Source organism: Amblyomma americanum, chromosome 4 (genome assembly GCF_052857255.1).
Source record: "Amblyomma americanum isolate KBUSLIRL-KWMA chromosome 4, ASM5285725v1, whole genome shotgun sequence".
NCBI lineage: Eukaryota > Metazoa > Arthropoda > Arachnida > Ixodida > Ixodidae > Amblyomma > Amblyomma americanum.
The window spans coordinates 102380544-102442349 of record NC_135500.1 but is presented as its reverse complement, the minus strand read 5'-3'; the positions used below and the strand labels follow the sequence as shown (position 1 = coordinate 102442349).

Here is a 61806-nt window from a genome sequence, read left to right as displayed (position 1 = left end):
CTGGGACCGTCTGAAGGATCTGTGGCGTCACCAATGCGCCGCTTCTGCTCGAGCCCTTAGGGCTCGCGTCTCAGCTGAGGTGCGTGTAGTTACTGCGAAGCTGCGTATAGCTCAGCGCACCCCGTCGCCATCGTCACTTATGTGCGCATGGAAAGAGCTTTAGGAGCGTCTCCAGCGTCTTTTACGATCATTCTCTTTGACAGCGGCGGCATGGCGTTGTAGACGGAGTCCAACTGCTCATCCTGAGGTGCTACGGTTTACACGCCAGGAGCTGTTGTGCCCACAAGGTGCCCCTGCTTTTACATCTTTCGCCAGGGCTGTGGCCCAGCCAGTTGGCAGGAATTTCAGTGCCTTTTTCGTCCATTTCCGGGATATTGCTTAGTCGCTTCTTCTGGTTGATCGCGATGTTTCCGCACACCCATTTTTTGCAAGCTTGCCGCAGGTTGCCGCTGAACTTCATGATGGCCGTATGGCTCTGCCAACACAAGGTAAAATCAAGGAGGCTTTATGAAACGAGGCTCAGCGCCTATTCCAGATGGTCTTCCTGTCGAGTTTTATTTATTATTCTGGCATATTGTGGGTCCCATTTTCACGCAAGTGTTAAAAGTCGGTTTCACTCGGCACGTCTTTCTCGATTCATTTAGAAGAGGCCGCATTGTTCTGATTGCTAAAGACTCATTTCTCCACATGTTCGGTCGATTGGCGCCCTATCACCTTACTAAATTCAGATTATAAAGTATTGGCAAAATTACTCGTTCGCCATCTACGGTCTCTTCTCCCGTCTCTCATTTCCTGCCACCAGGGTTTCTTAATGCAAGGTATCCTTAATGCAAGATATCCTAGAGTATACTTTACGGCGGCACGCATACGGTCTTCTTGTTTTCCTCAATCAAGATAAGGCGTTCGATTTTTTAGAGCATGAGCATATTTACGGTAAACTGGATGCTTTCGGTTTTCCACCTTCTTTCGTGCTTCTCATTAAAGAGATGGACAGAGACATTTCAAGCACTCTGTTCCTCGATGGCTGGGAAAGTACCGCATTTGATGTTGACGCGGCATCCGTCAAGGTTGTCCGCTCACCGCCCTATTGTTTGTCTTAGCATTAGAGCCTTTCCTCCTACCAGTCAATCACCACTCTCTTATTAGCGGTTTGGCGTTGCCAGGAAGTAAGGCAGTCACGTCACTGCTTATGCAGATGACATTACACTCTAGTTAGCTAGCCGCCGCGGTGGCTGAGTGGTTATGGCGCTCGGCTGCTGGCCCGAAAGACGCGGGTTCGATCCCGGCCGCGGCGGTCGAATTTCGATGTAGGCGAAATTCTAGAGGCCCGTGTACTGCGCGATGTACGTGCACGTTAAAGAACCCGAGGTGGCCGAAGTTCCTGGGGCCCTTCAATACGGCATCTCGAATAGCCTGAGTCGCTATGGTACGTTAAACCCCCATAAACCAAACCAAACTCTACTTAGCTGATGAACGCAGCCTGCTGGAAGCTTTAAACGTTTTTCGTGGGTACGCCTCCTTTTCGGGGTCTGCCCTTAATTATTCGAAGAGTCACTACTTTTTTGTGGGGTCTCCTCAGAGGCGAATTACATGTGCGATACCTTTGCAGTTGTGTGTGCAGATGCGCTATTTAGGTGTGACCTACGACTGTGCTGGAATGTGGGATGGTATGTAGTCTTCGGTCGTAGAGGGCCTTACAGGTCGTGTGCGGAGGGCCCAGACATTTCACCTGCCTCTGCTTGAGAGGCGCTCCCTGGTTCAGTCGCTCGTGCTGTGTGCCTTCTGGTACCTTTGCCACATTGTTAAACCACCCCTGCGCGTCATAAGGCGAATGCAGTCTACAGTTTTTTCTTTTTTTTTGTTCAGGCGGAACCGAGCTTGTGGCTCGTGCTTTCTTGGACAACCACGGGAGAAAGGCGGATTTGCCTTTCCAACTTTGTCCATCACGTCCTCATTGTTAGCTTTGAAGTGCATTTTACGTATCCTGCTGGGGGACGCGGCTCTGGCGCTACCCTAGCGCGGTACTTTTTGGGCCCTTCTTTGCGTTTTTTGAATCCCCCGGACCCTGATAATCGTGGTCCTCAAACAGAGCAGCCTACCGCTTTCTATGCTGCGTCAGTGGCCATTTTCAGACAAGTAAGTGCAGTAGCACCTGATGTCAACAACGTTGCAGACCGTGTGGTGGACATTATGGGCTCGCTGTTGTTACGTGTTGTGGCGGCGGCTCGCCGCTCACCGATGGACCACGTTCAATGGGTGCGCATAGCGTCGACGCCTCTCCCAGACCATCTACACGACTTTGTTTAGAAACATGGCTGGTCAGTGCTGCTTACTTGTGATCGGCTAAAGCGGTGGGGTGTTTTAGGCTCCAGTACCTGTCCGAATTGCCCGCTTCCGGAATTTAAACGCCACGCAACAGTCACCTGCGTGGTAGCGCGTCTTTTGGTGCGCAGTTCATGCGGGATTCCGTGGGCAGGGCATTTTGAGCTTTGTCTCCCGCGTCCGCTTCCCCAGCGGCCGTTTTGTTCGCCTGTTAATTGCTGCGGGTCTTTTTAGTTTATGGCGCAATCGATGCACCGCGTTCACTGCTGGCTTTCGACGCCGCGCTGTGCGGCCAATACTTGACCATGTTCGAAGGGAGCTGATCAGTTTCTTGTCAGAGGAACTCTTTCTTGGAAGAGGAAGAGTTCCTCCGGCAGTGGTCGTGCCCATTCATTTCTGTTAACAACGATCGTCTTGTTCTGGTCTTTAGACCAAACTGGCGCTGCGGTCTTTTTTTTCCGTGTCAGATTGTTGCTATTTCACTTTTCTGTGAACACGTATGCTGTCCCGTCTTAAATCACTCACAAGCAATTCCTGTTAGTTGCTCAAAGCTGCTTATGATACCTCTTAAATTGGCTCGCCTTACATATTTAGCGTCATGCCTACTTGTGAATGTCAATGTATCCGGTAACATTGGAATGTGTACATATGTAGATAAAATTTTTCCAGTCACTTCATTTTCCTTACCTCTTCGATGGACGCGAAACGCAAAAGCGCCCTTGTGCTGTGCGATATCAGTCCACGTTAAAGCTACCCAGGTGGTAGAAAATATTTGGGAGCCTTTCACTGCGGCACCTCTTTGTTCTTTTCTTCTCTTAGTCCCTCCTCTAACTCTTCCCTTACGGCGCGGTTCAGGTGTGAGACAGATACTGCGCTATTTCCTTTCCTCCAAAACCAAGTTCCGAAATTGTAATTTTTCCTTTCCTTAACCCCGCCGCGGTGGCTCAGTAGTTAGGGCGCTCGACTACTGATCCGGAGTTCCCGGGTTCGAACCCGACCGCGGCGGCTGCGTTTTTATGGAGGAAAAACGCTAAGGCGCCCGGGTGCTGTGCGATGTCAGTGCACGTTAAAGATCCCCAGGTGGTCGAAATTATTCCGGAGCCCTCCACTACGGCACCTATTCTTCCTTTCTTCTTTCACTCCCTCCTTTATCCCTTCCCTTACAGCGCGGTTCAGGTGTCCAAAGATATATGAGACAGATACTGCGCCATTTCCTTTCCCCAAAAACCAAGTATTATTATTATTATTCCTTTCCTTACGTGCACGGTTCTGGTATCCACCGATATATGCGAGACAGGCGTCATTTCCTTGTTTGACCTCTAGCTAAATTCAATGTCAAACTTGCGGCCCCACTGACGGCTCGAAAAGCTGCGTAGTGAAGCCATTCGCTTCGAAAAATGAATGTGGATTAGGTGAGCCGATCCACGATATACAAAGCGAAAGCTGTCAGTGTCCAGTGTGCTTGCTCATTGGCGTTGGCGTTGACAACGCTCTAATAATAATTAATAATTGGTTTTTTGGGGAAAGGAAATGGCGCAGTATCTGTCTCATATATCTTTGGACACCTGAACCGCGCCGTAAGGGAAGCGATAAAGGAGGGAGTGAAAGAAGAAAGGAGGAATAGGTGCCGTAGTGGAGGGCTCCGGAATAATTTCGACCACCTGGGGATCTTTAACGTGCACTGACATCGCACAGCACACGGGCGCCTTAGCGTTTTTCCTCCTCGGCGATGATTTTGAGGAAGGGAAGGGCGCATAACTGGATCCCTGGGACAGTGGACGCCTCTTTCTTGCTGCGGATTTCGTAAAAAACGCAGCCCAAGGGGTTTGCTTTCAAGCCGTTCAGTGGAGCTATTTAGCACATTTGACAGTTCTAAGTTTGGGAGGGTTCAGGACTTTTCTTCCTGCCTTCATGAGGTTAGGGACCTCGATTATGTAAGAACAGCCGTGCTGCAGGGCTCAGAAGCAGACGGGTCGGAAGCTCAGGCTCAAGCTCAGGCGGGTCGGAAGATGCGGTAAAAATAATTGTTTTTTTGGGAAAAGTAAATGGCGCAGTATCTGTCTCATATATAGCTGGACACCTGAACCGCGATGTAAGGGAAAGGATAAAGGAGAGAGAGTGAAAGAAGAAAGGAAGAAAGAGGTGAGTAAAGATTTTTACTTCTTTCTTGCTCTCCTTCGCTTTCTTCTCTCTCTTCTTCTCCGTAGGTCCCGTTTCCCTGCTTCGCCAAATAAACCTCTGGAATTGCCGGATTAACTGAGAAAATTGATTTAATTAAACACTTGATGACAACAATAAAAAGTACAGTGCAGTTAAAATGACAGCAGCATAGATACAGAATAACTGAGCTGGGCCGCCCGTGGACTTAGGACAGTCCGTCGTCCTAAGCGAGCATGCGGGAGGAAGTCCGTCTGCTACCGAGCTCCGGCCTCCACTGCCGCCACGCTCAGAGCTCGCGGTCGTCACAGGGTTTCATCCCAAAAGCAATCATTCTTTCGGCACTCCCACATTCCCTACGTCACTTTTCCCCAGATTTCTGGAAATGGATGTATTGCAGACGGGGCTGGGACGCCGACGCGTCTGGGCCTCGGTCTGCCATGTCAGGAAACCCATTCCCGCGGAGAAGCGCAAATTTACGAGCAGTGGCTCCGAGGTTCAGCAAAGAAAAGCGCAAACCCAGCCACCTAACTAACGCGCGGGGTGTGGTTCGCCGAAGGCGTTCGGAGACCCGTGCCCTAAATGATGCGCGAAGCGCCATCTATGGATACACATGGTGCCTCCCATGTCAGTGCGAGAACAAGACCCGGAACACTTATGCTCTCTTTACGCAAAGTCGGAGTTGACCCGCGTTAACAAACACATCGAAAGCCGGGTGATGAACGCGCGGACCGTGTCGCCTGAGGCGCCCGGCCTCCGCTCGGACCCACAAACAAAAGACAAACCGAAGTTCCCCAGCGGAGGCGCGCGGCCTCTCGGCCACGCGGCTCGTGGGTGCAACTGCACAGAACGCGACTGCGCACCACGAACCAAAGACAAAAGTTTCTCCCGAAGACGCCTGGCGTCTTGGCGACGCGGCCTCGGAGGTGCAAATGCAAAAAATGAAATAACATACAAGTAAAATAGACGCTAACAAGCTGAAGCGCATGACGACCTTACACGCCCCTTCTAAGATCGTTGCAACAGCCTCACTGGTTTTTGCACACGATACGTAATATAATTAAAGGTCGTCGTTAGCACTACCCTAAAGCCAGAATGCAAGTGTTACATAGAAACAATATTGTGTCGCGTTACATAATACACAAAAACAGTCGCCACATGCGAGGTGTACAAAATGACACCATGCTGACAATCTCACGAAAACAGCCCCTGAAGTGGTCCCTATGCTTGCCCTCGGAAGGCACAGGTGGCAACAGCTATTTCTGGTGTTCAGCTCGAGGCTCCGTCCCCGCGTGAACGAGGCAAGCGTGACAGTGCGTCAGCATTCTCGTGAGCGGTTCCTTTCCTGTGAGTTACCGTCACATTGTATCGCTGCAGGGCCAACGCCCATCGAGCTAGCTTTGCGCCGGCTGGCTGGCTGGAAGTGAGATAGGCAAGGGGGTTGTGGTCGGACACGACATGCACGCGTGCTCCGTATACCTACGTGTCAAACCGAAGGAGCGCCCAGATGACAGCAAAGGCCTCCCGCTCGATGGTTGCCCATCTCATCTGCGTGTCGTTGAACCGGTGGCTCGCAAACGATATGGGCAGCTCCCTGTCCGAGTCACTCATTTGGGCCAAGCAGGCTCCCGCCGCAAACGCAGACGCATCCGCGAATTGCCAATACGGCTTCTCAGGGTCGGGAGTCTAGAGCATCGTCGCCGTGCAAAGTGCCGCCTTTAGTTTACTGAAAGCCTCGTCTGCCTCTGGGTTCCAAGGAAAACAATTCGCCACTTTCTTTCCCGTAAGCGCGGTGAGGGGCATAGCGATTTCCGCGTAGCTTTCGAAGTAGCCTCTGTAATAACCGCAGAGCCCTAGTGCACTCCTCAGGTCGCGTTTTGTGCGAGGTATCGCCAACTCACTGATGGCTGCAACCTTTCGGGGTCAGGTCCATTCTGTCCCGATCCCACGACGTGCCCCAGGTATCTGATGTGCGGTGCCGCGACCTGGCATTTTTGTAGGTTCGCTTTGAATGCCGCCTTGCGCAGAGCGCTGGACACCGTTCAAAGGTGACCAAGGGGTTCCTCCCGTGTTCTGGAGAAAACTGTTATATCGTCCAAGTACGCGCAAGCATACTCTAGGTGCACTCACAGCATATTGTTCATGGCTCTTTGAAATGTCGCGGCGGCGTTTTTCAATCCAAACGGCATGACGCGCCATGCTAACTGTCCAATATGGGTAACGAAGGCTGTTTTCTCCTGGCTTTCTTCGGCTAGTGGGATCTGCCAATACCCTCGTTTGAGGTCTATTAGGGTAATGAATTCCGCACCACCTACGCGAAAGATTAGTTCCTGTTGACGTGCCATAGGGAAAGCGTCGTTTACGGTTGCCGCGTTTAAGGCCCTGTAGTCGCCACAAAGCCTGAGTAAGCCATCCTTCTTAGTGACGCACACGACGGGGTGGGCGAACGCACTCGATGCTGGGTATATTAGCCCTAAATCTGGGAGCTCATCTACCTGTCTGGCTATTTCCTTTTTAAGGAGCCCTGGCACGCGATATGCATAGCACTTTTTCGGGTTGTAGCCCTCAATGAGTTCTATCTTATGTTCTCCGATGCGCGCCCTTCCTGGCAGCCCCTGAAACACATCCTCATATGAATCAAACAGCTGGCGTATCTGCTGATCTCTGTCTGCAGTCAAATGCTGCTTCGCGCTGGCGGGCAGACCGTCACTGAGCTGCTCTACAGGCCACGGAGCACACTCAACTTCTCCGAACTGAATATCCTCACCAAAAATAACGCTTGTGTGGCCTACTCTTGCATGATAGGGGCAAAGATGGTTGGCATGCACAACCTTCCTTTTGCCGCCTTCTACTATTATTTCGTAGGAATTTTGGCGGGGTTTCGAGCTGACCTTATAGGGGCCGCAAGAGCTCGCGTCGAGCTTTCCATGGCTGTCCGTGCGAAACACAATCACCCCATCGCCGATGTTGAAAGTTTTTGCTCGCGCACGGCGGTTGTAGTGCGTGGCGTATGCTCCCTGCTTCTCAGTGGCGGTCAGACCCGCCACTTCAGCCGCCGATTGCACCTGCTCCCGCAGTTTCTCCAAGTATCGGGCTGCCGGTTCTCTCAGCGTGTTGGGAATATCTAGCTCTCCTGCCCCTGTTTTCTTTATTATAGACAGGGGTCCGGTTGGGCGTCTACCGTATAGCATTTGGAATGGAGAAACTCCCGTCGTTTCATGCGGCACCTCCCGGCATGCCCAGAGCAGGAAAGGTATGCATTTGTCCCAGTTGCGCCCGTCATTCTCGATTACATGATACAGCATGTTTTTGAAAATGCGGTTCCACCTTTCTATGGAACCGTTGCTCTCGGGGTGCTCCGCCATAGAGAACCGCGGCGAGCTGCCGATTTTCTCACAGAACAATTGCGTCATCTGCGCCGCAAAATTAGTGCCCTGGTCACTGCATATCGTCTCTGGTACGCCAGTGTGTGAGAAAATCTCGAGGAGCGTGTCACACGTTTTGCGTGCTGTAAGCGCCGTTTGGCACACGACCTCTGGCCATCGTGTGTGCCGGTCAGTGACGCAAAGTGCGTATTTGTGGCCCCTTGCTGATGGAGGGCTCACCGGTCCGACCACATCGACGTTCACTACCTAAAAGGGGTAACTAGGCCGCGTGAGTGGTGTGATAGGGACTCGGACTGTTGTTCGGCGGTCGGACCTCATTTGGCACCAATTACAGGTCCAACAATGATCGTCGTTGATATCCGCATTGATTCCTGGCCAGTAGACGCTCATCTTAATTATGTTTGCCGTTTTCCTCTTCCCGAGGTTCCCTCCCCACGGGGACTCATGCGAGAGAATCATTACTTCCCTTCTCTTTTCCCTCGGCAGCACTAGCTGCTCGTAGAGTACGCCGGCAATTTTGTCTTTGTGATAGAGCAGCCCGTCCAGCACGAAGACCCCGTGACTGCCCACTTTTCCCTGTCGCCAGGCATCGGCCAGGCTCTCGTCCGACCGCTGCGCATCGCGGAATACCTCATTCTCTTGCGCTCTTGTTTCCTCTGGACACATCTCGCTCGCGGCCACGAGTACCTCCTCCGTTGTCTGGTCTGCCTCGGCGTTTGCCAGTGACTGAGGTTTCTCCTCCCCACAACTATCTGCGGCCCGTGCGTTTTTAGGGCACGACCGGGCAAAATGTGGGTCATTGCAAATAAAGCATGCCGAGAGCCTCGAAGCATGCGGCTTTTCCCGCGAAGCTGGGACCGACGTTTGAAAAGGTGCTGGTTGGTGGGCCGCAAGGGGCCTTTAGGCCGCCAATATTTGCTTCTTTCCTGAGCCTTTACCCTCACAGTCCTCGAACGCCTCCTCTAGCTTCCATATTTCGTGAGGCTTCACCTAGCTGTGTCCTTCCTCTCGCTTGACATATTTTTGTATGCCTCGGTGCTCAACGGCTGCTTCATCTGATCTGCCACGTTCAAGGAAACTAGGTCCTCGAGCGTCTTATTTCCCGCGCCAACATTGAAAAGCATGGTAGCTCTCAATGCGCGACGCGAAGTGTTTCCAGGTCGCGTTTCGCCCTGGCAGGGCACAACGGAACTGCCTGAGGTAGTCGCCTGGGGACAGTCGGAGCTCGGACAGGATGGTCTGTTCGACCCGACCGTATCTGTCGAGCTCTTGGGTAGAGAGTTTTGAGAAAAGGTGCGGGATTCCTGCGCTTACTAGAGGCAAAAGTAAATGGCTCTTAACCTCGTCCGGCACCATATAGGAGCGAAAAATGCCCTCGACTCCCTCAAGCCATACCGGCACTTCTGGATCCGTCGGAATGGGAGTCAGCAAGCTCTTTAGACATTTAGCTAAATACGCTACTGTTTCTTCGCGCGTCTGCCGCCCACCCGCCTGCGAGCCCTGTGGTGAACCGGTTTGCAGCTTTAACTGCCGGGTTCTTTCTGGCTCGATAAGCAGCGTGGTTTTCCTCAACTCCAGCTCCATCTCCAGCCGCCGCATGGCCGCATTTGAATCTGCGGCATCACCTGCCCCCTTCGCTGCTCCCGTCGCACTTTCTGTTCCCGGCACTTGATCCATACTCGAATCTGTGCTGTGACTCCCAGTCTCGTCTGTAGTCATTTTTGCCACAACTGCACCCCTACGCAGTATCATGCAAAAGGCCCGTGACTCGCCTTGACGCATTAATTCCGCGTCAGTGGGTTCCGAGGACCAGCAGAAGAACCACTCACCTTACTACAGGAGTAGCATGCCCTGTCGTCCCCGACACCCGCGTCTGATGCGCATGCGTCTCGCTCTCAGGTCGATTTTAGGCAGAGTCTTCTTCCTTTGCCGTCCGTAGGTCTCGTTGCTTTCCGTTTGATGTGAGGCTCGGCAACCGTGAAAGTACACGGCTAGTCCGTCAGCGGCCAATGTGCCTCTTGTGGTATGATGGCACCACTGCTCGATCCGTTGAGCTGGAACTCTGCGGCTGCTGTAACGCTAGTCCGTCAGCGCTGATGTGTCGATCCGTTGACACACAAAGAGCCGGCTGTTCCGTCCGTCGACCGCTGCTCCAGGAGTCAACCGGATGCTGCGAAGTCGGTCGCTAGGCACTGGTCTGCCTTTCCGTTGACGCGTTCAGCACCGCTGGCTCGGTCCGTTGTCCGCAATGCTGGACGACTTTTGCTGCTGTCCTCTTCCGGCGGAGACGTTATTAAGGCACTGTCCATAGGCCCGGTCGTCTTCGTTCTCGAAAGGTTTGAACGTCGCCGAAGTCTGACAGAAAACTGTGATCCTGTCGGAGGCTGCGCCAGTAAAGATTTGTACTTCTTTCTTGCTCTCCTTCGCTTTAAACTCTTCTTCGTAGGCCCCGTTTCCCTGCTTCGCCAAATAAACCTCTCGAATTGGCCGGATTAACTGAGAAAACTGATTTATTTATAACTTGTTGACAACAATAAAAAGTACAGTGCAGTTAAAATGATTAGCCGCCGCGGTGGCTGCGTGGTTACGGCGCTCGGCTGCCGGCCCGACAGACGCGGGTTCGATCCCAGCCGCGGCGGTCGAATTTCGATGGAGGAGAAATTCTAGAGGCCCGTGTACTGTGCGATGTCAGTGCACGTCAAAGAACCCCAGGTGGTCGAAATTTCCGGAGCCCTTCACTACGGCGTCTCTCATAGCCTGAGTCGCTTTGGGACGTTAAACCCCCATAAACCAAGCAGTTAAAATGATTGCAGCAGCATAGATACAGAATAACTGAGCTGGGCCGCCCTTAGACCTAGGACAGTCCGTCATCCTAAGCGAGCATGTGGGAGGAAGCCTGCCTCCTTCCGAGCACCGGCCTCCACGGCCGCCCCGCTCAGAGCTCGCGGCCGTCACAGGGTTTCTTCCCAAAAGCAATCATTCTTTCCGCACTCCCACATTCCCAACGTCACTTTCCCCCAGATTTCTGGGAATGGATGTATCGCAGACGGAGCTGGGACGCCGACGCATCTGTGCCTCGGTCCGCCATGTCAGGAAACCCATTCCCGCGGAGAAGCGCAAATTTAAGACCAGTGGTTCCGAGGTTCAGCAAAGAAAAGCGCAAACCCAGCCACCGAACTAACGCGCAGGGTGTGGTTCGCCAAAGGTGTTCGGAGACTCGTGCCTTAATGATGCGCGGAGCGCCATCTATGGAGACACATGGTGCCTCCCATGTCAGTGCGAGAACAAGACCCGGCGCACTCATGCTCTCTCTACGCAAAGTCGGAGTGGACCCGCGTTAACGAACTCATCGAAAGCCGGGTGATGAACGCGCGGACCGTGTCGCCTAAGACGCCCGGCCTCCGCTCGGACCCACAAACAAAAGACAAACCGAAGTTCCCCAGCGGAGGCGCGTGGCCTCTCGGCCACGAGGCTCGGGGGTGCAACTGTACTGAACGCGACTGCGCACTACAAACCAAAGACAAACAAAAGTTTCTCCCGAAGACGCCTGGCGTCTTAGCGACGCGGCCTCGGGGGTGCAAAAGCAAAAAAAAAACATACAAGGAAAAGAGACGCGAACCACCTGAAGCGCATGACGACCTTGCAAGGTGCCGTAGTGGAGGGCACCGGAATAATTTCGACCACCAGGGGATCTTTAACGTGCACTGACATCGCACAGCACACGAGCGCCTTAGCGTTTTTCGTCCACAAAAGCGCAGCCGCCGCGGTCGGGTTCGACCCCAAGAACTCCGGATCAGTAGCTGAGTGCCCTAACTACTGTGTCACTGCGGCTACCGAAGGTGGGGCCAGAGGAGGCGCGCTGACCTTCCAGCGTTCAAAAAGTGTACGAGAGGAGAGGGAACAGCGCTAAGCCTGAAATTCTAATTTTGAATATACAGATAACCTTTACAATGCGCGTTATGAAGTTTCTTGCTGGACAATATTTGTGAAGAGGCATGATGATGAAATAACTTTATTTGCACCCGTCAAGGAATCAGAGGGCGAAAAAGACGAGTCTTGACCGCCGTCATCTTCCTCCCCTTTCAGCAGGCTGGGATCCCTTGGGATTCAGCGGTGTCCAGGGCCAGACGGATGACTTCTTTTTGTTCTTCTTCTTTCTGGCTGGCCATTAAAGCCTCCCAGGACTCTATATTCCTGTCTGGTTCGTTGTGGCTAGGGCATGTCCACACCATGTGGATCATGTCTGCTATTTCATTACACTGTTTACACCTGGGGTCTTGGATCGCCGGATGCCATCTGCTTAGTGCGAGTGGGTTCGGAAAAACTCCCGCCTGTAACTTTCTCCATATGACCTCTTCCTTTTTGCTGAGGCCCTTGCATGCTCCAGGTAATGTCTGTCTTCCTAATCTGTAATGGTTAAGAATATCTTGGTACGTGTTCAGCTCCTCGCTCGTCTGAAGGGACTCTCTACTCGACGAGACCGCATTGGGGTCCCGGTGTGTGAGTCCTCGGGCCAATGCGTGCGCTGTCTCGTTTCCCCGGAGGCCATCGTGGGCCGGAGTCCAAACAAGGTTAATTAGTTCTGCCGGTGTCGGGCCGGCTGTGAGAATTTTGACTGCTTCGACAGATACCCTGCCTGCGTTGTAGTTGCGGATAGCCGATTTGGAATCTGTTATAATCACCCTAACATTCCGTTGAGTTAAAGCCAGCGCAATGGCTACCTCCTCAGCCGCTGTTGCATCACTCTGTTGGGTGCTGCAGCACGAGACTCGGTCTCCGCCCTCCCTGGTCGCCAGGGCTACGAAACCCGTTCTGCCTTCATATTCCGCCGCGTCCGTGTAAACCACGTCCTGTCTATTGGCTAATTTTTTCTGCAGAGCTTTCGCTCTGTCCTTTCGCCTACCCTCATGGTGTACCGGATGCATATTCCTTGGGAGTGGTGGGATTCTGATTTTGTTCGTTATGTCTGTTGGGATATTCTCCGTGTGTTTGAGCCGCGCTCGAGGTTCGAAGCCTATCTTTTCTAGTATTTTTAGCCCCGAATGGCTGCGTAGAAGTCGTTGTTGTTGCGCTACTCTGGTAGCCTCAATGAGCTCGTCTAGGGTGTTTGAAATCCCCATGTTCAGAATTTTCTGGGTGGATGTGTACGGGGGGAGGCCCAGAGCGGTTTTGACGCCCTTCCTAATTAGGATTTCAATCTTGTTTTTTTCTGCTTTGGCTAGCCGTAGGTATGGTGCCACGTATGTGATTCTGCTGATTACAAATGACTGAACTAGTCTTAAGAGGTTCGTCTCCTTCATTCCCGCGTGTTTATTTGCTATTCTTTTGAGTAGCCTACACGTCTGGCTTACACTCGATTCGAGTTTTTGTATCGTTTCGGTGTTCTTACCGTTTGTGTGTATCCTAAGACCCAGTACTCTAATCATCTCCACTGATGGTATTTTGTCCCCGTTTACCGTTAGCGTTATCCCATGTTCATGGGGCTTTGTTTTTCTCTTTTGTGGGCCGAGGAAGAGCGCTTCAGATTTCTCGGCAGAACATTTGAGTCCTACTTGTTTTAGGTACGACTCAATTTCTTCGATCGCTCTTTGGAGGGTACCTTCGATGTGCGCGTCACTGCCTCTGGTAACCCAGAGGGTGAGGTCGTCCGCGTATATTGTGTAGTTGAGCCCTTCTATACGCGTCAATTTCTGTGGTAAGCCAATCATTGCAATATTGAAGAGTGTCGGTGATAGGACCGAGCCTTGGGGAGTACCTTTGTTGCCCAGCCTTATGCCTTTCTCTTCCTTCCCTCCTAGGCTGATAGTAACTGTTCTGTTTGAAAGAAAGTCCTTCACGTAGTTGTATACCTTTCCCCCTACATTTAGAGTTTCTAAGCGTTCTAGTATGGCTGCGTGGTCAACGTTGTCAAAAGCTTTGGCCACGTCAAGGCCGACTATTAATCTGGTATCAGCTGTTTCGTTGTCTAGCACATGTTCTTTAAGTTGAAGCATAACATCGCATGCAGAAAGATGTGTCCTGAATCCGATCATTGTGTCGGGGTAAAGCTTTTGTTCTTCTAGGAATCTGTTTAGCCTCGTTTGAATAACGTGCTCCATTAGCTTACCTACACATGAGGTAAGCGAAATGGGCCTCAGGTTTTCGAGACTTAGTTTCTTACCTGGTTTTGGAATAAGGACTAGGTTGGCCTCTTTCCACGAAGGTGGTATTCGGCCCTTGTCCCAACATTCCTGCATGTACGCTGTTAGGTTTCTAATTGATGCATCATCCAAATTCCTCAGCATGCGATTGCTGATTCTGTCTGGACCTGCCGCAGTTTTAGTTCTCAGTCTGTTCAACTCCGCCCTAACCTCTCCGATGGTGATGGGCCCATCTAGAAGAGGATTCTCTGCGCCCTTGTACTCGGGGAGGGGTGTGGGTGGTGTGCACCTCAAGTACCTGTCCCTCACTTCAGAGATTAGTTGATCGCTAGTGCCTTCGTATTTATATACGAGTTTCTGTAGTTGTTGTCGTGCCTCATACTTTGTCTTGTCCGGGTCTAAGAGATGTCTGAGCATTTTCCACGTGTTGGCTTTGCTGATTCTGCGGTCCATCTGCTCGCAGATACTACCCCAGTTTTGTCTGGTTAAGTTCAGCGCGTGCTCCTCGATATCTCTATTCTGTTTGGCTAGGATCTTGCGTATGTTTCTGTTCCCCTTGTTTTGAGCAAGGTTTTCTTCTAGCTCCCTTTTCTTGCGCCACAGGCCTATCATACGCCTGTCTACCTCCTCTTGCCTTTCGTCTGCTTCCACCTCTTCGGTGGCTTCTTTAACTGCTGCGAGAAGGTCTGTGCCCCAAGATTCTATGTCCCTGATTGCGTCTCGGGTAGGAAGGTTCGCCCTGAATAGATCCCAATTTACCGCTGCGACCTTTTTTTGGTCTCGGTGTGGGCGGTCCGTCTTCTACCACAATCTCAATAATTTTGTGGTCGCTTCCTAGGTCCTCCCCCGTGTTACACCACCTTGCCGTGATTTGGCCTCCGGTGAGTGTTAAGTCAGATGTAGTGTCCCTACTCACGCTATTGCCCTGTCTTGTTGGTTTGATGGGGTCAGTGATCAAGATGAGCTCATTGTGGAGAATGCTGTCCCAGAGTTCTCTGCCCTTGATTTGCGTATATTTGTATCCCCATGCGGGATGATGAGCATTAAAGTCCCCGACAATGACGATAGGGTTTTTGCCCGCTATCTGTTTCGTTTTTGCGAATAGCCTGTCGAAGCCGCAATCCTTTCTCTGTTTCGGAGAGCTGTATACGTTTAAGACGAATAGGCTTTTCCCTCTCCGCTTACGCGGTATCATTTCGATTAGAGTGTGATCTAATTGGACGTGCCCTGTCTCGTGCTGCAGCGCGGTAACGTTGCGTTTGACAAGGGTGGCAACCTGCGTGTTGTCCCCTCGGCCCGGGTACGATTTGTAACCGGGCAGCTTCGCGTTTTTCCCGCACTCTTGTAAAGCTATAATTTCGGGTTTGTCTCCGTTTGCAAGGAACGATTGTAAAACGACCCGTTTACGCAGAAAGCCCCTACAGTTCCACTGCCAGATAGTATTATTGTTCTTTGGCCAAGGCATTTTTGGTTGCTTGGAATTCCGCGTATATCCATTGGTCCCTTTTCTCAAATTCCGCCGTGAGAGCAGCGTCTCGCTTTGCAAATTCTGCTCTGATCGTTTCTGTGACTTGTTTCATGAATTGCATTAGTGTTCCGTTCAGTAGTTTCATGTCCTGTTGTTGTTTGTCGTTTAGTTGTTCGAATTTGGTCTCAAGATCCGACTCTTTGGTCCGTTTCTTTTTTGAAGGGGGTTTTTCAACCTTCTCTGTCTCAACCTCTCTATCCTGCTCCACTTGCATAGGCGCCATTGCCGTTTCCTGTTGCGGTTTGTTTTCCTCGGGTTGTTTAGCTGTCGTTTCTAGCATTTTGATCCGCTCTTCTTGCTTCTTAATATAATCAGTTAAAGTCTTAATCTGATCTGCCTGCTGTTTAATAAGTTCTTTTAATTCTTTAACTGTCTCGGAGTCCTGGGAAACTTTAGCTGGCCAGCTCACCTTTGCAGCTTGCTCCTTGCGTGGCTGTTGCTGTCCGGTTTGTAGCCGGGGGAACGACTCTGACCGAAACCTCGTTCTGCTGCCGGATCTATCACGGGAGCGGCTGTTCCTTCGGTCTTCTTGCTTCGCTTCTTCAGCCTCCTGTTTGGCTTCCCACTGGCGTTTCTGGACAATATAAGGGGTGCGAAAGAGATTTTTGCACCTCTTGTCTCCGGTGTAGTGTTCTTTGCCACATAGTTGGCACTGCGGTGTACATTGGTGCCCCTCGGGGGGCGATGTCATGCCACAGCCGCGGCACTTGGTCACCTCACTGTCGCAGACGTCCGAGCGGTGGCCAAGTCCTCCGCACTTGTAACAGACCTCATAGCGTTTCTTGTATAGAAAGCACTTGAAAGTGATTCCGCTCAAGACTACTCTGCGTGGTACTTTCTCTTCTTCAAAGGTGATTAGGAAAGATTTAGTCTTCCCCATTCTTCGTGCATCTATGACTAGAGGGTTGAATCCGTTAACGTTCAGTCCTTCTAGTACATACTTGTGTGTGTATTCCACATCAATTCCATGGATGACTCCCCTGCCGCAACTCTCTGGTGCGTTCATGTAGGTGGTCACACCGCGTTCCTTGTCTCCGATCTTGACAGTTTCAAGTTTCTCCACCTTCCTCGCGTTTTCGTAGCTAGGCGAGTGGTAGGTAATCGTTCCTTGCTTGGCGTTTATAGCTAGTCTGTCCTTCAGTGCCTCCTCGTCCTTGATTCCGGCGTTCTCCCTGATGGCCGCCGCAATTCTAATCTCGGTGGTGCTCTTCAGCATTGTGAGTCCTTCTTTGGGACGCAGAACTACTTTCCATCCGGTCGCTGGAAGTCTCGGGAGGTCTGAGGCTATTGAACGTTCAGCGAGTTTCCGTCCCGCCTCTCTGTAGGCTCTCGTGTCGCTGCCGTCGGTCGTCGCAACAGTGGCGGCGTTCGCTGCCGCCGCGTCTCCGGCACCATGTGGGTGTCCTAGGTGGCGTTCGTTGTTCTCCAATTTTTCCGCTCGCTTCTTCAGACGCATAATCCATTCTTCTTTTTCGGTTTCTTTGGGGTCGATGTCGGTTCCCACCACCGCCACTTCCATCGTCATCGTGGAGCCGGGCGCGGTCGGCGATGGCGGGAGCTCGCCGGTCGCCGCCTTCCCGGTCGAAGTAGGCCTATTGTAGCGTGTAGCGCTGGCGAACTTGGAGTGACGATATAGGCTTTAAAGATGCACTTACAGGCACAAATGTCGTATCCTCGGGTTGCTTGCACCTTAGGAAACAGGTTTCAAGGACATTTATGGTCAACGTAGGAAAAAATCCGCCATGAAATCACTGATTTCGTGGAGCCGACGTGAAACGCGTCCGTACTCCTCGACGCCCCCTCTGAAGAGGCATGCTTTATCACCCCAGCCAAACTGCAACTTTATTAGAGCCCCTTTCAGAGCCCCTTTAAAGATTCCCAGGTGGTCAAAATTATTCCGGAGTCCTCCACTACGGGGGAGGCACCGACGGATACCTAGTTTTGAGGTGGGCCACCATTCTTCGCAGAGATATTGCACTTTCTGCGCTTCGACCCCGCCATAGCCTCACTAGGTGTAGGCGTGTACGCCAGACGCTACGCCTAGCCGGCGCAACCGCTGCGCTTCGCTGACAGACGCGGCGCCACGTATACGGACTCTCTCCAATGAAGCGGCACAAGCCGACGAACGTGACTCAAGAATGAACGTGCAAGTGATGAGGGAAGACATTTCCGCCGACGAAATTACCGAAGCCGGATGGAAGACCGCCGGAGCGCGGCGTTCGAGACCCCGAGACCACGGTGCGAATTCGACGCACGACATCGATGCAAGAGCGAACGCGCCTGGCACTGGCCAGCAAGGCACGAAACCCAAGCATGTCAAAGAAAGGTTATCAAAGCGGGTCGCATGCCAAAATTACCGAAGGAGGAAATTAAAATTGTGGTTTGACCTAAAGGCGGCTTCGACATAGTTAAGATCGGCGCCCCGACGGACACCGACGCAATCTTCGCGGCCGCCGACATAACGGGAGACGAAAGTGCGGAAGACACGGTCTGTCCGAACTCGTACCAGAACATCGTCGTCGTCAGCACACCGAAACGAGCGAACGCGGACCGCTATGCCAAACTGCGGCAAATTCAAATCCAAAGGAAAGCGCACAAAGTGAACGCGTATGAAACGGCACCCGATAATACAACCAAGGGATTGATTCGTGGCATCCCCATTGAGGACGGACCCGAAAACTGGATGAGAACATTGTAAACCTGAGAAACCCACTGGCACTGGCGGCCAAACGCATAGGCACTACGACCACGGTTTTAATTGCCTTCGACGGACTCAAAGGGCCCAACCTCGTCAGGTACAGCGCAACACTCGTTCGTTGCACTTTGTATCGCATGCAAATTGACACTTGTTACAAGTGCGGACGCCTCGGCCACCGCATGTACGTTTGCCCAAATCCCGCCAACCGCATTTGCAGGCCGCAACCCAGACCGGTGGCACCAATGCTCGCCCAAGTGTAACCTATGCGGCGGCGCTCACATGACGGCCGACAAGGCCTGCAAAGCAAAGGTACTAGACTCCGCATGTGATTCGCCGGCGACGATGGAAGCGCCAAAACGCACATGCCCTAGCTGACACAGCAAGACTTCCCGCCCATCCAGCCGCACAGACCGAGATCCACATCGCGATCGCGTGGCCGGCCCCGGTCCCGCAGTCGTCAAAGGCACAACCGCGCTCCTACAAGATCGAGGTCCAGGACGCCAACTCCCGGAGACAAGGTGAGCTGGGCGGCAACAGTCCGGGGAATCGCGCCGGAGGGGGTCGTAACAGCACCTGCAGTCCCAGAGCAGAATCAAAAAGCCGATAATGTCATTTTAGATGCGCTAAGGAAAGAGAACGCGGTAATGCGCGAACAAGTCCAAAAGCTAATGCAAGAGATGCGAGAACTCAGACGCGAGCGTGCCGGGATGGAACAAAACAAACAACGCACAACAGCAGGAACAGGCGAGCGTTCCTGACGCGGACGCGCCCGCCCCGAAGAAACGGGCGATACAACAACACCACGAGGGCGGATTCGAGAGCCAGGTGCGAGTGGAAATTACTGACATCAAGAAAATGCTATGCACAATGCAAGGTACCATTGAGACGCTACACGCAACATTCCTCGGCCTCGCAAACAGGAGCACTAACCTTGAAGGAAACATGCAGATAATACTGAATCACTTCCTATTCACGCAACACGGACAGGCACCGGCGAGCAGAGATGCAGGACCGAACCACCATCAAGGGCAGCCGGGTAGCTAGCATCAGCATCAAAATGGCCAACGATAACCAAGGGATAGTAATATGGCAGTGGAACTGCCGCGGCTTCGTTCTAAAGCAACACATCAGGCACGCAACACGTAAAGCGGACGTAAAATTACTCCAAGAAATGCTCACCAACGCGGCTACCTTAACAGGATACAAAACGCAAGGCAGCAAAATCGAGAAAAGGGTGGATGCACGCTCGTTAGGAAGCGTCTCACATTCGTTGACCACGAACTAAGCGGCGTCCAGAAGGAACACGCTCTCATCGAACTGGTACCCACCAAGCAGAGGAAACAAAGTATATTCATACTGAACGTATACAGCAGCCCGTCGAAAAGCCGCCAACGCTTCCGAGCGCTGTTTCAGAAGACGCTCAAGATTGCCCGGCCCCGGACGCTGATTGGGGAAATTTCAACGCGCAGACACGGCATGGGGTTATGGCTACAGGCAAGATGCGCAGGAACTCGACTTCACGTTACTTATGGATCCGGCGCACCCGACGAGAATCGGTAACTCCACTACCAGAGACACGACCCCGGACCTGACGTTCGTCCGAATTGCCGGGACGACGGCTACTACGTGGAAAAACACGTCGACCGACCTGGGCAGTGACCACATGATCGTCGAAATACACATACAGACTATGGACAAGGCGCAGGGCAGTAAGCGAAATTTAAAATGGACCGATTGGGAAGAATTCAGAAATAAACGAGACCAACAAGAGTCTTCAGGAGATACAATCACGGACATCGAAGCCTGGACCCGCTCGCTGGTTGCAGGCGCCAAAGCGTCAGCCAAGACCGTCGAAACCGAGGTTGAAACTGACAAGATGGACAGCCGCCTGGCGCTTCTCATTGAGGCGAAGAACTCTGTTCTGGCCAGGTGGAAGAGTCAGACACTCAATCGGAGACTCAGAAAAACAATAGCGGAGATCAACCGCAACATCGAGGACCACTGCCGAACGCTCAACCGCCGGCAATGGGATGAGTTATGCAATGCAGTCGACGGCCAACTACACAACGGGCAATCGTGGAAGCTGCTCAGGCATCTATTCGACGAAACGAAGACCAAGTCCAACCAGAGGAACTGCCTCGCACGTCTATTACACAGGGAGCTCGAGAAGCACGGTGAGGATGCAGTGACCGCCCGGTTACGAGCGATGTACTTGCCGCTCATTTCGACCGCACAACACGGCCCATATGAGGGGGATCCGAACGCAGAACTGGATAAGGACTTTAACGTAGAAGAGATCAGGACGGCGCTGCACAACCTCCACAGCAGATCGGCGCCGGGCCCCGACGGGGTGTCGAATCGCGCCCTAAATAATCTCGACGACTAATCCATTGATCAGTTAACGCCATTCATCAATGAGTGCTGGCAGCGCGGCAGCTTCCCGTAACAGTGGAAAACTGCGAAAATGATACTAATCCCAAAACCCGGAAAACCGCCGAGCCTCGACAACCTTCGCCCCATGTCCCTAACGTCGTGCGTCGGCAAGACCATGGAGCACGCACTGCTTAACCGCTGGCAAGTCCACTTAGAGCAGAAAGGGGCATACCCAGCATCCATAATAGGATTCCGCCCCCAATTATCCACGCAAGACGCAATGTTACAACTAAAGCACCAAGTGCTTGACGGCAAGACGGGAGGCACCAGAGCAATTCTCATCCTCGACCTTGAAAGCGCGTTCGATAGAATCGCGCACTCGGCGATCTTACACCAGATATCGCGGCAAAACCTAGGTGTACGCTAGTACAACTACGTTAAAGATTTTTTGACAGACAGGCGAGCATTTTTAGTGGCAGGGGATATCCAGCTAGAATAGCAAACGCTGGGAAGCACCGGCACCCCGCAGGGCTCCGTCGTCTCGCCCATGCTGTTCAACCTCGTCATGATCGGGCTAGCAGAAAAGCTGCAAGAACTCGAGGACGTCCGGCACACCCTATACGCCAACGACATAACACTCTGGGTGCACGAAGGCAGCGACGGTCACATCGAAACGGCACTGCAACTAGCAATCGAGACAATTGAATACCTTGTGGGTACGGGAATACTATGTTCGCCTACAAAGTCGGAACTCCTAGTCTACCACCCTACGCAGAGGGGCAGACCAGCCGGGCGTGGTCAGAATGCGGCAACGACCAGACGAGAATACGAAGAGATCAGACTACGCACAAGCAACGGAGCAAACATCCCGATAGGGCACAGAATTAGGGTCCTTGGCATGATAATCGAAGCCATTGGCGTGAACGGCGAAACGATCACTAAATTACAGCACAAGACGGCTAACGCCGTGCGAATTCTCAAGAGGGTCACCAGCAGAAGGAACGGAATGAGGGAGGCGAGTCTCACATGACTCATACACTCTTTCGTCATGAGCCATATTCGTACGTCGCGGCATTTCACAACTGGTACAAAGGAGAAGAAGCAAAGATCAACGTCCTCATCCGCAGGGTGTATGAGATAGCGCTGGGTCTACCCGAGTCCACCAGCACGCAACGCTTGCTCCAGCTCGGGCTTCACAACACGCTTACCGAAATCGCCGAGGCGCAGCGCACTTCACAACTAGAAAGATTAGCGGGCACGAGAGCAGGGCGCCAGATCATGGAAAGTGTCGGCATCCGTTACCATGCAGAACAAGGCCAGAAAGTCGCTGTTCCGGACGCGATCAAACTCTAAGAGTCGCCCCGATTACACGGAACGTCCACCCAGAACACAGCCGGGGAAGAAGAGTGGCCACGGCCAGAGCTCTCCTACACAGCCACGGATACGAAAGGGGGACAAGGTTAGTTGGCGCCGCGGAATACGCAGAACGCTCGCGATTCGTGGTTGCGGTCGTTGATTCGAGTGGCGAGACGCGAATAACGGCAAGTGTATTTTGCGAGCGCGCAGAAGAAGCGGAGGAAGCGGCGGTGGCCCTCGCCCTCACGGATCCGACGTGCACCACAGTTCTCTGCGACTCGCGACAAACGGTCAAAAACTTCGCCAAAGGATGGATCTCACAGACAGCGGTACGAATCCTGAGCAATCGAAAAGTCCAGTGGGAGGAAGCTTTTCAAACCAAAATCCAATAGTTACCGGCGCACATGGGAGAAGTATCGAACACATACCACAACCGAAACGAGGCTGTAGAAAACCGAAACGAGACGCCACACGCCAAGGCGCGCGAGCTCGCGAACCGCACCGGCGACCGTCATCCATAGGACAGCACCAAAGACTGTTTGACAAGCTACAACGAAATTACCAAGGCCCTCTGCCTGGCCCGCCGAACCTTCCCTGCACCCAGCGACAAGCTGGACAGAGCGCACACGGTGGCCCTCAGACAACTGCAGTCGCTCACGTACCGCAACCCGGCACAATAGCACAGACTCTGCCCCGGAACATACCAGAAAATATGCAAGGTCTGCCACACTGCTATAGCAACTTTACCCCACATGCTCTGGGACTGTAGCAAAAACCCTAACGGTGCTGACTCCGCAACCCTCCTGCCGCGGTGGGCCGTTGCCTTGCGCAGCCCCAACCTCGGTGACCAACTCTGGGCCGTCCAGCAGGCCCGCGAGGCGACGGAGAAGCAACACCTCATTGTCCCCACGTGGGAGTCATAAGGCCCCGTCGACGAAAGCTCTGCAGAACTTTTAAATAAAGTTACCAACCAACTAATCGTTCACTACGGCACCTCTTCCTTTCTTCTCTTAGTCCCTCCTTTATCGCTTCCCTTACAGCGCGGTCCAAGTCTCGGCCAATATGTGAGACAGATATTGCACCATTCCCCCCAAATCAATTTTTAATTACCAATTTACGCCAACGCCGCCATGTACAGTACATGAAAGCGAGGATGTGCCCACTCAGCCACGACGCAGTTGTGCGCCTTTCCTTTCGCAAAAATGAACTGCCTATGCAAAGTTGTCAGCGCCAATGAACCCAATGAACGGCGGCGGATCAGTTACATCGGTTTCTGACGAAACAAAACGCAACAGAATCTGTCTCACATATCTCGGTGGACTGCAGAACCACGCCCTAAGGAAAGGAACAAAGGAGTTTTTTTGATGAAACGAAATGGCACAGTAGTTGTCTCGCATATCTCGGTGGACAACCGAGCCGCGCCGTAAGGAAAGGCATAAAGGAGGGCGGGAGAGAAGAAATGAAGAAAGAGGAAATCAAAACTTTAACATTGAATTTTGAGGAAAGGCGCTGCGCGGCGCAGCGGTGCAGCACCTGTGGCTCGGTACAATTAGTGGCGCGTGCTTGTTGTTACTTGGGGCCCTTACCCAAAATGTGCCGCTTACCAGCCTAGTGTGCCCCGCCGCGGTGGCTCAGTGGTTAGGGCGCTCGACTACTGATCCGGAGTTCCCGGGTTCGAACCCGACCGCGGCGGCTGCGTTTTGATGGAGGCGAAACTCTAATACGCCCGTGTGCTGTGCGATGTCAGTGCACGTTAAAGATCCCCAGGTGGTCGAAATTATGCCGGAGCCCTCCACTACGGCACCTATTCTACCTTTCTTCTTTCACTCCCTCCTTATCCCTTCCCTTACGGCGCGGTTCAGGTGTCCAAAGATATATGAGACAGATACTGCGTCATTTCCTTTCCCCAAAAAACCAATTATTATTATTATTACTAGCCTAGTGTAGCTTTCGCTACAAAAACGAGTACACCCGCGAAAGCATGAGTGGTTGGCTCTTGGTTTTGCTTAGCTGGGTCGTCGGCACGTCTGGCAGCGATGTTAGGGTCAGGTTAAGCTCTTAACGACGTTAAGCTGATGTGATCGGTTCGCGCCGCAGATCGAACTTTAGCAAGCCGGCTACGTGCAGAGCACAGGGCGAGAGTGTGCTGCACTTTAACCCTGGCCAATCCCCCGCCGTGGATATGTGCCACTAAGCCTGAGGTTATCATCACCATCTTGAGGCGTGATCGGCTGCGGCGATAGCATATTGCTTTGGTGCAGTGCCCAGCGAAGCTGATCTGTTCGCGCCGCCGCCGATTCGAAACCCAGCCGCGGCAAAATGTATTTCTGCACCGTCAACCCGCCGTTTACCCGCCGCGGTGGCTCAGCGGTTAGGGCGCTCGGCTATTGATCCGGAGTTCTTAGGTTCGAACCCAACCGCGGCGGCTGCGTTTTTATGGAGGAAAAACGCTTAGGTGCTCGTGCTGTGCTATGCCAGTGCACGTTAAGTATCCCCCAGGTGGTGGAAATTAATCCGTCGCCCTCCACTACGGCGCCTCCAACTGTACGACCTGAAGGCGGCACTGGGTAAAATGAAGCGAGGAACGGCGCCGGGAAGGGACAAAATGACCGTGAAACTTCATGCCAACCTCCCCGACCGCGCCTACGAAGACCTCCTCGCGTACATCAATGCTATGTGGCTAGGCGAGGAACCCCTCCCAATCGAATGGAAGACCGCTCTGGTCTATTTCATTCCCAAACCCGACAAAGCCATAAACACGGACAACCTTCGCCCCATCTCCCTTACGTCTTGTGCGGGAAAGCTTATGGAAACGATGGTGCGAGATAGACTGTCCGAGTTTTTGGAAGACCACTTCGCATTCGCTGACACCATGTACGGTTTTCGCCCGCACCGATCCACGCAGGACATTCTGCTACAACTCGATCGAGAATTTCTCAACCCCGTGGAATACACCCTAAGCGACAAGGTAGTACTCGCCTTAGACTTAAAGGGCGCCTTCGACAATGTCAAACACGAAAGCATCTTACAACATCTTTCCCAGACCAACTGTGGTCGCAGAACCTTTCAGTACGTCAAACAATTTATATCTGAGCGACAATCCACCATCAGGATACAAGACGAAGAACACGGCCCTTACCAGCTAGGAACGCGAGGAACCCCGCTGGGCGCGGTTCTTTCTCCGCTCATTTTCAATCTCGCCATGCTGAATCTTCCGGCCCAGCTGGCGAAAGTCGAAGGCATTCAGCATGCGCTGTATGCTGACGACATAACCATCTGGGCCAAACACGGCACAGTCAATGATATAGAAACCCACCTGCAGCAAGCGGCAGCGATCGTAGATGCCTACGTTCGCCATTGCGGCCTTCAGTGCTCCCCGGCTAAGTCTGAATTTGTGCACATTCGCCCATCACCAAAGTGCGATACCAAACTGGAACTATCCCTGCCTAACGGCCCCATACCCGAACACGACGATATCAGAGTACTTTGTCTTTTCATCCACAAACATAGACGAGTTGAAACAACACTAGCCAGACTGCGCAAGGTAGGAACTCAGGTAGGCCGAATGGTCCGCCGGGTCTCTAACAAACGCGGGGGCTACGATGCAAATATGCCTTGCGGCTGGCGCATGCCTTCGTAACCAGTAGAGTCCTCTACTCGACCCCCTACCTTCACCTTCGGAAATCGGACGAAAATGCCCTCGAGGTAGTCCTCAGAAAAATGTACAAGTGTGCCCTGAACCTCCCGGCAAACGCGTCTAACCAACGGCTCATGGGCCTGGGGATGGTTAACACATTCGCCGAGCTTCGGGAAGCCCACTTGACGAACCAATACACTAGACTCTCGAAAATGCCATCGGGTCGCCGCCTACTAGCCCGACTGCACATTCGCCATCACACAACAGTCGTGGATGAGCGCGCACGTGTCCCCGAGATTTGGAGACTCGCCCTGAACGTGCGACCTCTCCCGGCCAAAATTTCAAAGGAAGCCCATAGTGGCAGACGCCTCGCGCGGGCGGAATCTCTAGCCTACCACTACGGTGACAAACACGGAGTCTTTTACGTGGACGCCGCCGGCCCCCACCGTGGGGGGTGGTACACGGCCGCAGTCGTACACAAGAAAGCTACGGTGAACGGACTTACGTTCCGAGCTCAAAACATAACTCATGCGGAGGAGGTCGCTATCGCGCTAGCCGCCGCAGACCGGGACTCGCGGGCCATCATTACTGACTCGAGAGGGGCCTGTAGAAACATTGAACAGGGATACATTCATTTCCTAGCTTACCGCATTCTTAAAAACAGTGACTATGCCGGGGCCCCCGCTCCCCGAACGATAGTATGGGCTCCCGCTCATCTAGGACTCGAAGGCAATGAAATGGCAGATGACTCCGCCCGCGCACTCACTCTCCGGGTAACAACGCCTTCTAACCCTACCGCAGCGGATCCCGATCCCAAGCCCGTCTTTACCTTTAAGGAAATAACACAACTTTACCAATCTGAACATTCAATCTTTCCCAAGCCTTGCAAGGACCTCACTAAGACGGAGGAACAAATTCTCCTCCGTCTCTTCACCAAAACTCTGCTGTGCCCGGCTGTTCTGAAATTCTTTGATCCCGCTTGCACAGGAAAATGCCCACACTGTGAGGAGAAGTCCTCGGATATCTACCACATGGTGTGGGCATGCCAGTCAACCCCGAACCTAGACCCCAAACCCAACCCCACCGCGGAAGACTGGGAGGCAGCCCTGCTCAACTGCTCCGACCTAACGAGCCAAAAGGCCCTAGTCGTCCGAGCCCGAGCAGCCCTGGAAGCCAATGGGCTCCTGTAACGAGGAGCCCACCTAGTGTTTGTAAGGGAGGGTCCCTTCAAAGCCCTCTCATACTTCCTCCATATATATTCCCAATAAAGTTTTCTCTCTCTCTCTCTCTTTCTTCCTTCACTCCCCCCTTTATCCCTTCTCTTACGGCGCGGTTGAGGTGTCCGACGATATATGAGACAGAAACTGAATAATAATATTAATTGCTTTTTGGGGAAAGGAAATGGCGCAGTATCTGTCTGATATATCGTTGGACACCTGAACCGCGCCGTAAGGGAAGGGATAAAGGAGGGAGTGAAAGAAGAGAGGAAGAGAGAGGTGCCGTAGTAGAGGGCTGCGGAATAATATCGACCACCTGAGGATCTTTAACATGCACTGACATCGCACTGCACACGGGCGCCGCGGCGACTGCGTTTTTATGGAGGAAAAACGGCAAGGCGCCCGTGCCATTTCCTTTCCCCAGAAACAAATTGTATATTATGCAGCGTCAAGGCCACAGACTCCACAAGATTCGTGGTTGGGTTTGGACCCTCTGAAACAGTGCTTTCGGCGTAAAAAGACACTTCAAAATCGCTTTGTTTTTATGCACATCATTGCATACCAATATTTTTAAATCAAGCCCTAACATGAACACTGGTATTGCTGAAAAAGCTACAACAGCAATTCCTCTACAGCTCGTTGATATTCCATGAAACACGCTTAGGAGCACTGGTTTTGTGTCTGATTGTTTAAAAAATTCCCGCAAAAATATCTTGCCATGCTAAATCGGCGAGAAATAATTTCATAACGCCGTAATCGCGAATGAAGCATTTAGCCAAGTTTCATATTAAATGAATATTCACCCAAGCTCATAAGAACCAGGTTTCGTTTTTGACATCTTGGTTCCAGAAACACCCGTTCATTTCGCAGCCACGTGGAAATGTTATTTATGAGAAAATGCTCTCTCAATTCTCGGTGGACAACTCAACCGCACCGTGAGGCAGGTTATGAAGGAAGAAATAAAGGCTGCTGGTGGCTTAGCTCTGGTTAACCCTGGCAAAAAGCGAAACGCTGTTTTTCCCTGGCTACGCTTGTGAGCGAGCGACTGGCGGTATCCTCTGCAGGCGTCGCATCGAACACACCTGGTGTTAGGCTGAACGCATCACTGACTGACTAAGGTTGCTGAAAGGAAGTGGAAAAAGGAAAGAGAATGGGCCTGCATACTTCCCTTACGGCGCGGTTCAGGTGTCCAACGATATATGAGACAGATACGGCGCCATTTCCTTTCCTCAAAAACCAATTAATAATAAATAACAAACCGAGCCACGCTCGCTGCCCCGTGCTGAAAGTTGGAGACTTAAAGGATAGGACTGAAAGATAGATAGAAAAGGCGCCGCGGTCTAATAGGCCCATAAGGCCCGGGCCGATCCCGGAGGCAGTGCAATACCGGGCCGACCGATGCCAGTGTGCGTCGAGCACTCCGCCATATTCCAAAAATAAGTTTAATACCTTGTGTCCAAGGACCAGCAGCAGATATTAAATCAAGTATCAGGTATTGGCACGAAGAATCTGGTATTGGTATCAGGTATTGATATTGGGCTCGGTCAGTACTTGGGAGGGAGACCACTGTAACGCATCAAAGCGCACCTGCCTTTTTATGCAGAACTCACTTAGATGCCCTGCGCATGCGATTCTAGCGGCCGCTTTCCCGCTACGCTCGGTCAAGGTGTGTGACGTCACGGAGGGAGTAGACAGCACACCTGAAGTGCCTCCCCTCCTCTCCGCAACACGGGGGTGGGGCGCACATATACTGCTCTCCACGGCAGTCGCCACATCGATCACACATAGCGTTCCGCTGAACTCATCAAAGTGCACCAGCGTTTAAAATAATAATAATTGGTTTTTGGGGAAAGGAAATGGCGCAGTATTTGTCTCATATATCTTTGGACACCTGAACCGCGCCGTAAGAGAAGGGATAAAGGAGGGAGTGAAAAAAAGGAATAGGTGCCGTAGTGGAGGGCTCCGGAATAATTTCGACCACCTGGGGATCTTTAACGTGCACTGACGTCGCACAGCACACGGGCGCCTTAGCGTTTTTCCTCCATAAAAACGCAGCTGCCGCGGTCGGGTTCGAACCCGGGAACTCCGGATCAGTAGTCGAGCGCCCTAACCACTGAGCCACCGCGGCGGGGCCAACCAGCGTTTTATGCAGAACTCACTTTCATGACCTGCGCATGCGTTGCCGGCAGACGCTTTCCCGCTTGACCGAAGATCAAGGTCAACGGTCGAGATCAATGGTGCAAAGTCGAGATAGTTGGTGTAACAGCAGCTGCTCTATTACGCCATGTGTCGAACCTGACTACCACCAGTTATGCTCATGGTCGGATTTCTAGCTACATTCAAGGGGAAACTTGCGGCCCCACTGTCCTCTAGCTACATTCAAGGTCACACTTTCGGCCCAGATGACGCCTCGTAAAGCTGGCGTAGTGAAGCTTTTCGCTTCAAAAAGCTTAAAAAAGAAAATAAACTGCAGCTTCAGTCGCAATTGAATAGGCGACATCCAGACTACTAGCTGTCTTGTTTACTTCCTACACAACGGGATATTTCCTTTTGCTTTGTTACCGGCAAACACACCTTAACAGAAATACCTGAAACTCCGAGGTTCAGACGAAAGCTGATAAATAGCTAGGAACAGCATTACCCTATGGGCGGGTCTACAAAACATTTTTAAATCACTCACCTCTTCTTTCAACCACAACATTGTCACGCCTAAGCAACCTTTATTTCGCGAGCACTAAAATTCCCTATCTCAGCATTCGCGATGTTAGTCTGTCCGAAGCCTTTGGCGGGTAGCAGGCCACCTGCCACGGTGGGAAGTCGAAATCTGCCCAGCTGCTGAGCCAGCCTGCCAGCAGGCTTTCTGGCCAACTATGCAAAACTCTTTATGGAAAACAGTCTAATGGCCGCGAGTGGGTTCCGAATCCGCGCTGGCGCGAACTGATCGCTTTCCCACTACATTAGATCCCTATTTCATCGCATCAGCAGAACATCCGGTGTGTTTATTTCCACTATTTCGTGCTGTGCTTTGGATGTCGTAGTGAGGTTTGATTCGAGCGTAATGGATCCAGAACACATAGCTATCGCATTGCTAACCTCTTAAGCCGTCTCGAGCCGGACCCGAAACCGAAATGAAAACCGAAATGCGAGCGCACGTAGTTCGCATTCGGCCTAAACACGCTAAGGCTAAGGCTAAGGCGCCCGTGTGCAGTACGATGTCAGTGCACGTTAAAGATCCCCAGGTGGTCGAAACTATTCCGGAGCCCTCCACTACGGCACCGCTTTCTTCCTGTCTTCTTTCACTCCCTCCTTTATCCCTTCCTTTACAGCGCGGTTCACGTGTCCAATGATATATGAGAGATACTGCGCCATTTCCTTTCCCAAAAAGCCAATTAATATGAATAACTGAACACGGTAAATTGTCCGCCATTTTTTGTACACCTTCCCATCTGTTGGATTATGCAGTTAGCTTTGTCCATAACAAAAAGGAAATATACTTTGTTTATCTTAGTCGGTGGATGAGCTGCCTGGGGCTGTAGTGGCACGAGTTAAAAAAATTAATGTGGGTTAGCTCAGCTAATCCAGGATATACAAAGCAAAAGATGTCGGCGTTCACTGTGTTTATTGGCGTTGGCGTTGACAATGTTTTTGACGGCGATAACTTTGAGCAAAGGAAGGGCGCACAACTGGCTGCCTGGATATATGCGGACGCCTTATTCGTGCTTTGATACTATGGAGGTAAAACGCTAAGGCGCCCGTGTGCTGTGCGATGTCAGTGCACGTTAATGATCCCCAGGTGGTCGAAATTATTCCGGAGCCCTCCACAGCGGCACCTCTTCTTCCTTTCTTCTTTCACTCCCTCCTTTATTCCTTCCCTTACGGCGCGGTTCAGGTGTCCAACGATATATGAGACAGATACTGCGCCATTTCCTTTCCCCAAAAACCAATTAATAATTATTAATAATACATGTGCCAGTGTTGAGAGAGAGATGTGGATTGAATGCATTTGCGCCGACAGCGTCGTGACTGACAAGCTGCACTGCAGCAATAGCTAGGCCGCAGAGTTGATTTCGTGATCAATCTCTCGCGATCAACCATTAACTGCATGCCACCTCCCAGGGCGGCAGGGAACGTGCGCTGCTTATCCAGTGTTCGGAACGCAATCAAAGCAGGCTTTTGCAGTTGGACTCCAACGCCACATACATGAGAGTGAGATTGTCTCCAATGGCCCACAGAGCCTGTTGTGCACATTTCGTTTTGTGGATATGAACGGAATTTGCGAACGTTTCGACGCCAATGAACCCTATGAACGCCGTCGGCTCACTTGTTTTGTTTCTTTTTTGAGGAAAGGAAATGCCATAGTAACCGTCTCTCATATCTCGGTGGACACCCAAACCAAGCCGTAAAGGAAGGGATTAAGGAGGGAAGGAAAGAAGAAAGAGAAAGCTGAAAATTGAAATTTGGACTTTGAGGAAAGGCGCGGCGCTGCGCAGCGGCGGAACACCTGCGGCTAGGTGCTACTAGTGGCGCATACGCAGTAGTGACGAGGGACTGAGAGAGAAAGAAATATCCGCGATGAGGCACGTTTTGACGTCATGTGACTCCTCGGAACAATGCCACGGCGAAATCACATGTTCGCGGCCGGTAAAGCTTTCGCTTAAAATCTACCAGTGTTCTTTTTTTAACTGCGAAAAATTTGAGCGAACTGCATAGATTTCATTTGAAGCTGTGTAAACAAGATCGCGTTGATGCTGGTGAGTAATTGCTTACGCACACACACACACACGCAGACAGACAGACACCGCTCACCTGCAGGGTACGACGAGCGGCTAGCGCGCGCTGATTCGTGCACTGGTGGTGCGGGCGCATGCATTGTGAGCTTACGGCGGTTGATCTTTTTTCTAGGCAGTGGCAGATTGGCCTCTGCTCATTTCAAAAACGTGCACCCGTGTGTAATTTTGCGGGCTGTTTTGTCATTGATTACTGAACTAAGGCATATATTGCGCTATCTGATGGGTTCTGTAGTTTTTTTGGTGTCTAGACTTTTTCATGGCATGTCAGCACTGAACAGTTTGCGCCATACACCATTCATGTTCAGGACGACAGAACGATCTTTGCAAAAGCTCCCTAGTGGCAAATTTTGAGACTTGACCTGCCGGTTGGCTTTTGCCCGTTTTCCAGCGATACGTTGGAAGACATGTAGACGGCAACAAGTATGATCCCGGCAGAAATATGGACTGCACAGATGTCACCGATGCCAGACAAGCTTTTTGGGATGGCGATGCAGATAAGCGTGGCTGGCACACAATTTGCCCAGCAGATATCGACCACACGCGATAACAGTTCCTGGAATCTGTGTCCTGATCACACATGTGTAGCCGATGATCTCGGAGGGGGGGGGGGGGGGGGGAGAGGGTGACTGCGCGGCCCACCCGATGACGAGACGGCGGCGAGCGCTGAGTCAATAGACAGTTTTAGTTTCACGTATGTACGTAGAAGCCTCACGTAAGTAGAGCTCTTACGGGTGACCGGTGCGCATGCGCTGAACGCAAAGGGTCTACGTGAGTCTCACGGACGTACGTGAGATTCGGATTCTTACGTTACGGTCTTTGCGTTGCTTGCGTAGGTGGCGTTGACAACATGGCGGCGCCCTGCCCTCCCGCTTCGCAGCGTTAACAGCTTCTTCGCTAATCGCTCGATGCGATATCATGTTTGATACTGCTATATCCGCCTTCAATATGCCAATTCTTACCCTCGCATAAAGTTTCTAGCGAGAAACAGCTGTTCGTTTTCAGATATAAAGGTGACTTGCCAGCTCTGAAGCATAACGAAGCAGCTCTCCGACGCTATGGTGGCTAGAACTTTTTGAGGTATGTAAAGCGGCTGCCGGAAGCTGCCGCCCCCCCCCAAAACGCACCAATGCCACGCGGGGACGCTGAAGACATGGGCGCCGTTAGAGCGGGCAGCCAGAAGCGAGTCACCGGAGCATCGCGCGCAGCAAGAAAGCATCGCTCGCGCTGATTTTTGCTTTCCGAAGCAGGTAAGGTTAAGGTGCATGAGCCACTAGATGCGTCATTTCTGCTGCGAGCTTTGAGAATGCCACCAACCGCAAAAGAAAAAAAAAGACCCAGCGCTGGTGCTTCGTGCCTGAGTTTTACTGCTTATAGTACGTGTTCACTTTTTTTAAAGGAGTAAATCAAAAGGAAGACGAAAGGAAAGGAAAAACCGGTAAGCCATGCGTTCCTTAGCGGGCTTATCATGCTGTTGCGTATGTACGTGGATGAACAACTGAAAACAAGTGTTCTTCCAGAAACGCGTCTTTTTCTCACTCTGCTGTTTGTGCGGGGAAGTGCCCTCGTCACACCTCTATGCTTCATGAGCTGCACTTCTTGGAAGCGTCTCGATCTTTGAAAACGGAATTCTCGTCGCATGAAATTGCAACGCATGTAACGACTCCACGGGGCGGGAAATTTTTCCGGAGCCCTCCACTAAATTTTTACATTGCTTTTTGGCCTCGGCAAGTAAAAACCCATTATATCTTTCAAGGTATGAACGTGTATGCGACCCAATGTAGCCTTCACATATAATGGTCTAAAGAGAGGAAGAAAAGCCTCCAACGGTGTTCGAATATGTTAAAATTTTTCGCAGAGTAGCAGCGCAAATCTGTATGGTTTGTATAGAGCATTTGGGCTTCAAATTCAAGCTCTTGCGAGGCAAATCTAGTCGCTGTTGTTATCCACTGCTACTCGACCTGTGTGCATTAACGAACTCGATCGCAGGAGGCAAGAAAAGGTGCTGACACAAAACCCTCGTGTCTCAGTTCATATAGTTTATCGTTTCAAAGCGACCCAGGCCACGAGGGACACCGTAGAGAAGGACTCCGGAAATTTCATCCACCTGCGGTTCTTTAACGTGGACTGGCATTGCACAGTACAGGGGCCTATTGAATTTCGCCCCCATCCAAATTCGCCCGCCGCGGCCGGAATCGAACCCTCGTCTTTCGAGTCAGCAGCTGAGTATCACAACCACGGAGCCACCATGGCGGCTGCTGACGCAGAACAAAAATTCCACACATTAATGAGGAAACCCAGCTGAAAGCAAAATAATTTACTAAAACTCTAAAGAAAAGAGCAGCGGGAGCGATCGCTCTAGCGGCGCGGAAAAAGAAGGGAGGGGGATGAGCAAACTTTTGGCACTCCTTTTCGTGATACAAACGAACAACCCAGCGCGCCGTTCGAGCGCCTTCTTCAAAAGCGTGTGGACGTATGTGCAGCAGCTCTTCATGCCAGCCAGCTTCAGTTCCCTTTCAATCAAACCTTCGCAGGTATTCTGCTGAAGAAAAAAAAAAGACGAAATGATTCCAGAAACTGCTTATCGTCTGCAGCGCAAGAAAGTGGTTCTGCTTGGTGAATATTTCTTCTGAACGCGGAGCTCATAACTGCATCGTGAACACAAACCACCATCGTGGAGCCATTTTTCACCATCAGCGGCATCCCAAAAGCACTGCACAGCGCGCAAATCACGCATTTAAACGCGGTCCGCACGCTTTCCACCGTGCATGATCAGCGACCCCGCTACAGTGAACTAGAATTACTTTCTAAACTTTCTATCTAGTTCACTGTAACCGCGCGGCGGAGCCTTTAGCATCAGCGCCCCTGGCGACATCGGTGAGCAGCGGTGCCACTTCCGGCAAGGGAAACGCGCCGCGCTTTTCCAGCTTCAATGCTACCGACGCAGTTCGTCTGGCTTGGCTTTGATTCATCTTGTCTTAGAGAGCGGCTACAGCAGTGTCTGCGTCTGTCAGTAGATGGCGCTGGAAAGAACGCGCGGCTGCCGCGTGCGTGCAAGTAAAAGGGTTTGAAACGACGTGCGACTTCTCAGATTCGCGTACGTGAACTCTGCACGTACGCGAAACTAAAACTGCTTAATACCTGATCGCCGGTGAGTGTGTGCCGTGCCTACGATCGTACGCTACCGCCGACGCCAACGTCTTGTAACTTTGGGAAAGATATCATAGCTGGAGCTGTGAAATTTATTACCTGTCACGTTACTGGGAGGGCTTTAAAGGAGCAGCCTATTACATTCTAGAGCGGGTCACAGGTGCTTTTCGCCACATTCCTTGAATCGGTCTCGGCCTTGTTACATCAGTGTGGAGCACGGTTTTCGTCCGAATTTCTTCTGTGCCTTCGGCGATTAGCCGTGCGCTTCTGTACTCAAGCGTCAAGCCGGAGTCAGGGGTAGAAGACACCGCCTATGTTCGATTTCAATCACATCAGCTCAGCTGGCGACTGGAAGGGAACTGATATGTACAACTGAATGACTCCTGCCCACGCAGGTACCGCGAAGAGGCTTGTGGCGGTGGCAGAGTGGTCTGAGCGACCGGGATAAGAAGTTGGTCTTTTTTTTCGACGGCGGTGCTTCGAACACGGCTCGGGCATGTAGTTTTTGCAGCGGGAGCTACACTAGGCTACCAGTCGGGCATTTAGCGGAACAGGCGAGACGCCAGTCGTGCGCATGTGCTACCATGGTACATTCAGGAGGCCAGTTGTGCGCAAGCGCCGTTACAATGGCAACCGGGGAGGAAGAGAGGGTGTGCCGCGCGCTTCGTCGTTTCCCTCCCTCCTTTCTCCTTTCCTTTACGGCGCGGTTTGGGTGTCCACGAAATATGTGAGACGATTACTGCACTTTGCGCGCTCGCGGCTCCATCTGGCATGACGTCACAGCCTGCGGCTCGCCGCCGCCGCCGTTTGGTATGACGTCACACTACGTTCATCATCCGAACCGCGCGTCGTCGCATTCGCAGCATTGCGTATAAAAAGCAGAGATGTAATCGGCGGCTCTATCGTAACGCTTGATAAGGATGGAGAGAAGGAGAGTCCAGCTGCTGCTAAACGGCAATATAGACAAGAGAACATTAACCCTACCGATCCTGAGGTTGCCGCCTGGCGGTTGGCTACTCAACACAGAGAGAATGAGCGTTAAAAGGCGAAGAGAGCAGTGGAGATGCCCGAACAGAGAGGAACGCCTTACCAAACGGAGACGCCAGACTGCCGAGCGTAATAGTTGCCCCATAGCTGCTGATATGAAGCCTATGGAAGACATCAGTCAACGACAACCAACCGAAGAGGTTGTGAAGGCCCGTCGTGTGACTGATCACACCATTCGAGCTTCCGAAAGTTCATCTGCGACCCGTATATTTCAAGCGGACAGGTCTCTCATTGCTAAACATCCAGTGCCAACAAGCTCAGCCAGGCAAACTGACTAACTGACTGATGTTGCTGAGAGGGAGAAGGAAAAGTAAAATGCACGGGCCTGCCTATTGGCTCAAGCCGAGCCACGCTCGCTGCCCCGTGCAGAAAGTAGGAGGGGGTAAAGGATGGGAGAGTAAAGAGTGAAAGAAAAGACGCGCCGAGCTAATATGCCCCGGGCAGAACCCGGAAGCAGTGCATTACTGGGCCGACCCGTGCCAGAGTGCTTCAAGCCAAGCACTCCGCAATTATCCAAAAATATGTTTAATATCTTAGATCCAAGGAACCGCTGCAGATATTAAATCAGGTATCATATATCATGGTGGCAGCCATGGAAACGTACCTGCAGCTACGTATATCCTGGCATAGCGGAGCTAAGCCCCTGCCATTTTCTTTAAATAATAATAATTGGTTTTTGTGGAAAGGAAATGGCGCAGTATCTGTCTCAAATATCGATAGACACCTAAACCGCGCCTAAGGGAAGGTATAAAGGAGGGAGTGATAGAAGAAAGGAAGAGAGAGGTGCCGCAGTGAAGGGCTCCGGATTAATTTCGACCACCTGGGGATCTTAAGCGTGCACTGACATCGCACAGCTCATGGGCGCCTTAGCGTTATGCCTGCTTAAAAATGCAGCCGCCGCGGTCGGGTTCGAACCCGGGAACTTCGGAACAGTATGCCATTTTCTTTTCGATACCGTTTTCATGACGACTATACAATGCTCTGGTTGGCTTCCCTCCGGGTGCTATGGGAGGAATTGGCGCTGACATCTGTATTTGCTGAACAATGGTTTATGCAGAAGTTATTTACCCCTGCCCCGTTTACATTTCAAAATTTCCAGAACGCCTAGCTGTTGTAGGCAGTAGCCACATGCAGTGGCTAGGCCGTCTTCGTGGCTTGGCTTGGCAGCGCTGCTGCGCGCTCGCGGGAGGCTCGCGGCGGCTGGCACCCGTCTCGGGCGTCTCGTGCTCGTGCCGGGATTCGCCTTGCGGGTATAAAGCTGTCCGGTTGGCTTCTCAACGGTCCTGGTTTCCGAAACTCCACACTAGTAGCCTTGGAATAATGAGGACCCATTAACAGGCGCACCACTAGTGCCTCGGAGCACGTCGAGCGGTATGGTTGTACAAGGCAGCAAACGAAACCTATGAAGATGATACAGACCGACGTCCTTTCTTATTGTATTACTGCCCTATTCGTCCCCACATGTAACAGTAAGCATGGCACCACCATGCGTTGCCAGTACGGCGACCTACACTCCCCCGTGTGGCGGGACCTGTGTAACGCAAACCAGAATTTCCATCTAGTCTCAAGCAAGGGCTGTTGATATGCGGAAATAACTCTCACGGTACATCATTTCATTCCTGCTGCGATGGCCGTAACGTGAGTGCAGCTTGGGGCGTTTAGGAATATTTTTCTCGAATATATAGCACCCTTACCCAGGAACATGGATCCCAACCTACACAAAGCACGCTAAGAGGCGAGGGCTGAATGCCTACAAAACACACTAGCGCCCCAAGAAACGACGGTACACGTGGAAGCAGCCACATACTCTAGAGCAGAGGGGCAGAGCCACTGTAATGCGGTAGCGACGGTGATTGATTCGAACCTACGCGAGATCACCAGCGCATCACTACAAGACTGTACGGTAGCCGAGGCTGAAGAAGCGGCCGTTGCTCTAGCGGCAGCGGTGGGCTATCTGTCTAAACGGTCTCTAACAATTCTTACAGACTCACAAACGGCGTGCCACCACTACCTATGTGGCAGAATAGGGCACGAAGCACTCCGCGTACTCCACCCCGGAGACCACATAACACAACGACAGCCAAACGAAGAACCAATTAGGCATACAATAGTATGGACGCCGGGACACACGGGAGTGGCAGGGAACCAAGAGGCGGACAGGACAGCTCGAGGGTACACTTATTACCCAGCATCTAACGTAGGCGACCTCGAGGAGACCGAACCTGTGCCCCAAGAGTATTCGGCGATACTAAATTACTACAAGGCAGCAGAAAGCGGTATCCGCCACCGCACAACTCCCTAAGCAGAGAGGACGCTGTGGTGTGGAGGCAGCTACAAACGGGCTCGAACCCGAACCTAAACGTTCTCAGCAAAATGTATTCCACACAGTGCAATGACAAATGCCCCTGGTGCCACGAAACACCCACGCTGTATCACATAACGTGGGCATGCCGGAAGATACACGTGGTACCCGTAATATCAAACCCGAGTGCGGAGCAATGGGAGGGAGAGCTCTCCAGCGATCGCCGGGTCGACCAAGGAGGTCTGATTCGGCGAGAACAACTGGCAGCAGCATCCAGCGGAGCCCTGGACTAAGGGCAACCGACCGTTCTGCAAGAAGATGGACGAAGCTATCTGAAGACCTCAAAAGACCAGCGTATCTAGAGATCAATAAAGTTTTTCACTAACTCACTCACCAACTCACTCACTCACTCGCTCGCTAGCTCACTCGCCCGCTCGCTCGCTCGCTCACTCACTCACTCACTCACTCACTCACTCACTCACTCACTCACTCACTCACTCACTCACTCACTCACTCACTCACTCACTCACTCACTCACTCACTCACTCACTCACTCACTCACTCACTCACTCACTCACTCACTCACTCACTCACTCACTAACTCACTCACTCACTCACTCATTCACTCTCGGATATAAGCGCGTATCAGACAGAAATCAACCTCAGCTTTGGCGTCAAGATCACGGAGATATTGGAACGACATTTTAACTGATTTGGACAACAATTGGAGCGAAATGAATCTCACAACAGGAAAAAAGCGCTCATAGCATGAGATCGCAGTCGCAAAAAAACTGAAAACGTCCAGATGAGAGCACGCCCAATATTCTACCCAAGCTAATTTCGCAAGCATTCCTCCTCTTAGCGGCCATCCCGTAGCGAAAAAAGCCTGTGCTAAAGATGCATATCGAATACATTGTATTAATTTCGTATTTTGCATGTTTGTCCGCATGATTAAATTACCATACGAATGATTTCTAAATATTCTAGGAGTACTATTTTGAACATTCTTACAAATGCATCGAAAGTGCATTTTCTGTCAGCTTAGAATATTTAATATTGGTTAAAAATCTATTAAAATACAAATCGCGTTCAATTAGAATATTACAAAATTACACTTTAAATACACTAAATATACGCTAAAACATACAATTAATACAGCAAAAATATACTAATATATTTAATAAATAAACTAAAAGTATGCTAAAAATTTACAATAAATACATTACACTACTTTAAAAATACACTAAAATATGCGATTAATACATTAAAATATATTCACTTCGGCTTGCAAAAGGTATGCTAGTCGAATTAACCGTATAATACCGATTAATGTTCTCAATAGCAGAAGTAATGACTGAACTGGTTGTGAGCATCAGGAGACAAACAATCCCAGATAAAAGGCTTTGTCATCAATCAAACGCTGCAGGCGGCAGCAGACGTCATCTCAAAGTACGCGCAGGACAGAGGACTTAAATGTTCGCCTAAAAAATCAGAAATCTTCGTGTATAATGACAAGGCACTCAGGAACAAACCTCCCTCTGACACACAGGTGTACGTGGAAGGAAGGGAAATACCAAAGGTAGAGACAATACGAATATTGGGCCTCCACTTACAAACACACGGGAGGAACACGATCACAATTAACAAATTAGAAAACCACGCGACCCAGACATTAAACCTCATCAGGAGGGTCTCACGTAAGGGAGGCGGCCTCAAGGAAAAAAACCTCCTAAGATTGGTACAGGCCTTCATCATTAGTAGAGTGGGATACGCCACGCCATATCTGAACCTAAAGGCAGATGAGAGGAGCAAGATAGACGCGCTCATCAGGAGTAAAAAAGGCCCTAGGGCTCCCAATCTGTACATCGACGGAGAAGCTACTGGCCCTAGGACTGCATAATACGATTGCAGAAAACGCGGAAGCGGTTAAAACCTCGCAACTTGAAAGACTCAGCACGACGCGAGTGGGAAGAGCTACGCTATGTAATCTTGGAATGGCCACAGACAGGGGGCAAAAGGAAAGGGTCGACATTGACAGGGAAATCAGGGCGCACCTAAGAATCCCTCCCCTATCCAAGAATATGCACCCTGAGTTTAATAAGGAAAGGAGACAGAAAAGGGCGGAAGCGATAGAAAGAATATATCGGGGTAAACCCCGAAATGAAGTCGCCTACGTAGATGCGGCAGGGGACAGACACAGTCGATACATGACCATAGTGGCGGTAGATGGGGAGGGCACCCTCATCACGGCGGCCACCATGCTAGGGAAAGAAACCGAGATAGCGGAGGAAGCCGCGATAGCGATCGCTTGCGCTGGCACCAAAGCTAGATATATTATTAGCGACAGTAAGACTGCAATCCAAAATTTCAGCAGAGGGAGGATAAACCCCCTCACCACCAAAATTTTAACACAAGGGGTGATTGATAGAACGATCAACATCATCTGGACCCCGGCGCACGAATCTGTCAGCGGGAACGAGGCGGCCCACAGTGCAGCTCGAGATCTCTACTTCCGTGCTGTACAGGATGGGTCGGCTCAGGCCGAACATGATAGAGAAGGGCGATTAATCTCGTATCAAGAGATTACAGAACACTACAAGCAATGCCGGAGGTGTTTTCCCCCACCAAACACGGCGTTAAATAGGAGTCAGGCGACGGCGTGGAGACGCCTGCAGACTGGAGTATACCCAAACCCAGTACTAAACAAACATATCCGATCGGACTGCGAGGACGATAAATGTAAAATGTGTGGGGCGAGAGGAACCCTCGACCATATAATTTGGGAGTGCGCTTACTCCCCAGGCAGGGCGCAAAACATTAGCAGTAGGGAAGCCTGGGAAACCTTGTTGCGGAGCTCGGACCCTGAGCTCCAAATCACCGCCGTCCAACTGGCAGAAGAGGCCGCCGGCGACACCAACCCGGCCAGCATCGAATGCGACCATCCCGTGCCGCTGGGCCGCTCCTAAGTCCTCTCCCCTGTAAAGGGGGGTGAGACAGAGCGGCCCAGGCGGTGTGGTCTTTCTCTGTTGGACAATAAAAGTTTTCAACAACAACAACAATGGCTTATATATACCCCCCCCCCCCCCCTTCCCGAGAGGAGACACATTATCTTGCTCGGGGAGGCGCTTTTTGCACAAAGAGTGTGGGCCCCCAAATTGTCGCTCAAGCGTGAATGTGGTCGCGTTCGTATCTGCAGTCTATCTAGAACCGAATTGTTAGTCGTAACTTGCTTCAGGCTCGGTCAGGATTCGAACTGTCAACCAACGAATACACGCGCGTCCTTGGAATAATAATAATAATAATAATAATAATAATAATAATAATAATAATAATAATAATAATAATAATAATAATAATAATAATAATAATAATAATAATAATAGTGGTTTTGAAGGAAAGAAAATGGTGCAGTATCTGTCTGATATATCGTTGGGCACCTGAACTGCGCCGTAAGGGAAGGGATAAAGGAGGGATTGAAAGAACAAAGGAACAAAGAGGTACCCATAGTGGAGGGCTCCGGAATAATTTCGACCACCTAGGGATCTTTAACGTGCACTGACATCGCACAGCACACGGGCGCCCCAGCGTTTTGAGCCGCCGCGGTCGGGTTCAAGCCCGGAAACTCCGGATGAGTAGCCGAGCGCTCTAACCACTGAGCCACCGCGGCGGCTCATTGTATTATGTGGAAAACACCCTTTCAATACATAGCCAACATGCAAAGGCCATTTCGCGAAACCCGATTTCGAGCACTAGATTGTTCTACGGCAGCTAAAAGTGTGCTTCAAATTTGCTGATAAGGAATGTCCGTTCGGTAAAATTGAAGTATGCATACGACGAAATTATTTCTTATTTACGATAGTACACTTTTAATACATTGACAAGATTATAAAAACCGCATACTTATTTTTTCACGGGTTTGAAACGGGCTCGAAAAATGTTTAAGTGACGTATCCGTCGAATTGATTAATTTCATATTTACGAAAGTACACTTTTAATACTCTGATAAGGTGTAATATATTTCACGTATTCGAAACGTGCTCGAAACATGCTTTAAATGATGCATGCTTCGAATGCATTAATTTCAAATTTACGAAAGTATACATTTCATATGTTGACAAGATGCTAAAACCGTATTCATAATTTTTCACGTGTTTGAAACATGTTTGAAGCATGCATGTTTTTTTTTTTTGCAAATTTTCAGATTATATATGGAATACCAAGCATCAAATTTCAGAACCTTTTTACGGCATATTTTTAGGGCATTCATAAACCGAAAAATAGTTTAAAATACATTATAAATATCCCTAATTATATTCAAATACAAACGTATTAGATTTCGCTAAGGGATCCTCCATCAACTGATACGCCTCACTTATTTCGATAAACAGTTGAATTATTCTCCTGTATAATTCAATCTCTAATCCGAGTGCGCGAATCCGTATTGCACATTAGGCCTCACATCGCTTTACAAGGTTCACGGCAACATCTGGGCGGTAAAAAGGTTTATAAGACATGAAGACAAGTACAAAAATACAAACAAACAGGATTGTGATTCCTGCTATAACGTAACTTATTACCGAATTTATGCTTGACGAAAGCTGCAGTATACGAGACCTGCGGTTGTGCTTCTCTGCTTTAATCGTCTACCTCTGGTTATGGTCATGACTACGAAGTTTGCAGTTAAACTTCAAGCATTCATAGTGTGAAAATTCTATAGTACGGGCGAACTGCGCTAAAGATGCGTAAGTAGGTATTCCGCGTTTAAAATTACCCTTAATTAGCCGCATAATCTGGCATACTCTAGATAGGCTGGATCTGGCTTCGCCTACTCTAAAAAGAAAAAAAAAAAACATATGTGTGATGCACCAACAGAAGTTAATAGTTTGATACAGGCATTTAACGTCCAGGTTGCCTTGCCGATTGAAGAAGGAGGCGCCTATTTTTGTTGGTTGAGCTACATCTTCGGCTAGTCGCACACTAATTATGCATGCGTAGAAAGAAAAACGCTCTCCTGAAATCACGGGAAGCTGCATAATGCATCCGTGCACACATTCAGTATCTTGACAAGCAGTATCCAGGCTCACGCTCAGCAGTTTTCCACACGTAGTGCTTCTCTGGCTCAAGCAGGTCACACACCACGCTGAAGAGGTCATGCATGGCCTATACTTCCATCGTCTCGTTGTGAATGCAATTGAATTCATCTGATGGCACGTATTCAATTGTATTGTGATGTCCCTGCGTCCTCTTGCCCATCTCGTAAAGCAGCTGCTTGCCCTCGGGTCCCTGGCTGCACATGTTCAGCACTGGCAAGTTGGTGCCCACTTTTCGCACTCAAGGCTGGCCTGCTATGGTGGGGTCGTCGTCCGAAAGCATGCAGGCGATGAAATGCAGTAGCTGCGTGTGAGGGTGGACGTATTTACCTGCGCCCGTCTGGACCTCGTTGACGTAGCATTCTGTGGGCAGTGCTGATACGTGAAAATGACGGTACCGTTCACGACTTTCATGTGGGCAGTGCCGAACGGCAAAAGGTCGAGGGTGATGTAGTCTTCCAGCCTGTCGTAAGTGGGACGCAGTTGATTCAGGATGAAACTGTGACAACCCTCGCAGAGTCCTTCGTAAAACAGCGTTATTTTGGCACGAGCTCCTCCTCCTGTTGGTCGACTGAGTGGCTTGGGCGGAGAGAATGCGCAAGCGAGGACGACGGCTGCAGAGATGACCAAGAGACGCAACCACTGCATTTCTGCTGTGTTGATAACCCTGCGGAGCACAAACGCTGACTTGGTGACCATACGTTCCGACGGTTGACGAATGGTCTGAAACGCTTTGTTCAGCTTGGGTGATAATGACGTTGGCTATCGGTGCTGATTCTTAAGGTGGACACGTTGTCAGGCCGTTTTTTTTTTGATAAGATGGAGTGTTCTCCCATGAGAAGAAAAGAGGCATTGAACCACTTATCTTCCTTGCGCGATATGTTAAGAATATTTGTTATTCCCAAGATATTTTTTCAATTCTATTTTGTTTTTTGCTCGTAATCAGATCATTAAATTCTGCGCCACTTAAGCGTCATTGCACTTATACGTGGCACAGGCGGTCTTTGATGTTTGGCTGCAGAAAACATAGCCTGACATAACGCCTGATAACTAGAAAAATATACTACAAGCACCTTTAGGCTGCGATTACTTGCACAGAAAAGAATAGTTTAATTTGCCTAAAAAAAGACAGTATACGCAACAAGTCCTTCCGACAGAGCTGTGACCCAGCCCTGGATTTACCTATGAAGATAAAGAAAATTATGTAAGATTCAGCGTATCTTCTTTCTTCTCTAAGCATAAAAATAAAGCAGCTGTTGATACCACTAGGCAAGCGCAAAACAAAACATTCATATTTTACAGGCACCGTGTAATCTTAATAATTAGAGGCCTAACGGCTTCAGTAGTCAAACGTGAAGGTTATACAAGGAAAGTACCGTAAAAGCGTAATTTCTCGAACATTTCTAAATGAAGACAACAATCTTTTAGACACTCTCAAGGCAAATAATCTTCAAAATTTGCTCGACGTTTGAAACGATGGCACACTAGTGTATTCGACCTAAAAATGTGAGGTATTCTGTTCCCGACTGTTTTCTCTAATTATCACCTGTTTTTTTTGTTTTAGCTGTTAAAGTTGCTTTAGCAGTAGTGCTTATATAGTAAAATGTAATATATTTATCGCTTTTATGACAAGGTACCTAATTTTTAGCCAATTCTTTTTGACATCATTTCAGGAGTATTGATCGTTTCACAGATTTTTAACACATTAAAAAAAAAACAGGTTTTAATTGTTTCCTCACTATGGCGGTACAAAACCGATATCATGTTGTACGATACTTAGCACCGATTTTCTTAGTGCACTCTACTCTTTTTTCGTTATCAGTTGTCTATTAACGGCTTGCATTTATTGGTTTCAAGCATGAAATAAATGGCAATGAAAATAATAATGATAATATTAATATACTGCCACAACATATTGTGATAAATACAGACTGAGGCATGTAAAGCCAAGAGGAGGCTAGCAGGAGTAAGCCCGGCAACAACGGCGAGCGAAAAGTAAAGCAACTTATTAAGTCTTGAAGGCAGGGTTCCGAAACTAACATTTTAAAGTATAACAATTTGTTCATATAAACTTCCAAATGACGTAAGGGCAGAATGTTAAAAGAGTTTACTTGAGGGGGAAAGGAATGTTCATAGGCGGTACTTTTCAACATGCTTTTTAGAAGAACATCTACCTGTACGTGTCACCGTTGCGAATGATAATAATCGAATAACGTTGTTTTGATATTGAGGAAAGTAAAAGTGCTGTTGCTGCCTGAATCTCGGGGGAACTAGAACCGCGTCGGGAGGAAAGGGATGCGGAATGTAGTGAAGTGCATTTCAGGTTTCGTTTTTCAAGGGGGCGATCGGCTGCTTTAACTTGAGATTGCTGGTCGGCTTTTGATGTTCTGGATTTGGCCGATTAAATAAACTTCATCGCCATAGGGATTTACGATTAAACGTTGCAATTCTGATTTGCTGAGATTGCTGGGCTATCGCTGCGTTGGCTGTAACCAGTGGCGTGGCGTCAACGTACCTTCCTGTCATGTGTAACTGATACCTAAGGGAAGCTTTTGTGACTTGAGTGTAAAATATGATGACAGTATTTCAAGTGTGGCATCAATGACGATGCCGTTTGCATCGTGCCCCGCCCACGGGTGGCTCTCACTCCAGCTTTTTAGGTGGTGCCTAGGAGTAATTTATATGGGTAGCAGCGTTAACTGGCACACCTGTTGGTGTAAATCAGTTGAGAGATGAATGCACCGGTAGGCTTTACTATTTTATTGCGCCTTGGTCTTTGCCGTAGCACTGGGAGTAAAGTTAAAACATTCTACTATATGAAAGTGAACTATTCGAATGTTCGTAAATAGGCGAATTTTCCACCAGTGGCCATTTTATCATGTTGTCTTGAGAGAAGACCTTCTGAAAGAGGGGAGATGGGGCGCGTACAATGCTCATTCAGTTATTATTTGTCAGGGCAAACACTAGTGACCCTATGTGGGAAGTGCTTCGTAATGTTCAGCGTGTCACTGTGGCTACGAATAGTAAAGAATGCGGTAGCTGCGACGAAGGACTAGGTTCACGACTGCTCACAACGTACTGGTAAAAGAGCTATATTTTACGTTTACAGGGGTAGTATACTGCTCCCTGGGGCTACAGAGTGGTGTTAAAAATGTTGCACTGAAAGCACGACGGCAGAATGTAACCTACTGATATAGGGCTAAATGCAAGGACGCAACCTCTGTTCCCCTGAGTTTAATGTTACATTTTGCGCTGATCAGTGCACAGCTGCATATAACACCATAAAAATCATGCCCCGCATTGCTAGAAAGTTACGCAGTCGGAACCCTTACAGCTGTGTCATACAGAAAACTGCGCCGTCTACAAACTTAGCTTGTGAGGGTAGCGATTGCGAGGGCGGCCAGCGGTTGACGGTTTGCCTGTGGTTCGGTGATGCGCTGCAGGGTGTCAAACAGCCTCCGCGAGCTGACATCTTCCTCCATCCTTTGGCATAGTGAAGCCAACTGCCGGTGGTATAGCTTGTTGGCGGGGCGGCGCGCTGCTGCGTCCAAGCGGTTGTAGACAGTCCTGTCGGCGGCTCTGTCAGTCCGTCGCGCCCGTCGCTCTGCGCGATGGCAACCGGATCGCCGCTGCCGCTGCCAGCGCTGCCGTTGCTTGGATGGCTGCTGCTGCTGGGGTGGCCCCCAGACGACCTGCGCATTAGAAAGCGCTCCCGGCGTATGCTGATGTTGCTGGGCTGGGGCCGCTGTTTTGGCCTGGGCGACGCCTCGGACAACCCGCCTGGACATCGCTACCATGGATGTGGCCATTAAAGTGGCCACGTGACGTACGCTCTCGCTGCCAGTGCGGGCACGCTTGGTCAATGGCTGCGTGCCGCCCCCCGCAGTTAATGCAGCGGGGCTTGCTCGCGCAGGTACCAGGCTCGTGCGGCCCGCTGCCGCGCGTGCATCGGGCAGGAGCACGACACACCTCAGTGGCATGCCCCAGGCTGGCGCACTTGCAATCGTCTGGCCACGATTGCAGACTAGATGTTTCTTCAACCCATACGTATTGAGCAAAATCTACCCGGACATTCAGCCGAAGTGCAAATGTTGTCACGAATTGGCAACCTATGACCACATATTATGGAGCTGTAGCATAGCACCGCCACCGGCGGACATTATGCGTGATCCTTCCCTCGAGCAGTGGGAGGCCGTGTTGGCCAGCTCAGACCCGGTCGTCCAGACCAGGGCCGTGGAGTGGGCCACCCAGGTCGCCGTCAGCCATGGGTTGATGGCCATCTGACACGGAATCGTCCACACATGCTCTCTGACGAAAATAAAGTTTTTCCATCCATGGCACACTGGAGTGGCCGGGGACGGCAGGGGCGGACGGCGAGCCTGCGCTTGAATATGGTGATGAACGCCGGGGGTATCGGCGCCGCAAAACGGAGAGCGAGTGCGCTGCCCGACAGAGACGCTGACACCATCGGTACCGTTGACTCCGCCGCCGCTAGCAGCTCCTCCGCCGTCCTGCGCCCGTCCACACCGAAGACCAGGCCGGAGCTTTGGTTCTGAGGAGGAGGCTCCTTGGCGCAGACTTGCTCTCCGCGGATGACGGCTGTGGCTAGCAGGGCCTGGAGAGCATTGCTGCTCCCCGCGTCCACTGCCACCACATTCCGCCGCATGTTTACCCGGACGGCGAGGACGCCCGGGCGGGATCCGATCTCCTCGGCCAACTCTCAGCCCTGTTCCCTGGTGAAGGCGGTGCCCCGGTTCGCCGGCCGAAGCAGCACCGTCCCCACCCATCTGGACGGGACCTCCACGGCAGCCGCGGCTCCCTCTAGTGCACCTCTCCGACGCCGCTGCGCCTTGGTAGTGATAATGCGCCACGGGACCAGGCTGACCCCAGCATCAGCGTCGCCGCTGTCTGTGGCACATTGCTGCGGCGCGCCGCGGAGTTGGGCGCGCTCGCTGCCAGCATACGAAGCCCCAGCCGCAGCCTGATCTCGTGCGGCGGGATTTGATGAGGTCGCATCCGGTTTTCTTCCGGACGCCGTCGCCACAGCAGCATCAGCAGCAGGCTGGGGGTGGGCTCCATGGGGCTCGTGCTGAGAAGTCCCTGCTCCTACGAGTGTGCAGGGAGAGGGAACAGTGACGGTGGGGGGCTTCGTGCTTCCCGCTTTGCCACCGCGATGTCCCTTTTGGTTTCCGAGCCCCTCACCTCCTCGGACACCGTTGAGCGTCGCCGTTTTCAGAGAACAGAAGCGTACATCGGGGTGCACATGCTCTCCTCGGCTGCAGCAGCATCAGGGGGAGAGGGCATCAAAAGCGGTTCCCCAGGTGTAGCAATGGCGGCAGGAAGCGCAGGGGTGGCCAGAAATGGCGGGGAGGGAGCCGCCATGGAGTTTTGCGTCTGGTGAGCGAGCGCCATGGCGTCCCTCAAGGCTATAACGCGTGGGTCCGCCGTCGACACGTCCAAGGTCCCGATGACGGACTCGAGGTTCTCCGAGGTGGTGATGAGCGCCGCCGTCAGGCACCTCACCGTGTCCCGCAGATCAGCGATCTCGGCCTGCATTCGCCGAGTGGTGCTGGACGACCTTGCTCTGGATGGCGTTCGTCTCCGTGATCGTGAGCGGGAGCGGCCTGCCCTGCGTTGCTCATTGTCACCGCCTAACACAGGCCTTCACTCGTTCAAGATGTCTGTGGCCTCCATGGGGAGACCCCGCAGCGCCGCGAAGCCTTAGACCCAGCGTCCGAAGGAGCAGAGAGCTAAAAGACACGTCCGCTCGCTTCGAGCGCCCGCCGAAAAAAAAGAAAGAAAACTGCGCCGTCTACTAACTCAGCTTGAGAGGGTAGCAAGGTGGACTACAGGAATAAAAGTTTTGTCGCTTTGCAGCCTGTTTGTACAGCCAGATGCAACGTATATACCTGCGCTTTATACGCTCGCTCTATAGCACCCACATCCTACAGTAGACAAGATAGAGTTCCTGAGGGCAGAAAGTTTGCAGAAGTCTCGAAAAAAGTTTGTTCGATTACCGAGTGGTCGAAATTAAAAAAAGGAAAATGAAAATTGGTTTTAAAATACGCAGTAACTGTCTAACATATCTCAGTGGGCACCCGAACCGCGCCGTTAAGGTAGGAATATATGATGAACTCAGAGAAGAAGGGAAGGAAGGAGACCTCAAGAAATATCGAAACGTGATAAGTAGTTGCTGCCACCGATGGCGCTGTGATCAAGGGTGGTAGCAGACCCCACTAAATCTCAAAACGTGATGAGTGCGAGCTAACACTCTTAAAACCAGAACACGTGCGAAAGCATATTGCTACGGTTGTGCTAGTGCAAGAACGCGTTATTGCATATGCCAGCCGCCTCCTTTCTACAGCTGAGCGAAATTACTCAATTACAGAGCGCGAGTGTCTAGCTCTTGTTTGGGCTGTAGCTAAGTTCCGACCGTACCTGTTTGGCCGTCCATTCTCCGTAGTGACCGATCACCACGCCCTTTGTTGGCTGTCTTCACTGAAAGACCCCACAGGCCGGCTCGGACGTTGGACGTTGCGCCTCCAAGAGTATTCTTACACTGTTCATTACAAGTCAGGGCGTCTCCATCAAGACGCCGACTGCCTGTCTCGGCACCCTGTAGAGCCGCCTGATCCTGGAGACAACGACCTCGGCCCGTGCCTCTTCGCTATCTCCGATCTGGTTAACATCGCGGACGAGCAGCGACAAGACTCTTCCTTGCGTATTCTCATTGATCGCCTCAACTGTGCCAGCCGAGATCCTTCATTGCAACTGTTCGTCATTCAGGATGGCGTCCTATACCGCCGCAACCTTCGTCCTGACGGACCTCCGCTCCTGCTAGTCGTTCCCCACCGTCTCCGTTCATCTGTCCTAGCGGAACTACACGACCTACCGACCGCAGGCCACCTCGGCGTCTCCCGCACATACGATCGGGTCCGACGCCGCTTCTTTTGGCCTGGTCTGTACCGCTCTGTTCGGCGTTACGTTGCCTCCTGCGACCTCTGTCAACGCAGGAAGAGACCATCAACGTTGCCTGCTGGCCTTCTACAGCCTATTGACGTACCTCTCGAACTATTCTACCGTGTTGGACTCGACCTTCTCGGACCTTTTCCGACGTCCTGCTCCGGCAACCGTTGGATTGCTGTCGCGACCGACTATGCGACCCGGTACGCTATCACGCGTGCGTTACCAACAAGTTGCGCAACCGATGTCGCCGACTTCCTATTGCAGAACGTAATCCTTCACCACGGCGCTCCACACCAATTGCTGACGGACCGCGGCCGCTACTTTTTGTCCCGAGTAGTTGACGATATCCTCCGGTCCTGTGGCACGCAGCATAAACTCACTACAGCTTACCATCCCCAGACGAACGGGCTTACCGAGCGCCTCAACAGGACTCTGTCCGATATGCTATCCATGTATGTCTCGCCCGACCACCGCGATTGGGACGTTGCCTTGCCTTATGTAACATTTGCTTATAATTCGTCGCGGCATGATACCACCGGCTATTCTCCTTTCTACCTTCTGTTTGGTCGGCATTCTGCGCTGCCATTGGATACATTACTACCGAGTTCTACTGCCTCGACCCCAGAGTATGCACGTGACGCCATCTCCCGAGCAACTATGGCCCGTGAAATCGCCCGAGACCGGCTCACCGCATCTCAGACCTACCAGAAGTCAGTTTACGACCGCCGGCATCGCCCAGTACACTATCCGCCGGGCTCACTCGTCCTCCTTTGGTCTCCTTCTCGCCGTGTAGGTCTCTCTGAGAAACTTCTACGTCAGTACAGTGGCCCTTATCGAGTTCTCCGTCAGGTGACCGACGTGACCTACGAGATTACACCTCTTCATGCTCCGACGTCGTCCACTAGCCCTTTGACTGACGTCGTTCATGTAGTCCGTCTCAAACCGTACCACACGCCTGCTACATCATCCACTTAGCACCGGGACGGTGCTTTTGCCGCCGGGAGTTATGCTACGGTTGTGCTTGTGCTTGGAACGCTCGTGCTTGGTGCGCTCGCGCTTGGAACGCGAAGAGGACGAAGTGCGTTTCGGCGGCTGGGCTTCGCGTGCCCGGTTGTTCGGCTGCGTGGCTGTAAGCTGTTTCCCTGTAAATATATTTTTCCCTTTTGGTGTGCACATCTTCACGTTACATTATGTTTACCCTAGTTGGCTTATGCTTTGCTTTGCGGGGTCGTCGGCACGTATGACAGTGGCGTTGGACCAAAGTTAAGCTCTGTTCGAGGTTAGCCTAATCTGATATGTTCGCGCAGCAGATCGAAGTTGATGAAGACGACTTTGTGCAATGCAGTTTAACCCCGTCCAAACGCCCGTCGAGAGTATGTGCCACTATGCCTGAGCTCATCATCTTCATTATGAGGCGAGATCGGCTGCGGCAATAGCATAGTGCTCCCGTGCAGTTCCCAGCGAAGCTGATGTGTTCACGCTGCCGCAGCAAAATCTATTGCTGCACCTTCAAGGTCGCAGACGCCGCAGGATTCTAGGGTAGGTTCAGACAACGGGAAACTGAGCTTTCGGCAAAAATACCTTGCGTAATCGAATTACTCACACGAACGTCGGCGTATAAAGAACAATCATCGGCTAAAATTCATTAAGGCGTTGTGTGAAGCTCTAACAAGAAAGCGGGGATTGCGTTCTTTACGGCCATGAATTAATGCCTCACATTAAAGCATGTATTACTGTAAAAGCCACAGAGGCACGATGCTGTAGCAGGTGGTTGATATTCCATGAAATACGCTTAGGAGCCCTCCATTTGTGCCCGCTTGTTTCAAAAACAACAGAAACAATATCTTGCCGTGCTAAAACAGCGAGCAATACTTTGACTTCTAAACAACCTGCAATGTAGCAATAAGCAAAGTCTCACATTCAACATTCGCTCAAGCGCATATGAACCAGTCTTCACGTCTGACAATATGGTTCCAGACGCAGGCTCATTTTGCAGTCACGTGGAAATATGGTTCATGAGAAAAGGCTTTCTCCCTACTCAGTGGACACCTCAAACTCGGCGTGAGGCGGTTAGCAATGGTAAATAGAAAATGAAAATTACTTTTTGGGTAAGGAAATGGCGCCATATTTGTCTCATATATATTGGCGAACACCTGAACCGCGCTGTAAGCGAAGGAATAAAGGAGGCAGTGAAAGAAGAAATGAAGAAAGTGGTGGAGTAGGAGAGGGCTCCGGCATAATTTTGACCGCCTGGGGATCTTGAACGTGCACTGACATCGGATAGCCCACGGGCGCCTTAACGTTTAACAATAAAAATATTATTTGGATTTGGGGAAAATAGCGCAGTATCTGTCTCATATAACGTTGAACACCTGAACCGCGCCGTAAGGGAAGGGATAGAGGAGGGAGTAAAAGAAGAAAGGAAGAGAGAGGTGCCGTAGTGGAGGGGTCCGGAATAATTTCGACCACCTGGGGATCTTTAATGTGCACTGACATCGCACAGCACCCGTTAAAGGTCCCCAGGTGGTCGAAATTATTCCGGAGGGTAAGGTGCATGTTTGGAGCCGAATCCAAAGTGTCTGGAGATGTCTGAGTGGGCGTGTGAACAGCATCGTGGCACGGTTGCTTGACAGCATGCGTTTGTTCATGCAGATAGCGGGATATCTTCAGATCTACGTGGCATCGACCGCTCCAACAGACACCGCATGGATTGCACCTGCACCTTATTGCTGTTATGCTGACCTGGCTTCATATGACCCGTCCTGGCAACCCTCTTGGACCGTGGCTCCTTCGCAGAAGTTCAGCTCATCGCCTACGACATCACCATTTCCTCTGGATATAAACGAACGCCAGCGGCCCGCGCCTTCCAGTGGGCGTGTGAACAGCATCGTGGCACGGTTGCTTGACAGCATGCGTTTGGTCATGCAGATAGCGGGATATCTTCAGATCTACGTGGCATCGACCGCTCCAACAGACACCGCATGGATTGCACCTGCACCTTATTGCTGTTATGCTGACCTGGCTTCATATGACCCGTCCTGGCAACCCTCTTGGACCGTGGCTCCTTCGCAGAAGTTCAGCTCATCGCCTACGACATCACCATTTCCTCTGGATATAAACGAACGCCAGCGGCCCGCGCCTTCCAGTGGGCGTGTGAACAGCATCGTGGCACGGTTGCTTGACAGCATGCGTTTGTTCATGCAGGTTAGTAATGACGTTCCTATGTTTGCAAAGAAATCTAGCAATGTTTGTCTTGTGCTGTTTCCACGCCCACAAGTGCTATTAGGTTTGCTTGTGCAGTCATTTGATGTGTGTGCTCAGCTGGTTCTGCAGTCGGTTGATGTCGAACTTAACCCTGGCCCTGGTACGCGTTCTAAGAACAGTGAAACGGATGACTCTGTACAGGAAAAGCTTAATGACGTGTTAACTTTATTACAGAACGTTAACTCACGCACTGCTAGAATGGAAACCGAACAGTTACGCTTAATTGCTTCCATATCTGAAATAAAGGAAAATCAGGAATCTATGAAAAAGAATATCTCCGATATCGATGCGAGGCTGTCGGCAGTTGAACTTCAAGCTTCTGCTTCTGACGCAGCTCAACAAGAGCTGCTGACCCTGCGCGAACTCGCTGATAACCTGATTAGCGAGAATGCCAAATTGCGGCTTAGTCAGTCACAGCTTGAAGACAGGCAGCGAAGAGACAATCTATTGTTTTTTGGCTTACGTGACAGTCCAACGGAAACATGGGAAGGAACGGAAGACAAGCTTTTGAGCGTTATCTCTAACTGCTTCAGTCCGGCGCTTATGAAGGATGCGTTTGAACGTACCCATAGGATTGGTACATTTACGGATGATAAATGTCGCCCGGTCATCGTGAAGTTCTCCTCCTTTAAAACAAAGCAACAAATTCTATCCCAGTCAGCGAAACTTAAAGATGAAGGTATCACCGTAAGTGAAGATTACTCGTTGGAAACGCGTCAGGCCAGGAAAAAGCTTCTTTAATTCGCTAAGGGTCAGGACTCATTTTACAAGCTTAGGCACAACAAACTGTACATTAAGAACAAATGCTACAGTTATAACCCTGCTCGCGACTGCGTTTTCATTGAGGCTAATCTTCGGGCATCAGCAACTTCTCTTGATAGTAACTCAAGTCACGGTATCGCTGCTTCATCACATGCTGAGCTTACTGATCGATTGTCTCCTTCGCCAGTCCACAATCAGCAGTCAAATGACGGTACCTCTGGCTCGACCTACGCGCCGTAGGGCTGCGCGAGGGGCAGTGGGCCAGTGTCCGATACTGGCAACTCGCTTTCTTTTCTTTTTTCCAACATACGAAGCTTACTACCCAAGCGCGATGAACTTAATCCTATCATCGATTCGTGTGATGCTGATGTCGTCTTACTAACCGAAACATGGCTTTCTTCCAAGATAGCGGACATTGAACTATTTGACTGCAAAAAACGCTATAACGTGTTTAGATCTGACAGAAGTGAGAGATCTGGAGGAGGTGTTTTAATAGCTGTCGCGGATAATTTTGTAGCATCGCCTATTAATATTCCAACTTGCCTGGAACTGGTTTGGGTGGAACTTAGTGTACGTTTTAAGAGAATGATTTTGGGTATATGTTACCGTCCCCCTCCTCGAGCCATACATTCGTTGATGAATTGCATGATTCCCTTAACATGATCACTGTACGATTTCCGAGTACACCTATTGTCTTAGCTGGTGACTTTAACTACCCTAGTATCGTGTGGACTAGTACATCACCTTATCTCAGCTCTTTTTCTACTGAGTGTAAAAAGTTTTTGTCAACTTGTATGGATTTCAATCTTTCGCAGTTAGTCTCTAAACCTACTCGAACTACTTTATCCTCATCGAATGTTTTAGATCTTGTCCTAACTAACGTGCCTGATCATATCCCTTCGATTTTTTACCTACCTGGTCTCAGTGATCATTCTTTGCTGCATTTTGATGTACAAATTCCTGTGTCTATCCGAGTTAGTCAGACTAAACACATTAGAGATTAAAAACGGGCTGACTTTAATGCTATTAACTGCGAACTAGCTGGTTTTTTGGATGATTACTTACCAGGCTTTTCGCAGCGTTCTCTTTACGCTAACTGGGATTTGTTCAAGGATATCGTTGAACATCTCATTAACACTTTTGTACCATTAAGATCTTTGAAGTGCGATCGGGAATCACCTTGGTTTAATAATGTTTTAAAAAGACTCTCCAATAAAAAGAAGCGCTTGTTCCGCTCTGCGAAGTTGTTGAATTCTAAACAACGATGGGAGGCCTACTTTTCCACAGCTGCAGAGTAGAAAGGTGCGCTAAAAAACGCAAAGGACACATTTTTTAACCACACACTGCCTGCTATGCTGGTCAACAATTCAAAACAATTTTGGAATGTAGTTAACAAGAAAGACCCTTCCACAATACTACTTACTTCTTCTGATGGTGTTGCGTTTCCTCCATACGAATGTGCTTCTGTTCTAAACAATATATTTGCTGCGGCATTTTCTACCAACGTTTCAATTGTTCATCGCGTGTGCCCTGTTTTTGATGCTCTTCCTATGGATCCAGTTATATTCGACGCGTCAGGCATCCAGTGCATCATAGAAAATCTTAAGGTTTCCTCTTCCTGCGGTGTTGACAACATTAATTCGAAGTTTTTAATTAATACAAAGTACTATTGTTTCATAATTCTTACTAAATTGTTTGAGCAGTCTCTTGCAACAGGTTGTATTCCCAATGATTGGAAAATTGGGAAGGTGATTCCACTGCATAAGTCCGGAAGTAAACATTCTCCTGATAACTTTAGACCTATATCACTCACTAGTATTCCGTGCAAGATCATGGAACACGTCATATATTCTCATCTCATCTCTTTTTTAGAATCTAACTCCTTTTTCAGCATTGCCCAGCATGGTTTTCGTAAGTCTTTTTCATGCGAAACTCAGCTTATATGTTTCACACATGACCTTCATTGCATCCTTGACCACGGCTCTGAGGCAGATTGCATATTTTTGGACTTCTCGAAAGCGTTTGACACTGTTTCACATGAGCTTCTCTTTCTTAAATTAAGCAATCTTAACATAGACCCTAATGTCCTTGCCTGGCTACAATGCTTTCTTTCTAACCGTTCACAATTCGTAACAGCGAACAATATAAACTCTCATTCTTTGCCTGTCCGTTCCGGCGTGCCTCAGGGGTCAGTTCTTGGACCCCTCCTTTTTCTCATCTATATAAATGACTTACCGGCTAACATTTCTTCTTCAATTAATCTTTTTGCCGATGATTGTGTTATTTACCGCGAAATTAAAGATGGTAATGATGTCTCTTGTCTTCAATCCGATATTAACAAGGTTCTTGACTGGTGTTTTACTTGGAACATGCAACTAAACATTAATAAGTGTAAACATGTACGCATTTCTCGTCTCTCTAATGCCCCTTCTTCTTATCACATTAACAACGTGTCTCTCGAAACCGTGTCATGTTATAAATATCTGGGTGTTTACGTTTCTTGTAACCTGTCTTGGAAAACTCACGTTGAATACATAATAAATAACGCTGATCGCATGCTTGGGTACCTTCGCAGAAATTTCTCACGTTCATCTACTTCAATAAAATTATTACTTTATAAAACATTGGTTCGGTCCAAGTTAGAATATGCTGCATCTGTCTGGAGCCCTGGCATCGATTCACTCGTTTCAGATTTGGAAGCTGTACAGAACCGCGCATGCCGTTTCATTCTTTCTAATTATCACCGAACAAGCAGCGTAACCGCCATAAAATCAAGTTTGTCCCTACCACTTCTTTCCCACCGCAGATCAATAGCCTCATTGTGTCTCTTTCATAAAATTTACCACAACAGCTTTCTCAATCCTAAGTTACTGTCTAGACCATGTTACATATCAGCACGCGTTGATCACCGTCATAAAGTTGGAATCTTATCTTGTCACACCAAATGTTTTCATGACTCATTCATACCCCGAACTTGTGTCAGCTGGAATCACCTTCCCCACGACATCGCAGGTATTTCCGATAACAATGCATTTCGTAAAGTCCTTAATGTTTCTTTCTGAGTATGTGTCGTTTATTACAGTATAAAATTTGCCTTTTTACTGTCTACACACTGTTTTAATATATCCCCACTGCATTCTAATCTTATTGCCTTCCTGTGTTTTCACTTTTTATGTATTCCTGGTTTATTTTTGTTTTCCCTCCTTGTTGTTGCTGTTTAGGCTGAATTTTTATGTATTCCCACTCCCCTCTGTAATGCCTTCGGGCCCTGAGGGTACAATAAATAAATAAATAAATAAATAAATAAATAAATAAATAAATAAATAAATAAATAAATAAATAAATAAATAAATAAATAAATAAATAAATAAATAAATAAATAAATAAATAAATAAATAAATAAATAAATTGTCGGGGGATGGATGAGGTGGAGGGTGAGCCGACGCTCGGCTTTGCAGGCCTGCGTGTTCACTGAATGAATGCATGCGCTCCCGTGAGAGCCCTAGACCGTGGGAACCCTAGAACCCACTACATGTGGAAACGTGATGAGTGAGAGCTAAGGCACTTAAAACCAGTACACGCGCGAAAGCATATGTTTGCCCTAGCTGGCTCATGGTTTTGCTTTGCGGGGTCGTCGGCACGTATGGCGGCGGTGTTAGACTGAGGTTGAGCTCTGATCGAGGTTAGCGGATGTGATATGTTCGCGCAGAAGATCGAAGTTGATGAAGACGACTGTGTGCATCAGTTTATTTCCGGCCAAACTCCCGCCGTGCGTATGTGCCACTAAGCCTCAGGTCTTCATCTTCATAATGTGGCGAGATCGGCTGGGGCAATAGCAAAGTGCTCCCATGTAGTGCTCAGCAAAGCTGATGTGTTCATGCCGCAGCAGCAAAACGCATTGCTGAACCGTCAAGGTCACAGACGCCAAAGGATTCTTGGGCGGGTTTGCACCCCGCGAAACAATGCTTTCGGCGTCAAAATACATTGTGTAATCGAATTACTGACACGAACTGCGGCGTATAACGAACAATAATCGGCTATAAATTCTTTCAGGCGATGGGTGAAGCGCTAACACGAAAGCAGCCATAGCGATCTTTACGGCCGTGAGTGAAGCCGTGGCATCAAAGCAGGTATTGCTGTAAAACAGACAGTGGCACGATGCTGTAGCAGGTCGATGATATCTCAGGAACCACGCTTAGGAACACTTCATTTGTGTCCGATTGTTTCAAAAACGCCGGAAAAATTATATTGCCCTGATAAAACTGCGAGCAACAATTTTACTTCTCAGCAACCTGCATTGAAGCAAAGTCTCTAATTCAACATTCGCTCAAGAGCATATGAACCAGTCTTCACGTCTGACACCATGGTTTCAGACACACGTTCATTTTGAAGTCTCGTGGAAATATAATTCATGAGAAAAGGCTGTCTTACTTTCTAGACGACGCCTGAACCTCGGCGTGAGGCAGGTTAGAAATTGTAAAAGGATAATAATAATAATAATAATAATAATAATAATAATAATAATAATAATAATAATAATAATAATAATAATAATAATAATAATAATAATAATAATAATAATAATAATAATAATAATAATAATAATAATAATAATAATAAAGATAATAATAATAATAAGGAAAGAAAATGGCGCATATTTGTCTCATATATCGTTGCACGCCTGAACGCGCCATAACGGAAGGATTAAAAGAGGGAGTGAAAGAAGAAAAGATGAAGATGTGCCGTAGTGGAGGGCTCCGAAATAATTTCAACCACCTGGGGATCTTCAATGTGCACTGAAATCACGCCAGCAGACGGGCGCCTTAGCGTTTTTCCTCCATAAAAACGCATCCGCCGCGGTCTGGTTAAAAAGAAATGAATATGAAAATTAGTTTTTGGGGAAAGGAAATGGCGCTTTATTTCCTCATATATCGGCGAACACCTGAACAGCGCTGTAAGTGAAGGGATAATGGAGGGAGTGAAGGCAGAAAGGAAGAAAGGTACCGTAGTAGAGGGCTCCGGCATAGTTTCGACCGCCTGGAAAACTTTAACGTGCACTGACATCAGATAGGACACGGGCGCCTTAGCGTTTAATATTATTATTAATAATAATTTGTTTTTAAGGAAAGGAAATGGCGCAGAATCTGTCTCATATCGTTGGACACCTGAACGACTCCGTAAGAGAAGGAATAAAGGCGGGAGTGAAAGAAGGAAGGAAGAGATAGGTGCCCTAGTGGTGGGCTATATAATTGGTTTTTGGGGAAAGGAAATGGCGCAGTATCTGTCTCATATATCTTTGGACACCTGAACCGCGCCGTAAGGGAAGGAATGAGGGAGTGAAAGAAGAAAGGAAGAAGGAGGTGCCATAGTGGAGGCCTCCGGAATAATTTCGACCGCCTGGGGATCTTTAACGTGCACTGACATCGCACAGCACACGGGCGCCTTAGCGTTTTTCCTCCATAAAAACGCAGCCGCCGCGGTCGGGTTCGAACCCGGGAACTCCGGATCAGTAGTCGAGCGCCCTAACCACTGAGCCACCGCGGCGGGTTAGTAGTGGGCTCAGGAATGATTTCTGCTACCTGGGGATCGTTAACGTGCACTGACATCGCACACCACACGGGTGCCTTAGCGTTTTGGCCCCATAAAAACGCAGCCGCCGCTTTTTTACGGAGGAGAAACGCTAAGGCGCCCGTGTCCTGTGCGATGTCAGTGCATGTTGCGCCTCCATCGAAACACAGCCGCTGCGGTCGGGTTCGAACCCGGGAATCCCGACCAGTAGCAGAGCGCCCTAACCTCTGATCCACCACGTAAATTCTAAATTGGTTTTTGTGGAAAGGAAATGGCGCAGTATCTCTTTCACATCTCGGCGACACCTGAACCACGCCGTAAGAGAACGGATAAAGGAGAGGCTGAAGAAAGAAAGGACAAAAGAGGTTCCGTGGTGGCGGGCTCTGAAAACATTTTGACCAGATTGGCATCTAACGTGCAGTGATATCGGCAGCACACTGGCGCCTTTGCGTTTCGCCTTTATATGCAGGTTAGGAAGGAAGAAGCAGGTTAGGATGGTGGTGGTGGTTGTGAAAACATTAATGGACAAACGGGAGATTAGGACATGCAGGTCTTTGACCCCCTCCACCCCCGTACCCCACTGCACCAAAACGTTAATGTCCCAGTATCATGACGCTGGCAGGGCGGCCGGTTGCGATGGCTTGCTTGGCCGGGTCCTCTGAGCGCAGTAGGGTGTCCCAAGCCTCCCAAGTTGCTTAAGGTGCTGCAGGCCCCGCGGTGGAGGGTCTGTCGGGCGGAAGAAAAAGATATAATGTATTAGTAATGGTTTTAATATTATAATAAAAAAGGAAGGAAAATATTTTTCTAGCCCCGGCATCTGCAATCGATACTGACGCAACTGAGCTGGGGCAGCGGAAATAAAGGATAGCAGGCATAATGGAGAAATGAAATGAAAGAGGTGAGGGGACAGGAAGAGAGGATAGGGGGAGAAGTAATAAGTAAAAACCATTTACACAATAAGAAATGTGTCCAGGTTGTGCGCGTGATTAGTTCATTAACGCGCACAACCTGGACACATTTTTTATTGTGTAAATAGTTTGTACATATTACTTCTCCCCCTATCCTCTCTTCCTCTCTTGGTTTTTGGAGAAAGCAAATGGCGCATTATCTGTCTCATATATCGTTGAACACCTGAACCGCGCCGGTATGGAACGGATAAAGGAGGGAGTAAAATAAAAAAGGAAGGGAGAGGTGCCGTAGTGGAGGGCTCCGAGATAATTTCGACCACCTTGGGTTCTTTTTCCTTTAAAATTTAATTTAGGCTCCTTAATATATATGACAGAGGGACTTAAACGACCTTCGACCGCGCCAGCTTCGCCTGGCCCTCATAACTGCAGCCAAGGCTCTCCAAGTCCCGGACGCCACCAACTTGCGTATCCACCCCCTAAACAACACCTGCACGATGAGTACCCCGCATCAAGCCGACGCGCTACGCCTGGTCGCCATCAAATCTCAATTCAAACCCAAGCCTACACCGTCACCTCCTACATCGCCCCTCCGGATGGTGCAGTAAGAGGAGTAGTCACTAACGCCTACTGGGAAGAAACCCCAGCACAGATTATTGAAGACCTAAGTACGGGCAACCCTGGCGTCCCCATCATTGATGCACGCCACATGGGATAGACCCGTTCGATCCTCATCACCTTCCGGGCTGGTCCTGTTCCCCGAACCACCTCCTACTGAGGCGGACTCCATAACTGCACTTTATATAGAGGACAGCTGGATGCTTGCACAAACTGTAGAAAACCAGGGCATCGCGCGGATGTGTGTACCGTTCAGCGTACGCACAACTGTTCAAGAAGCGGTATACCCCACCCCCGAGAGGACACTCCGACATGCATCCCAGCCTTCATACTCTGTGGAGGCGCCCAACACGACGGGTACTAAAGGTCGCAAAGCGAGGGGACGGCGCTCACCGCAACCGCATCCTTCCCGCAGACAGGAGCGAGACGCAGACCGCGCCAGAGTTCGTCGCTCTAGCAAGTCTGGCTCATCGTCTCGTCGTCGCCAGGACCAACAGCCTCCACAACTTTCCTGGGCAGACAGAGTAGCAGGC

The 61806-nt window shown here is 50.2% G+C and overlaps 2 pseudogenes; one reads left to right on the top strand and one right to left on the bottom strand.

Moving 5' to 3' along the window:
- Positions 1-25162: 25162 nt before the first annotated feature.
- On the top strand, positions 25163-26787 carry LOC144130281 (uncharacterized; annotated as a pseudogene).
- A 16365-nt stretch (positions 26788-43152) lies between these two features.
- On the bottom strand, positions 43153-43889 carry LOC144129723 (gamma-interferon-inducible lysosomal thiol reductase-like; annotated as a pseudogene).
- Positions 43890-61806: the final 17917 nt, after the last annotated feature.